This window comes from Myotis myotis, unplaced genomic scaffold, assembly GCF_014108235.1.
Source record: "Myotis myotis isolate mMyoMyo1 unplaced genomic scaffold, mMyoMyo1.p scaffold_m19_p_6, whole genome shotgun sequence".
NCBI classification, from domain to species: domain Eukaryota; kingdom Metazoa; phylum Chordata; class Mammalia; order Chiroptera; family Vespertilionidae; genus Myotis; species Myotis myotis.
This window is the reverse complement of record NW_023416368.1, coordinates 28,298,750-28,370,838: the sequence shown is the minus strand read 5'-3', so window position 1 is coordinate 28,370,838 and position 72,089 is coordinate 28,298,750. Positions and strand designations below refer to the sequence as shown.

The 72,089-nt window shown below is 39.9% G+C and overlaps 7 protein-coding genes and 1 non-coding gene across 8 annotated transcripts; all 8 read left to right on the top strand.

Annotated features, from left to right (window-relative positions):
* The first annotated feature begins 5,212 nt into the window (after positions 1-5,212).
* PCDHB1 (protocadherin beta 1) lies at positions 5,213-7,669 on the top strand. Its single transcript, XM_036312235.1, has one exon. The coding sequence runs from the start codon at positions 5,213-5,215 to the stop codon at positions 7,667-7,669; it is 2,457 nt and encodes an 818-aa protein (XP_036168128.1).
* Positions 7,670-18,011: 10,342 nt separating this feature from the next.
* Positions 18,012-18,118, top strand: LOC118659376. Its single transcript, XR_004968512.1, has one exon. It is a non-coding gene; the product is annotated as a U6 spliceosomal RNA (small nuclear RNA).
* A 7,609-nt stretch (positions 18,119-25,727) lies between these two features.
* On the top strand, positions 25,728-29,703 carry LOC118659094 (protocadherin beta-2). The gene has a single exon (XM_036315141.1). It carries the CDS (start codon positions 25,824-25,826, stop codon positions 28,218-28,220), a length of 2,397 nt encoding a protein of 798 aa, XP_036171034.1. The 5' UTR covers positions 25,728-25,823; the 3' UTR covers positions 28,221-29,703.
* Positions 29,704-31,626: 1,923 nt separating this feature from the next.
* On the top strand, positions 31,627-34,346 carry PCDHB3 (protocadherin beta 3). Its single transcript, XM_036315418.1, has one exon. It carries the CDS (start codon positions 31,774-31,776, stop codon positions 34,135-34,137), a length of 2,364 nt encoding a protein of 787 aa, XP_036171311.1. The 5' UTR covers positions 31,627-31,773; the 3' UTR covers positions 34,138-34,346.
* Positions 34,347-42,008: 7,662 nt separating this feature from the next.
* On the top strand, positions 42,009-45,980 carry PCDHB4 (protocadherin beta 4). The gene is given in 2 exon segments (XM_036314100.1): positions 42,009-43,550; positions 43,553-45,980. Coding segments are annotated over 2 exon segments (2,376 nt in total). The 5' UTR covers positions 42,009-42,163; the 3' UTR covers positions 44,542-45,980.
* A 101-nt stretch (positions 45,981-46,081) lies between these two features.
* LOC118658610 (protocadherin beta-5-like) lies at positions 46,082-52,033 on the top strand. The gene has a single exon (XM_036314099.1). The coding sequence runs from the start codon at positions 49,350-49,352 to the stop codon at positions 51,732-51,734; it is 2,385 nt and encodes a 794-aa protein (XP_036169992.1). The 5' UTR covers positions 46,082-49,349; the 3' UTR covers positions 51,735-52,033.
* Positions 52,034-60,152: 8,119 nt separating this feature from the next.
* On the top strand, positions 60,153-63,115 carry PCDHB6 (protocadherin beta 6). The gene is given in 3 exon segments (XM_036314101.1): positions 60,153-62,744; positions 62,797-62,972; positions 62,974-63,115. Coding segments are annotated over 3 exon segments (2,406 nt in total). The 5' UTR covers positions 60,153-60,583; the 3' UTR covers positions 63,043-63,115.
* Positions 63,116-64,466: 1,351 nt separating this feature from the next.
* LOC118659123 (protocadherin beta-17-like) lies at positions 64,467-69,413 on the top strand. The gene has a single exon (XM_036315201.1). The coding sequence runs from the start codon at positions 65,703-65,705 to the stop codon at positions 68,091-68,093; it is 2,391 nt and encodes a 796-aa protein (XP_036171094.1). The 5' UTR covers positions 64,467-65,702; the 3' UTR covers positions 68,094-69,413.
* The last annotated feature ends 2,676 nt before the right edge of the window (positions 69,414-72,089 follow it).

The window sequence follows — 72,089 nt, the reverse complement described above, 5'->3', positions numbered from 1 at the left end:
GCTCTCTCACTTCTACACAAGAAAATAATTTACAAATATGTTTAGATCTCCCCAAGCATGTCTTCCAACACATCTTGTTTTCAGATGGGTATTGGAAAAGTATTTGCATATATAGACATTTAGAAATATTTATTAAAGTATTCATAGAGTAGATTTTATTAAAAGAAATGCTATTGAAGTTCTATCATGTTAGCCAAATAAATTCAAGGGAGCTTAGCTGAAAGTACTGCTCTGATTTCAGCTACTGGAAGGGAAAAAAGGTGTAATTATGGTTAGGAAGTGGTAAGAGGTCACAGGAATTATAGGAAGAAAAATCATGTTTCTTTTTCCTCCAGAACTAGTAGTTTATAAACCATCAGATAATTGAAAATACAGGAAATTTATGGTATGCTTATTATTTCTACCCTGTGTATTTTTACACTGTTTTACACTACTTTAGCAATGACTTAATCATCACTGTGACATATGTAAATTTAACTTCATATAAGGAGACCCTTAGGTTGCTGAATAACTAGAGATCCTTTGATACATAACAAAACAACAAAAAAACAGGAGCAAGAACTAATGAGGTGCCCATTCAAATGTTGTTATTATGAAAATACTATGGAAAGTTGGGTACATTTTTTAGCAGCTATGAAGTCAAAATTTCAACTGACCATAAATTTTAATGTCTTTCATGGTGACCTATTCTTCCTAAGTAGTTTAATATCATTCTTTCCATCTTTTGAAACAAGTGACTGCTATGTAGCTCGTTACAGTGTAAAACCAATTCTAACAAATTGAGAGTAAAATGAATTTCTTTCACAAACAAATTAATCAATCTCAGAAAACAACAGACCTATCCAGGAAACACAGTTGGCTTTATTAGCCAACCCAGTTAATATTTAGTATTCTTATATTTTCTCATTTACTCTTCTCTGAATTTTAATACAGAAAATATGGTTACCATTTTTGTTTTAATGTATAAAACATTATTTTTAAATATTAACTTCAATAATATTTAGGTACTGAATTGGGATTGTCTCAATTGCAAAAAAATTAGTCAGAGTTTAATGAGGAAAAGAATTATCACTCTAACCTCGGCTCCTTTGGGTTAAATTGGAAAGTTTCCCAAACACTTGTCAGATTTCAGGAAAAGACACCTATAATCTGTCTACCAGAGTCAACATGGAAAACAAATAAGCAGAAATAAAGGCACTACAGCCATCTGTTTAAAATACAAGTAATATAAACCTTGCCTGTAAGTAATTTTGGTTTAAATTATAGCTTCTTATGTTACATGTACATGTAGATGGTAAACAATAAGAAGCATTGTCATTTAAAGCAACAGATGGTTGGTCAAGAGCAGCTTCCATAAATTGAGCTGCCTAAGAAAGATGTCTAAACCCCCAAAGCCTCATGTTCCTGCAAAAATGAATAAGAAACTTAAAATGCATGAAAAGACAATGAAATAATAGAATTCTAAAATAGTAGTGAAATCTAAAATTCAGGTGTGAATTCAATGTTTTAAAATACATCTGCTCCTAAAACTAGACAGCTTTTTTAAGACTTAAGGAATATACATGAAAGAAAATGGGAGGGGACTCCAGATACTAATATGTTTATAAATATGTCTGTAACAATAAATATCATAAATATTAACAGTCTAAAACTACTTGAAGCCGAAACTGGTTTGGCTCAGTGGATAGAGCGTCGGCCTGGGGACTGAAAGGTCCCAGGTTCGATTCCGGTCAAGGGCATGTACCTGGGTTGCGGGCATATCCCCAGTAGGAGATGTGCAGGAGGCAGCTGATCGATGTTTCTCTCTCATCGATGTTTCTAACTCTATCTCTCTCCCTTCTTCTCTGTAAAAAATCAATAAAATATATTTAAAAAAAAAATAAAACTACTTGAAGTTTGGTGCAATAATAGAAACAACAAATGAGGAGATTCTCCAATATTCTACTTAGGGTATTTTTTTTCTGAAAATATTGAAAAAAGTGACAAAATTATTAGCAGAACAATCTTGAAGCATTTAAATCTATGATGTAAAGGTAAATAAATAAACATAAATTACACATTTTACATAAGTGTTAAAATAGTTTTCAGTTAACATCATTTCATTACAATGTTAATGACTGCCATAGAAACTTAACTCTTATTTATATCAATTAGCCTTTGGCAAAATTGGTTTCCTTATATATCTTTTGATTAAAGTTGTAGAACCTATCAATGTTAAATGAGGACTACTGTATGAATACACACTTATTATTCAAAATAATCGCTCTCCCCCTCAACTCCTATGGGAGGAGTATACCTCTGTCCCAATGATGCTGAGTTTGGTTATGTTATATACTTCGACCTCACATTGAGTTTAGTATACTTCCCCACTTTTTGACTTTGTGTTTGTCCAAGTGAGTTACTTTGACCAATGGGACATTAGCAGAGTAGACTGAATTGTGTCCTCCAGAAAGACATGTTGAAGTCCTAATCTCTATGTTTATAACATATATTATATCATATATTATGTAAAATATTATAATAACATGTATATATGAAAAAGAGAGAGTATGCAAATGTAGCAAAGTTGAGGAATCTAGGTGAAGAGCATATGGTCATTTATTATTATTACTAAAAATATTTTTATTGATTTCAGAGAGGAAGGGAGAGGGAGAGAGACAGAAACATCCATGATGAGAGTCATTGATCAACTGCCTTCTGCATGCCCCCTACTGGGGATTGAGCCTGCAACCTGGGCATGTGACCCACCAGGAATCAAACTGTGACCTCCTGGATCATAGGTGGATGCTCAACCACTGAGCCATGCCATCTGGGCTGATGCTAACTTATTATTACTTATTTTGTCAAATATAAGCAAATCAGGACTTAGGTAAGGAGAAGCTCTATCAAAAAGTGTTTTCAGGAGCAAAACACTCTGACCACAAAACCTGCAAATGTTTCAAAATCAAACAGAAAAAAAAAAGTTATGCTGTTTTGTTTTTTTTTTTAATAGGGAGGGTAAACTTTGTATGGGAGTAAAGCAAGGGGATAGAGTGAGCAGATGGCATAATCAGGGTGCTTTCACAAGAAAATTTTTTTCTGTGGCTGGCCAGTTCTCAGAATGAGCCATTTAGTGGGGCTGCTCTGCATTTTAGGGCTTATTTAATTTGGGGGGCAAATTAAAGTCCAGGGACCTATGCAGAAAAGAGAAGCCTGACTAAAGTTTGGTCAAGCCAAACTAGTGGGTAAGTAGTAGGCCATTGTAAGCACTCATGACTTTAAATTATTTCCAAATAATATTTTTAAAAGCGTAAAAGTCAGTACTTAGATATAGTTTTGGAATGGGTCTTTTGTTCTCCCAAAAAACTCACCTTGACATTACAACCTAGAAGGTTGTAGATTTATTCTGTGTGCCCATCATTCTACCTTCACTGGAAAGGATGAAGACTTAAAAATAGCACCATGTTTAAAGTTCCCCAGGTTTTCAGAGAAAAAAATAAAATATTTTGGAATTTCATCCCATCAAGAGGGTACTACTGGGTGCCCTAGGGACTAACCAAACAGATTAAGATCCAGTGAAGAGCAAAATTAAACTGTTTAGAGATGCACAGATGTTAAAATAGCTAATGGAGACTGAAGGAACTGTTAACTTCTTCATGTCAGGATGTTATACACATTATATACACCATTTTCATTCACTTTTTTTCTCAGTTGGAAAATGTGGTTTAGATTTCTCTTAAGTGGCAGTAACTTTCTATAGCATCTAGCATATGAAACACTGAGCAGAATGGGAAATCACCAAGTGCTTTTGATAATGAGCATGAGACAGAGTGTCAGAAGACAGGTTCTAGTTCTTATATTGGGCAAGTGATTTCAGCATTTAGGCCTTAGTTTTTCATTTGTAAAAAAAGGGGGAGGGAGAGATTGGACCTCATCTTTCTGAGGTGCTTTAGCATCTCAAATAATCTATGATCCTACGATTGTAAAGGAAACTCTCCGCAAAAATCTGCCAAATTTCAAGTCATTTATATATACAGGGTGTCCCCCAGAATGTACACACACTTTAACAGCTAATCGCTCAATTTTGAAAATTAAATGCATTTTAACAAACACTGCCTTTATAATTATTCAAAGTGTGTGTATACATTTTGGGGGACATCCTATTTATATGTAACCTATTGTTTCATTTACTTTAAAATCCAAAGCCAAATATTTGCTTTCATTTAATGTATCCATTATATATATATATATATATATATATATATATATATATATATGTACATATATATTCAAACAGAATAGTATATTAAGAGCATAGATTTTGCAGACAGACAATATTGAATTGAGTTCCTTCTTTAATCTTTACTAGGTAGAAGATCTTAAAATATCTTCAGTCCCCCTTTCTGTCTGTAAAAGAAGAAATTATAATGTATATCTCACAGAGTTGTTGCAAAGATTAAATTAGATAATGCATGTAAATCATTCAACATAGTGCCAGTGTATAGAAATCACACACAAGAAATATTACTGCCATCAGATCATTTAAGTGCCAAGCCAGCTGCTTCCTAAATGTTTGAGAGTTTTGGGCAAATCAAGAGGGTAGTTGACCAATTCCCCTATCAGTGTACCTACTGGACCCAGGTTCCGAAGATAACCTATGTCTGTCCCCTTTCCTTGTCCTACTGATCACTTCCTCCAAACCATTCTCCCCCAATTGACTGGGAATCCCGAAGACACTGCAAGATCTTTTTCCTCTCCCTTGGTCTCCAGGCGGAGCGCGTGCAGTGTCAGGAGTAGCTTATTCCTCGGTTTGCAGGTTGCTGCGGTGGCCCCAGCCGGCTCCCAGAAACGGTGACTTCAGCTTGAGCGAGAACCCTCACTGGCTTCTCAATTCCCAAGGACTTTTCTTCTGAAAGGGAATTACAAGGCGCGTCTGCCGTCGCTTTGGCAACAAACTTTCAACCTCTACCTGACTCTTTGGATGAGAACATATCTATTAATACATTCGATAGCCTGGGGAGTGCCAATTTTCTTCCAGGTGCAAAACAGCTTACAGGGCTCAGCTAGCCATTGGCTCAGCTGCGCTTAGAGGGTAGCAAAGCCAAGAGCTGCGGTTGCACGAACCTGCAGAGAAGTGAAAGTTTATCCGCCACAGGTGGGAACCTGCAGAGAGACTTGAAAGTCTATCCGCAACAGGTGGTGGCCGCTGCACAGAGTGCGCTTGTGAAAACGGATGGCGGTTGTGCGCAGAAAACTCTTGCAAAGCAGGCAAGTGGGGTCCCTTCTCCTTTTTCTGTGCATCTCTGTGGGGGGTGAGGCAACCATCCGCTATTCGGTGGCGGAGGAGATGGAGAGCGGTTCGTTTGTGGCGAATGTGGCTAAGGACCTGGGGCTGGAGGTAGGGAAGCTGGCTGCGCGCGGCGCGCGGCTGGTTTCCGAGGGCAACAGATTGCACTTCCGGCTCCACCGCAAGACCGGGGATCTGTTCGTGAAGGAGAAACTGGATCGGGAGTCACTCTGTGGCAAAGCCGACCCGTGCGTTCTGCACTTTGAAATAGTGCTGGTGGAGCCCCTGCAGTCCTTCCGTGCCGAGGTCAGGGTATTTGATATCAACGACAATGCCCCGATTTTCCCAAACAAGGAGCAGCTTTTAAAGATTCCAGAGAGCACGCCCCTGGGCTCACGTTTTCCTCTGCAGAGCGCCCAGGATCTGGACGTGGGCCTCAACGGTCTCCAGAACTACACCTTGAGCGCCAACGCGTATTTCCACCTGCACACTCGCTTCCGCAGCCACGGGCCTAAATATGCCGAGCTGGTGCTGGATAAACCCCTGGACAGAGAGGAGCACCCTGAAGTCAACTTGACAATTACGGCGGTAGATGGCGGGTCCCCGCCCAAGTCTGGCACCGCCCACATCCGCGTGGAGGTCCTGGACGTCAACGACCACGTGCCCCAGTTCTCCAGGCTGGTGTACCGCGCGCAGGTACCGGAAGACAGCGCCAATGGTTCTTTGGTGGTCACGGTGACGGCCACAGACCTAGACGAGGGCTCCAACAAGAAGATAACGTACTCTTTAGCTCAAAACCCAGAAGCAATTCTCCAGACTTTTCAGATTGACTCTGAAACGGGAGAGGTTCGACTGAGAGGGCCCCTAGATTTTGAAGCGATTGAAACCTACGACATTGACATTCAAGCTACCGACGGAGGAGGTCTCTCTGCCCACAGCAAAGTCCTGGTGGAAGTGGTGGATGTGAATGACAATCCTCCTGAAGTGACTGTCTCCTCTGTGTCCAGCCCTCTCCCTGAGGACTCCCCACTACAAACTGTAGTGGCCCTTTTTTCCATCCGAGACCGGGACGTTCGAGTAGGAGGAAAAATCACCTGCTTTCTCAGAGAAGACCTTCCCTTTGCAGTCAGACCTACGTTCCGGAATGCTTACTCGCTGGTCACGGACAGAGGCTTGGATCGGGAGGAGGTCTCAGGCTATAATATCACCCTTGTTGCCATGGATACCGGACCGCCCAATTTGTCCACAGAGACTGTAATAGAGGTGCTAATATCTGACATTAATGACAATCCCCCAGTGTTTCGGGAGGACTCCTACATCTTGACTGTTCGGGAAAACAACAGCCCTGCAGTTTTCATTGGCAAAGTCCATGCTGAGGACTTAGATTTGGGTGAGAATGCCCAAGTAACATATTCTCTGCTGCCTCCAAAAAGTGGAGATCTATCAGTCTTTGCTTACATCTCCATAAATTCAGACAACGGGAAGCTCTATGCACTGAGAACCATGGATTATGAGGCCATTCAAGACTTTCAGTTTGTGATAAAGGCAACTGATGGGGGTTTCCCATCACTGAGTAGCCAGGTTACTGTCCGAGTGGTTGTCCTGGATGACAATGACAACCGCCCAATGATCTTGTACCCATTGCAGAATGGCACCTTGCCCTGCAATGACCTGGTGCCCAGGTCTGCAGAGGCAGGCTACCTGGTGTCTAAGGTGGTGGCTGTGGATGGTGACTCGGGTCAGAATTCTTGGCTTTCATATCATCTATTTAAGGCCAGTGACCCTGGGTTATTCTCTGTTCAACAACAAAATGGGGAAATCCGTACATTGCGGCAGATATCTGAGAGAGACCCCATGATGCAGAAACTTATCATTCTTGTTCAGGATCATGGCCAACCAGTTCTTTCCACTACTGCTTCACTCAACATCTTGCTGGTAGATGGCTTTTCTGAGCCCTATCTGCAGTTCCGGGATCCATCCAAGCATCCTACAATGGTAAATCCATCCACTAAATATTTGGTCATTTCTCTGGCTGTGCTTTCCTTTCTCTTCCTCCTCTCTGTCACAGTGATCTCCATTATACACATCTACCAGAAAATTAAATATAGAGAAAAGATCACAATTCAAGAGCATTTCTATGATGACTGTAATTTCCCTAACCACCTGGTACAAGGAGGAGCCAATGGACCTTTATCCCAGCCTTGTCCCTATGAAATGTGCTCAGCCACTGGCACTGGCACTAGTGAGTTTCGGTTTCTTAAGCGCTTTATGCCCAACTTCCCCTTTCCCCATGGCACTGGAGAGGTGAAAACAGAGGCTGGCTCCAGTGTACCACCAGATTCTGATAGGAATAGGTCTTTGGGGTCAGGGAGTCATGCCCGAGTACCTGATGACTATATGTAGCCAATATTCATGTCTCCCCTGAAAGTTCATTAGTGCTGGCCCTGGAAATGCTTAGTTCCATAAAGATATTCTTTTATTTTACCTTTAAATTATTTTCCAGTAGAAAGGTATGCATATGTAGGGAAGAAAACTGGCTTCTAGTTTTGATGTAGTATCAGGAAGCAATTAGGTTTGAGAAACAGAAATATAGCTTATCATTATTCAGAAATTTCTAGATTTTTTCCCATGATGAGTGGAGATATCTTTGAATCAACACCCTGCATGCCATTTATTCATAATCATGCAAATGTTTGGTGAATGGTGGTCCTCATAAATAATTGGATGGGAGGAAGGATAAAGGGAAAAAAGGATTTGACTTATTTTTCAAATGTGAGTATAGGGAAGATTTAAAGCTAAAGAGATTTAACTCAGCAATGTTCTTCAATGGAATACTATTCAGCCACAAGAAAAGATGAAATACTGCCATTTATGACATGGATGGATCTTGAGAATATTATGCTAAGCAAAATAAGTCAGTCAGAAAAAGCTAAGAACCATAATTTCATTCATATGTACGATATAAAACTGAAACTCATAGATGCAGTCAACAGTATGGTGGTTACCAGAGGGAAGGGGTTAGGAGTAGTAAAGGGTAAAGGAGGCCAAATATATGGTGATGGAAGATGACTTGATTTTGAGTGGTTGGTACACAATGCAATATACAGATCATGTAACATAGAAATGTACACTTGAAACCTATATAATCTTATTAACCAATGACACCCCAATAAATGTAATTAAAAATAAAATAAAAAGAGTTAAGGTAGATGTATATTTCTTAATGGTTGTTTGGAGTCTTAGGCAAGTCCCAAACCTCTCTTTTTACACAGTTGTCTATCCCACTCCTTATCAGAGAGCACTTATTTGAATGTGTGGAATGAAAAGTGGATGATAAAATAATAAATTAAGCTTGTTGTAGTTAACAAGTGCTATTGAACAACTACAAACTAAAAAGATATTAAAGGAAAAAGAGTTCATTAATACCAATTAAGTGGAGTTAAGAAAAAATACATTTTCAGATGTTACCAGATTAGGTTTTAAGCCATTTCCCCTCTGAGCATTTTGAAGGGATGACATGGAAACAGAAAAAGAGTTATTTTCTAACAAATCATCCATAAAATGAAATGGAGTAGGGACACAAGTTAGGCTTCTTTTTAAAATTATTTTTTTCTTTTCTTATTTTATTTTATTTTCTTTTTCTTTATTGATTAAGGTATTACATATGTGAACTTATCCCCCATTGTCCCCCACCCCCCACTCATGCCCTCACCTTCCTGGTGTCTGTCTTCATTGGTTAGGCTTATATGCATGCACACAAGTCCTTTGATTGATCTCTTCCCCTTACCCCTACCTTCCCCAATCTTCCTTCTGAGGTTTCACAGTCTGATGGATACTTTTCTGTCTCTGGATCTGTTTTTGTTCATCAGTTTATGTTGTTCATTATATTCCACAAATGAGTGAGATCAAGTGATATTTATCTTTCTCTGACTGGCTTATTTCGCTTAGCATAATGCTCTCCAGTTCCATCCATGCTGTTGCAAATGGTAAGAATTCCTTCTTTTTTACTGCAGCATAGTATTCCATTGTGTAGATGTACCACAGTTTTTTAATCCACTCATCTGCTGATGGGCACTTAGGCTGTTTCCAAATCTTAGCTATGGTAAATTGTGCTGCTATGAACATAGGGGTGCACATATCCTTTCTGATTGGTGTTTCTAGTTTCTTGGGACTCATACAACTTAACAAAAGAAAAATAAACAACCCAATCAAAAAATGGACAACGGACCTAAACAGATACTTTTCAAAAGAGGACATAAGGAAGGCCAAGAGACATATGAAAACATGCTCAAAGTCACTAATCATCCGAGAGATGCAAACCAAAACAACAATGCAGTACCATCTCACACCTGTCAACAAATAACAAGTGCTGGCAATAATGCAGAGAAAAAGGAACCCTCATGAACTGCTGGTGGGAATGCAGACTGGTGCAGCCACTGTAGAGAACAGTATGGAGTTTCCTCAAAAAACTAAAAATGGAATCCCAATTGACCCAGTGATCCCACGTCTAGGAATATATCCCAAGAAACTAGCCTTCTTTTTTAAAAAATATCTTCCCATTCACCCCCTGCCCCCGCACCCATATTCCCTCTGAGATGGTTCCATGCTTCTATGTCGCTGAGTCTATTTTGCTCATCAGTTTGTTTTTAGATTCTGCATATGAGAGACATGTGATACTTGTCTTTTTTTCTGGCTTATTTCACTTAGCATAATAATCTCCAGGTCCTTCCATGCTGTCTCAAAGGATAAGAGATCCTTCTCTTTTGTTGCTACATAGTACTTCATGTACCACAGGTTTTTTTTTATCCTCTCATTTACTGATGGGAACTTGGGCTGTTTCCAGATCTTAGCTATTGTAAATTGCATTGTTATGAACATAGGTGTGCATACAGTCTTTCTGAATGGTGTTTGGGGTTTATCAGGATATATTCCTAGAAGTGGGATCACTGGGTTAAATGGCTGTTCAATTCTTTATTTTTTGAGGAAACTCCATACTGTTTTCTATAATGGCTACACCAGTCTGCATTCCCACCAGCAGTGTACTTGGATTTCATCTTCTCCACATCCTCGCCAGCACTTGTCATTTGTTATTTGTTGACGGTAGCCATTCTGACAAATAACCTCATTGTCATTTTAATTTGCATCTCTCTGATGGTTTAGTGACTTTGAGCATTTTTTCGTATGTCTCTTGACCATCTGCATGTCCCCTTTGGAGAAGTGCCTATTTAGGTCCTTTGCCCATTATTAATTGGATTGTTTGTCTTCCTTTTGTTAAGCTGTATGAGTTCCTTATATATTTTAGAAATTAAACCCTTATGAGATGTATCATTGGCAAATATGTTATTCAATACAGTGGGCTCCCTTTTCATTTTGTTGAAGGCTTCTTTTGCTGTGCAGAAGCTTTTTTTAATTTTGATGTAGTTCCACTTGTTTATTTTCTCCTTTGTTCCCCTTGCCCTAGCAGATGTATTGGCAAACATATCGCTATGAGAAATGTCTGAGATTTTGCTGCCTATGGTTTCTTCTAGGATTTTTATGGTTTCACAACTTATATTTAAGCCTTTTATCCATTTTGATTTTATTCTTGTGTATGGTGTAAGTTGGTGGTCTAATTTCATTTTTTTGCATGTACCTGTCCAATTTTGCCAACACCATTTATTGAAGAGACTGTCTTAACTCTATTGTATGCTCTTGTCTCTGTTCTCTTCCATTGGTCTATATGCTTGTTTTTGTGCCAGTACCAGGCTGTTTTGATTACAGTGTCTTTGTAGTATAACTTGATATCTATTATTGTGATCCCTCCAACTTTGTTCTTCTTTTGCAAGATGCTGCAGCTATTCGGGGTCTTTATTGGTTCCATGTAAATTTTTGAAGTATTTGTATTAGATCTGTGAAATATCCCATTGGTATTTTAATAGGGATTGCATTAAATCAATAGATTGCTTTGGTCAGTATGGACATGTTAATAATGTTAATTCTACTATCTATGAACATGGTATATTCTTCCACTTGTTTATATCTTCACTATCTCTTTTTTCAATGTCCTATAATTTTCTGAGTACAGGTCTTTTACCTCCTTGGTTAAGTTTATTCCTAAGTATCTTATTTTTAGTTTTTATTTATTTTTTTTAGTTTCTCTTTTTGAGAATTCATTATTGGTGTATAAAAATGCCATCAATTTCTGGGTATTGTATCCTTCTACATTGCTGATTTATTAAATCTAGTAGTTTTTTTGGTGGAGTCTTTAGGGTTTTCTATGAACAATGTCATTTCATCTGCGAATAATGGCAATTTTACTTTCTCCTTTCCAATTTGGATCCCTTTTATGTTTTCTTATTGTCTGATCACTGTGACTAAGACTTCCAGTACTATGTTGCATAAGAGTGGTGAAAGCAGATAACCCTGTCTTATTCCTGTTCTTAGGGAAAATGGTTTTAGTTTTTGTCCATTGAGTATGATGTTGGCTGTAGGTTTGTCATATATGGCCTTTATTATGTTGAGGTATGAGCCCTCTATTCCCACTTTGCTGAGAATTTTTATCAAAAATGGGTGTTGGAGTTTGTCAAATGCTTTTTCTGCGTCTATTGATATGATCATGTGATTTTTGTCTTTTATTTATGTGATTTATCACATTTATTGATTTGCAAATATTGTACCAGCCAGCCTTGCATCCCTGGAATAAATCCCACTTGGTCATGGTGTATGATCTTTTTAATATAGTGCTGGATATGATTTGCTATTATTTTATTGAAGATTTTAGCACCTATATTCATCTGGGATCAATATCCTATAATTCTCTTTCTTTGTAGTGTCTTTATCTGGTTTTGGAATTAGGATAATGCTGGCCTCATAAAAAGAGCTTGGAAGTGTTATTTCCTCTTGGATTTTTTGGAATAGTTTGAGGATGGTAAGTGTTAGTTCTTCTTTGAATGTTTAGTAAAACTCCCGTGTGAAGCCATCCGGACCAGGGCATTTGTGTCCTGGGAGGTTTTTTTAATTATTATTATTACTGTTTTAATTTCATCACTTGTTATTGGCCTATTCAAGTTTTCTGATTCTTCCTGATTCAGTTTTTGAAGATTGTATTTCCTAGCAAATCATTCATAGAATGAAAAGGAGAAGGGACAGAAGTTAGACTTCTTTTTAATCATCACTGTTTGCCTTCATAAGCTATTTTAAGTTCTCTCATTCTAAAAGTAAAGAAACCAATATTAAAACATTAACATATTTTATTATAATACTAGCAACTGTTACTTAAAAGCAAAAATAAAGTCTGCATTCATGAGCCTTTAATTCTGTGCCTTATTTTAGACAAATGTGTGTAAATTCGGACCCACAAGGATATGTTCTGCGGGGGGGGGGGGGGGGGGGGGGGGCGCGCTATATTTGTACCTGAAATTCCAAGAGTAGAACAGTACCTCTAAAATATTTCTGAAATATACCAGATCATATGCATTTATATAAGCATTGTTCTTGGAATTATGACTGATACTTAATGGTACCACTTGGCTGTTGACCTAGTAGCCAGGATATACTAAAAATTAGTGCTAAGTTAATTTTTAAATGTTAGAGATGCTTAAGGCAGAATGGTGTAACCTATCCTGACTTCAACATTGTTTCTTAGTATTTTGAGAATAGATGAGACAAATGCAGAATATCAGTAAATTGTCTTATCAATATTAAATATTTTCCATAAATTGAGATATAATCCTGTTCAATGGAGTCAAGGTCTTTCTTGCACAAAACATAGAACAGTTTGTGTTCCAGTGTATTTGGGTTAGGATTGGTGAAGACATGTTGAAACCAGAGGTTTTAAGAAAGAAAAGACATATAATTAACTTTTATGGGTAAGTAGTAATTAGTTAAAACATTATTAACTAAAAGTCATTGGATTAACTGCATTTGATGACATAATTGTATTTGATTACATTGGATAATGTGAGCATAGTTAGTGGAGCCTGGTTTGATGTCAATGATAAGGAAAGAAAATGATGTAAGTCAGTGATTTTAAGACTGAATTTCAAACAGTAAAGTCCACACACACATAACAAATAAAAGTCGATGTAGATTTGTCAACTTTTTATATTTCCATGTATGAACATTAAATTAAAATGTAAAAAAACCATCATTTCATACCATTATTTCATAAAAGAAATGATATTTTAAAATGGTAAGACAACAATCTCATAAAGGACCTATCCTTTAAATTTAAAAAACATAGTTTTATAAAAATTGTATTTTGCCATTATATTTTCATTTTTGCCTTTGACAAGTGAATAATGTGCCATGACTTCTGGTTGGAAACTACGGAAATAAATGATGAGCTAATCTCATTCTTATTCAGACTTGAAGCCCCCAAGAAAAGTTCAATTGTACCTGATGATTAAAAACTAAGACCAACTCTGCATCAATATGCTGAGTATGATGTGAACTATTTGTATTTGGAGAGAACTATATACCAGCTGAGATTGAGTCCAGGTTTCCATCAGCAAATTAACACAAAGAATGAAAATAATTAGGACACTTACTCTCCCCCAAATGTCAAGTGACATTAGAACTATTTGTATTTACTCAAAGATATAACCAAATGTCTTGAAGTGTTCCTGTATAAAAAGGCCTGATAAGTATTTAATAAAAATATATCTAAATAGTTTGGACAAGTTGCTTTACTTACCTATTTCACTTTGAAATGCATGTAGATCTACATTTCCACTGAAAAGTTTAAGTTATATAGAATTTAAGCTCTTTTAAAACTTTTTATTATGAGATAATTTTAGATATAAAACTGTGAGAATAGTATAGAGTCCTCATATACCCTCCACCTGCCTTCCCTTAATGTTAACATCTTACATAACCATAGCACAGTTATCAAAATTAAGAAATTAACATTTGTTTAATTCTATTAACTAAACTGTAGGCTTCATTCCAATTTTACCAGTTTTTTTTTTTCATTACTATCCTTGTTCTTTTTAAGGATATGTAATCCAGGATCCCACAATGCATTTAGTTATGTCTCCTTAGTTTCTATTACCCATGATAGTTCCTTAACATTTCCTTGTCTTCCATACCCCAAGACTTTTGAGGAGAGCTAGTTAGTTATCTGCAAAATGTCCCTCATTGTTTTCAGTTTTATTGAGAAATGATTGACATACAGAACTGTATAACTTTAAGGTATACAGAAAAATTGACTTGATTTAAATATATTGTGAAATGATTACCACAGTAAGTTTAGTTAACAAACATGTGCCTCAATTTGAGATTGTCTTTGTTTTCTCATGATTAGATTGATGTTATGCATTATTGGGAAGAATACCACAGGAATGATATTGTGTCCTTCTCAGTGCTTCATGATGTCAATATGTCATATTAACTGGTGATGTTAATCTCTTTTTATTATAAAAAACATAACAAAATTTACCATGTTAACCATTTTTAAGGGAACAGTTCAGTAGTGTTAATCTTGATCACTTGACTAAGATAATACCTGCCAAGTTTCTTCACTGTAAAGTTGCTATTTTTCCCTTTGTAATTAATAAATACATGAGACCAGACATTTTGAAACTATGCAAATATATTTCTGCTTAAACTTTTGCTTATTAATTTTAGTATCAACTGTTGGATATTTCCTGTGGTAATTAATACTGTGGTATTTAACTGGTGATTTTCTATTTCCCTCATTCCTTTTACATTAATTAATTGAAATCTTTTGGTAAGGAAAACTTGTTACTTCTCCCCCATTTATTATTTATTTAGTTCTTTATATATGGACTCATGGATATTTACTCTATTATTTGAGTTATAATCTAATACTACCATTATTTATTTTGTTGTTCAAACCATTTTATCTGGGATGAAGAGCATATTTTGAGGCCTGGAATCATCAACATAAACACATTTTGATCAAAATTAGTATTTTTTTATAATACTATATGTTAGATGATTTTAAATAAGCATAGGTTTCTTTAATCCTGTTAAGATTTATTTGTAATGATGTTTTAACTTTAAATGAAAATTACATTAACTTCATTTTAAATGTCCATATAGTCATAAAACTATTAAATAGATATCAAAATATGAAAAATTTAAATTTTTTATGTAGACATATTTATACATTTATAAGATATATAATATAGATGTTATTTAAAATAGATTTATATGCTGAAATTAGACATACAGATATATAAGAAATGGAATTGGTCTGGTTTTATTTAATTCTCCCCAAAATAAATATTTTGCTTTCTCTGTCATGTCTGTGTATTTTATTGTTATAGCTATTTTCTATTTAAGATGAGTTTGTTGTATTCTTGGGAGCAGAATTCATCTATATAATTCTCCCATATAAAGGTCTATTTTCTATAAAGTTGATGTATATGACTATCAGAGACTTACGCTTCAACTAAAAATTTGACTTCATTTCCAAATCTATGTAATATTTTAAAATAGTACCATTAAAGTATTGGTTATATTTACTTAACACTTAAAAGTAACATTAAAAAGTAAAAATAACAAGGATTTTCTGGCTAAGTTGGTGAAGCAAGCATATACTTCTGTGCACTGTTCTAGACATAGAAATTATAGATAACAATTAAAAACAGGAAAATTTAAAATGCAAAACCAGAAATGGAACAAACATAAAATGCTGAGCAGGGATAAAACCCTTGCATTGTTGGGCTACAGGATGGGAAGTTGGCCTTGGTTGGCATTAGTTTGGTTCTTATGGGCTACCCGGAGAAAAATGTTCTTCATGAAAGATGGAGAATAAAAGTCAGGGTCAATGCTTAGAGCCAGGAGCTAAGATGTTCATAACAAAAGGTTGAAACACCGCTGCCAAAGGATCCCTGAAGTTATACGTTATAATAGGTTTCAGACCTATGGAGGTTTCAGGCACACACTAGGTACTGAACTTATAGTCGGCAGGTTCAATGAAGCCAACTGTACTATCTTTAGTACCATGTTGCACCAGAAACCCAAATCACTGTTATAAGACCTGGTTCTAGACCATGTTTAGGTGGTCAAGTAGATGAAAATGGGTGGGAAGAGCAAGTAAAAAGAAGACAACATTTTAAAAACAGTATTATTCAAAATAAAACTTAAAGATACTTGTAGAGATGAATTCAGGAGTTACATCAAAAAAGGACAATGAATTATGAAAGAATAAAAAAGAGACTGAAATAAAAATAGATGGATATAAATATAACCTATTAGAAATTTGAAAAATGAAACACAGTCATGTAACAAAACCTCAGCAGATGGGATAAAATTCAGCCTGGGCTCTATTGAAGAACAAATTAGTAAATTGGTATATAACTAAGAAATAGCACAGACCAAAAAGATCAATTATGAAAGAGTAGTAAACAATGTTCCAGTCATCTATTGTTATGTGACAAACCACCCTAAAACTTAGTGGCATAAAACAGCCATTTTCCTATGCTCATGAACTCTGTGGGTCAGGAATTCAGTGGGGGGGCATAATAGGGATGGACTGTTTGTACTATGATGCCTCAGATAGAAAGGCTCAAAACTAGGGTGACATGTGACTATGGGCTACTATATTCTGGAGGTAACTTCCCTTTCATGATTGATGCTGGCAGTCAATCAGAAACTTGCATGTGACCTTTCTATATGGTCTATGTTTCTTTACAACATGGTGGCTGGGGTCCAAGAGCAAATACCACTTCCATCATACTTTCTTGACTTTGGTCAAGCAGTCAGAGATCAGATTTAAGCAGAGGGGACGTAGGCCCTACATTTTGAATAGAGGAGTATCAAAAAACCTGGGACTCAGGTTTTAAAACTGTCACATAAGACCTGGAAGACAAGTTGAAAAATCCTAACATAGGCCCAGTAGAAGTTCCAGAAGAAGAGAATGGAGGGAAAGGCAGAAAGAAGAAAAGGCAATAATGATTCTGGTTCTTGCCAAGATGGACTGCGGCTATCCTATTCCATGACCAGTCCTGGAAGAGTCAGAGTTTCTTATGGACTTCCTAACAGAGAAAAGGCCAGGACCAGATGGTGCACAAAGGGCAGGATTTCCTTCTTTTTGTGGCTGAGTGATATATATATATATTTCATTCATGTGTCCACGGACACTTAGGTTTCTTGACATCTCGGCTATTGTGAATAATGCTGCAATGAACATGAGGGTGCAAATATCTCTTCATGACAGTGATTTAATTTTTTTCAATCATATACACAGAAGTGGAATTGTTGGGGCATATAATTTTTCTATTTTTAATTTTCTGAGGAATATCCATACTTTTTTTCATAATGGCTGCACCAATTTACATTCTTACCAATAGGTTACAAGGTTTCCTTTTAAGAGTCATTTTGGGCCGAAACCGGTTTGGCTCAGTGGATAGAGCGTTGGCCTGCGGACTGAAGGGTCCCGGGTTCGATTCGGTCAAGGGCATGTGCCTGGGTTGCGGGCACATCCCCAGTAGGAGATGTGTAGGAGGCAGCTAGCTTGTCGATGTTTCTCTCTCATCGATGTTTCTAGCTCTCTATCTCTCTCCCTTCCTCTCTGTAAAAAAATCAATAAAATATATATATATAAAAAGAGTCATTTAGACTTAACATTTGTTTTTTGAAGTTAACAGGACTATGTAGATAAATTCATCTTTCTATAGTATAACCACTCATAATAGCATTTATGAAACACCATAATGTTCCAAGACACTAGACTGAACATCTCATAAGCATTGTTTCACTTAACCCCTTACCACTTCATGAATAAGATCACATCATTGTGCTCGCTTTGGCAGCACATTTACTAAAATTGGAACGATATAGAAAAGCTTAGCATGGCCCCTGCACAAGGATGACATGCAAATTCATGAAGTGTTCCATTTTTTTATATTAGTAATGGATCAAATTAGTTGTATATCTGTATATCCCTTAAATGAATGTTAAGTCTAATAAAAGCATTAATAAAAGATAACATCATTATATCCTTTTCTCAGATGAGGAAACTGAAGTTTGGAGAGATTCAGTAACTTTTAAAATATTACATATATGAAGTAGCAGAGCCAGGACTTGAATATGAGATTTCCAGACACGAAAGCCTGTGCTCTTAATCACCATTTTATCGTATCTCCTAAAGATGTTGTTAAAAGAACAAACGGTTCATACACGCACATACTCAAGCTGCAGGGCTCTCATTAAAATTGAGTATTAGAGGCCTGGCCAGATGGCTCAGCTGGTTCGAGTATCCTCCCATATACCAAAAGGTTGCAGGTTCAAGTTCCAGTCAGAGCACATACCTAGGTTGCAGGTTTGATCCCCAGTTGGGGCAGGTATGGGAGGTAACCTATCGATGTTTCCCTCACACAATGATGTTTTTCTCTCTCTAAAATCAATAAAAACATGTCCTCGAACAAGGATTTTTTTTTAAATTGTGTATTAGATATATGAGCCAAATTCAAACTGGAAAAAAGGGCCCATCCCCAGTCGTTGTCACCTCATACAGGAGCCTGTGCTATTGACTGACTGACTGACTGAAAGACTGCATTCGACATTTGCCACAATGTTCCCATCTTTTGAGAAAAATTTATTTCTTGCAAAGTCAGGAATACTTCAGCTGTAGTAGAAAATAATTTCAATGGGTCTGTGTTTAAGTTGGTACCAAAAAAATTCAGCTTCACTCAAACCTCACCTCCTCTGGTAATCTTTCCTGATGCCCCATTTCTGTTCTCACTTACATATCCCTTTGAGGACCTCACAGTGCCTGTGCAAATCTCTGCCTTAGCACTTATCACTAACTACCATAATTGTAGTTTTACTTGAGTCTCCCTTCTAGGCTGTAACCTCCTGAGGTGTAGGCACCAGGCTTTATTCAATTTTTATATCCCCAATGCCTTTCCCAGTGCCTGAATATATAATCTGGAATAAACACCTGCCAATAAATTTATAAATTCAATGAATGCATAGCCAAATGACTGACCTACCTGAAATGGAAGAAATCCAATTCAAGTTGCTCTCAAAGGAAACTGTACAGCTATGATATTATGATAATCACATAATTGATAATAGGATACTAAAATCATACACGAATTAATTATTGTTTTGTTCACATTGGCTAACCTAAAAGCCATAGAGGTAATGAATCTATCAGGAGGTAAGTAATGTGCCACTAGGCGACGTGACTCCGAACAGACTTTGACTGTCTGAGGGAAAGCGCTGTAGACACCAGGTTTTCAGTGCGGACGCCTGGTGGTGCTACAGGCTAAAAAGTAGGAGGAGGAGCCCTGAGTTTCCTGCAGACTCCATCTTAGAAAAGACAAAATCCGAAGGCTGCCGGGACAGACGGGGCTTGGCAAACGTCGGCAGCGAGCCCCTATTTTAGACCTTTCTGCCAGTGAATGGGACTAGATGTAAGCTGACGATCTCTCTCTTACAAGGCTTTCGAAGGCTTCTTTTATTAAGACAACGTACTCAGAGGATATTCAGGAAATCGTGCGAGAGAAAATCTGGCAGAAGAGGCAAGTGGTGAGTTTTTCTTTCTTCCTGGGCGTAGCGCAGATGGCCCAGGAAGAGGAAAGCTGCATTTATGGTCAGAATTTTTGCAGGTTTGGCGCTGGCGGCGGAGAGGGGAGCGTCTGCGTAGCAGCCGGAGGACAGGTGAGAGCAGGGTGGTTCCCAAAGAGCTCAAAGAACAGTTACATCCAGCCGCAGAAGAGGCTTTGCTCCCGCTCAGGAAACCAGACTCATGTGCGCTCTGCAAGCCTTGCCTGCAAACGTTTGTTTTATTAGAAAAATCTGAGTGTGAGATGATCACCCTTGGAAAATTTCGTTTGAACACTCCAGAATGTGCACTGGGGACATGCATGAGATTTGGGTGGATTTTTAATAATTGGAAACTACACAATCAGTTTAATTTCCAGTTTCACAAACATGAGCGATGTAATAATGGCATAAATAATTTGCCCATTTGTGGGGGGAAATCGCTGGATGAAGAACAACCCAAGGTAAGTTTAACTCTCGTGGAAAGGAATGGTAGATATCCACACCTGTCTGGGACCTCCTAAGGCCCAAATCGTGACAGTCAGTGACAACTTGAAGATTTTGTCTCAATAAGTAAGAAACGGCTTGATGAACTCTCCAGGCTCACTGAATTCTCCAACCTCTGGAAAGTACTCACCGAATATTTTAAATGCTACTGATATCTGTGCATTATAAAGCGCCAATGCAAGAAAATTACCAGGCAATTTCAAGGCTATGTAGCAAATTCTCAGGCAATTCGCTTTGGAAATAGTTTCAGAAATATCTTTCTTCATGTGAAGGATGTTGGATGACAAGCCCATTGAATTAGTCATTTTGCTACCTATCTGCTCATCCTGGCATACCTCTAGAAACAGACTTCACCTCTTTAAGGGTCATCATCTCAGCATTCTGGAATAAAAAGAAAATGCCTTGATCCTTCCAGAATTTTTTTCATTGAATGTTAAAAAATGTCCATATTTTGCCAACCTAGTGCAATACAGAGATGAGGGAGATACATGCAACATCACTCTATTGCAAAATAAATTAGGCTCCTTGAAGCTGAAAACAACACAATAGGTAAAGACAAATATCATCTTTGGCATTCTTGCTTTGGGACTCTGGGTAAAAAGGAGAGGAAGTAACATTAGAGTTGGTATTTTATGGCTCTAACTGAAGTATTGTTTTCTTTTCTTCTGAAACATAAATAATTGTTAATATATAGTCAACAAGTACTAATGGCTTAGCTATTTTTATCTTTTTATTTACCTCACAGTGGTCTTTGTTTAGAAGCCAGTAGCCTCTTTCTTGTTGAGTACAGAAACAAATGCATTTTTTTTCCGCTCAAACCTAATTTTCTTTGATCTTCCAAAGGTAAGTTACCTCTAAGACTGGGTGTGGACTATTCTAACAGATATCTGGAAGTTTGACAAGAAAACTCATTCCAGGTCTATACATAAAACGATAGTCTTCATAACTTCCCATGGAAGGTCAGGCTATTTTAAAGTCCTCTTTTGCTTTTCTTGATATTTCATGGATGATGGCTGATACATTGTAATAGTCTACTGTTCACAGGATTGGTCTCCATCTATTAGGTTCAAGTAACTATTTATTTGAGATGGTTAATATTATATAATTCTTACTTTATATGTGAATAAAGTCATGTGATGATGACACAAAATCAAATATAGTTATAAAACTACAGTTGACCTTGAACAATGCAGGAGTTAGAGGTTCTAACCCCCACACAATTAAAATCCCCATATAACTTTTGACTCCCCCCAAACTTGTTTCTTGGTATCCGAGGGGGATTGGTCCCAGGACCCCTGAAAATACTACAGATGTTGAAGTTCCCTATATAAATGGTGTAGATCAGTGCATACAATCTGCTCTCCACATCTGTAAACCCCCAACAACAGATGGAAAACAGTACAGGTATTTATTGAAAAGAATCCCCATATACGTGGACCCATAGTTTAAAGATGCATTGTTCAAGGGTCAACTGTACAGGGGGAAATTTTCATTGATGGAAATAAATGTCTCTTTCATTATTTAAGGCATAATTTACTGAGTTGCTGTGTAGCTCATTTATTGCAGGGCTAAATTTGTATTTGTTAACTTTTACTGTTTTCTTTTTTCTTAAACATCAAAAACAATTCATTCTTTAGCAATTAATATTCCAGCATCTCCAATACAATAAAAGAAAATGTCATGTAATATGGACTGGCAAAACAATCTATATATACTCAAATCAAACTAGAACTCATGATAATATCTGGTCAAGATTTTTTCCCAAGGAAACAGTTTGTACCAATAGGCTATGATGATTCTCCTTAAACTAAAAAATGCCAAGATTATTCTTATGCAAATTCTCTTTCAAAACCATCAGTTGCATATTTGTACCAGGGAAGAGACTAAACCCCTACTTGAATCACCTTTACTTTGAAATCCTGCTTTCTTGAGCTTCATGAAGTGTATATCTTGATAGATTACAGAAAAATATATCTTTTGTATCCTTAATAAGGCAAAAGCAAAATTTTGAGTGTTACCACAGGTCCAAAATTTCCACCCTAAGACGATAAAAGGTGCTAGAACCCTCCCTTCCCATGCTAGGATATTTCTCATATATTTCCTGCAGGGCCTCAGAGGTAAGTCACTGAAAAACCCCTCTTTTGCCATCTGATCGCTGAGTGTAAAGTTAGATTGTGAGCTGAAGACCATTGGAGTGTTGGATTCTCGGCCTCAGTTGGGGTGCATGCCAGAGCAACCAATTGATGTGTCTCTCTTCCCCCCTCCTCCTCCCTCCTTCCCACTGTCTGAAAATCAATGGAAAAAATATCCTTGGGTGAGGATTTACAAGAAAAGAAAATAACCGTGGGTATAATGCATTGAAATCTGGAAACCACTGACAAAAAAAATCAGCACTGGTTCAGTCATCTCTGGAGAAACTTCCGTTTATTTCTAGATGTATGAATACCTTTGAATCGGAAAGAAGAATGAAACCTTATGAGTTGTGAGAACACTTATGACTCAAACTTTCCTCTCCTTTGTGCCATCCCCCAATTCACCATAACTGTTTTTTTTTTTAAATATATTTTATTGATTTTTCACAGAGAGGAAGGGAGAGAGATAGAAAGTCAGAAACATCGATGAGAGAGAAACATCGATCAGCCGCCTCCCGCACATCTCCCACTGGGGATGTGCCCGCAACCCAGGTACATGCCCCTGACCGGAATCGAACCCGGGACCCCTCAGTCCGCAGGCCAACGCTCTATCCACTGAGCCAAACCGGTTTCGGCCACCATAACTGTTTTAATTCAGAGAACCTATCATAACTAAATAATCATATGCTTGGTTAAATGTAAAATTTCAAGTGATTTACTAGTCATTATTTTCCTTTATGATGTACATGATCAGCACCATATCTCTATCTGATCTTAATTAAGTTTTGCAGTCTGTGTAAAGAGCATTTTTTCAAGACTTGGGTCTTGGGGTTTATTCACCTGGATGAAGTGTGTTAAATGCTCAGTGTCAATGCATTAAAATATTTTGGGTTATAGTTTTAATATAAAAGTAATCATGAAAAGCAAAAATCATAACAACAGAATACAAGTAGGAATTCATTTCTAAATATTAAGAAAGGGAACCTGTAATTGCTCAATTTTTTAAAACCCAAGTACAATAAATATATGAGAGCTTTAAAAATGTTATGCCATTGTTACATTTACTAAATCATTCATTCCAGTTTTCTGGAAATAACAGGGGATAGAGGTACAGGTTTAATGACATCATGAGGGAAAATCAGACAAGTTCATAATGTAGGACATCCTATAAGACAACTGGTCTGAACACTTCAAGAAATTAAATATCATAAAAGATGGGAGAATTTTCTAGAATAAACAGATATAACACCCAATACAATCATAAAATTTGTTTAAAAAATTTCTAAGACATTTCTTATAACAGGTAGTTAAGAAAGCAAGCACATTTGTTAAAAAACAAACAAATCTCAAGAGTGAATATAAATTCTCTTCAAGTTGAAGAAAATCAGGGAAGGATAATGGAAAGATGAGATTTTTAAAAAAAAATTTTAATATATTTTTATTGATTTCAGAGAGAAAGGGAGAGGGAGAGATAGAAACATCAGTGATGAGACAGAATCATTGATTGGCTGCCTCCTGCATGCCCCCTACTGGGGATCAAGCCCACAACCCAGGCATATGCCCTTGACCAGAATCAAACCTGGGACCTTTCAGTCCCCAGGCTGATGCTCTATCCACTGAGCCAAACCGGCTAGGGCTGAGATTTTATAAGGACAGTATTTTTTTTATAATATTAGGGAATTATTGTTAATTTTGCTAAGTGTGATAGTGGCATTATGAATGTGTGGGATAATGTACTTATACTTGGGAGATGCCTGATGAAATATTTAGAGGTGAAGTGTCATGATGTCTTCAAGTTGCTTTCAAATGGGTCAGAAAACAGAGAGGGTGTATGTGTAGAGTAAAATATATAGATTCAACAAATAAGATAAAATATAAATAACTTTTAAGTTTTCAACTAGGTAGAATTATGTTGGTATAGTTCTTTTTAACTTTTCCATACAGTATATTTGAAACATGTTTTCATATATTTAATTAATATACTTAATTTTTTAGAACAGTTTTAGGTTTTACAGAAAATTAAGCAGATAATACAGAGATCCTATATACCCACCTTCTTTCACTCACAGTTACTCTAGTATTACCATCTTGCATTAGTGTGGTACATTTATTATAACTGATGAATCCATATTGATCCATTATTATTAACTAAAGTCTGTAGTTTGCATTAGGGTTCATTCTTTGATTTGTACATTCTGTGGGTTTTGACAAGTGTGTAATGTCATGTATCCATTATTACAGTGTTTCAGTGCCCCCAAAGTCCCCATGTTTTACCTCTTATTCACTCTCCCCTGCAGCAACTAATCTTCTTAACATGCCTGTACTTTTCCAAAATGTCAGGTGCTTTTCCAAAATGTCAGGTACTTGCAATAATAGCATAGGTAGCCTTTTCAGACTGACTTCTTTCACTAAACAATATGCATTTGTTTCTTCCATGGCTTTTTTTTTTTTAAATTGAGAACTCATTTCTTTTGATCACATATATTTAAAAAACACAAAAAAAATAATTGGAAAATTTTTCAATATTTACTGGGTATTTGATATTATGAAATGATTAGTGTTGCTAGATGCAATAATTGAAGTTATATAAATTAACACTCTTATCTGTTAGAAAGGAAAATAAAAATATTGACACATTCATAAGAATTACCCAGCTATGCTAGGAAAATTTCATGTGGATCGAATGCACCCAATCTCAGGAAAATGTGAAGTGGGAGAGTGCAGGAGAGAAATATGAGCAAAAAGAATATCTCAGTGTCCATGAGAATGTTATGTGAATTCTGTGTTACCTGGGTCTCTGTACTTTTCTGTTGGCTTAAGTGTGAGGATGTTAACCTAACGCCCACTGAGATGTGCGCATGCTGGAACTCTGAATAAAAACTGGAAACTGACTAGTCAAAGCCCCTTTTCATCCTAGTACTGAAATTACTCCCTTCTAGTCTCAGAAGTTAATTTTTTCCCCCCAGTTTAAACATAACTGCTTGAATCTGTGAGGAAATTGGAATGGAAATTTGTCTGTGTTTGCCATGTCGTTGTGGGTGCAATGAAAAAGCCTTTCGAAACGAGATAAGACTTCGGTACGTTGGAAGATACCACTTGAAAGTATTCCATTTAGGTTGCCATCAGTGTGAAAGAAGGGATTGGGATTTTCCTAATGTTTTGGAGAAAGTACATACTCGGAAAGGACGCGGGGTGGCGCTGCAGCATTAGAAGTCGAAGGAAGAAAGCGACCAGTCCGCCCTCCTTTAAGCCAGAGGCTCTGCTAAAGAATCAAGCAGGAAGGGGAGGCGTTCTCCGGCGGTAGATCCGGGAAATCGGGGCCCTAGGCGTCTCCACCTATCCCGGTAGCTGGGACCTACTGGGAGTCAGCAGCCACGCGAGCCGGAGCTGGGTCAGGCTTGCTGGGAGAGCAGGAGGAGATGGAGGCCAGAGAAGGAAAGGAGCGCTTTCTGAAACAAAGGCAAGTCTTGATATTCTTTGTTTTGCTGGGCATAGCTCAGGCTGGTTCCGCGCCTAGGCATTATTCAGTGGCCGAGGAAATGGAGAGCGGCTCCTTTGTGGCCAATTTGTTAAAGGACCTGGGATTGGAGGTAGATGGGCTAGCTGCGCGAGGGGCCCGCGTCGTTTCCAAAGGGAAAAAAACGCGTTTGCACTTGGATAGGCAGACCGGGGATTTGTTGTTAAATGAGAAACTGGACCGGGAGGAGCTGTGCGGCCCTACCGAGCCCTGTGTGCTACCTTTCCAGGTGTTACTGGAAAATCCTTTGCAGTTTTTTCAGGCTGAGCTACGGATTAGGGACATCAATGATCATTCCCCGGTTTTCCTGGACAAAGAAATAATTTTGAAAATCTCAGAAATTATCACTCCCGGGACTGCTTTCTTAATAGAATGTGCCCAGGATTTAGATGTGGGAATCAACGGTCTCCAAAGTTACACAATCAGTCCCAATTCCCACGTCCATCTTAAATTACAAAACAGTTCCGACGGCATAATATTACCACAGCTGGTGCTGGACAAAGCGCTGGACCGCGAGGAACAGTCTGAGATCATGCTAACTCTAACGGCGCTGGATGGCGGGACGCCACCCCGGTCTGGCACCGCCCTGGTCCGCATTGAAGTCTTGGACATCAATGATAATGCCCCGGAATTTGCAAAGTTGCTCTATGAAGTTCAGGTTCTGGAAAACAGCCCCATTGGATCCCAGGTTGCTATGGTCTCGGCTAGAGATTTAGACATTGGAGCCTATGGAGAAATATCTTATGTCTTCTCCCAGGCTTCGGAAGATATTCGCAAAACTTTTCGAATAAATGCAAAATCAGGAGAGCTCCTTTTAACACAGAAACTGGATTTTGAATCCATTCAGAGTTATACATTAAATATTCAGGCGATAGATGGTGGGGGTCTTTCTGGAAGTTGTGTGGTGCTTGTCCACGTGATAGATCTGAATGACAACCCTCCGGAACTGACGATGTCAACGCTTATCAATGAAATCCCAGAAAACTTGCAGGAGACCGTCATTGCTGTATTCAGTGTTTCAGATCCTGACTCGGGAGACAATGGGAGGATGGTTTGCTCCATCCAAGATCACCTTCCGTTCTTCCTTAAACCCTCCGTTGAGAATTTTTACACAATAATGACAAACACAGCCCTGGACCGAGAGATGAGATCTGAGTACAACATCACCATCACCGTCACCGACTTGGGGACCCCCAGGCTGAAAACCCAGCACAACATCACCCTGCTGGTGTCCGACGTCAACGACAACGCCCCCGCCTTCACCCAAACCGCCTACACCCTGTTCCTGCGCGAGAACAACAACCCCGCCCTGCACATCGGCAGCGTCAGCGCCACAGACAGGGACGCGGGCGCCAACGCCCAGCTCACCTACTCGCTGCTGCCGCCCCACGACCCGCGGCTGCCCCTGGCCTCGCTCGTGTCCATCAACGCGGACAACGGCCACCTGTTCGCCCTGAGGGCGCTGGACTTCGAGGCGCTGCAGGCGTTCGAGTTCCGCGTGGGCGCCACGGACCGCGGGTCGCCCGCGCTGAGCAGCCAGGCGCTGGTGCGCGTGCAGGTGCTGGACGCCAACGACAACGCGCCCTTCGTGCTGTACCCGCTGCAGAACGGCTCTGCGCCCTGCACCGAGCTGGTGCCCAGGGCGGCCGAGCCGGGCTACCTGGTGAGCAAGGTGGTGGCGGTGGACGCAGACTCGGGCCAGAACGCCTGGCTGTCGTTCCAGCTGCTCAAGGCCACGGAGCCCGGGCTGTTCGGCGTGTGGGCGCACAATGGCGAGGTGCGCACGGCGCGGCTGCTGAGCGAGCGCGACGCGGCCAAGCACAGGCTGCTGGTGCTGGTCAAGGACAATGGCGAGCCCGCGCTGTCGGCCAGCGTCACGCTGCACGTGCTGCTGGTGGATGGCTTCTCGCAGCCCTACCTGCCGCTGCCCGAAGCGGCGGCCGACCCGGCGCAGGCCCACCCGCTGACCGTGTACCTGGTCATCGCGTTGGCGTCGGTGTCGTCGCTGTTCCTGTTCTCGGTGCTGGCGTTCATCGCGGTGCGGCTGTGCAGGCGGAGCAGGGCCGCCTGGGTGGGTGGCTGTTCGGTGCCTGAGGGCCACCTTCCGGGCCACCTGGTGGACGTCAGCGGTACTGGGACCCTGTCCCAGAGCTACCAGTATGAGGTGTGTCTGAGGGGTGGCTCAGGGACCAGCGAGTTCAAGTTCCTCAAACCCATTCTTCCCAACTTTCTTGCTCCAGGTGAGGAGAGGGCTAGTGAGGCAAACCCCAGTTTCAGGAATAGCTCTGAATTCAGTTAAGAATTGGTAGGGGTCTACTGACGCTAGTCTCAGTTAATTTGTGAAAAATCCTTTTTTTTTTTTTACTGCTTTGCCCATTGAGGTTGTTTCTTTTTATTTGAAGTGTAAATATCTCATTTGAATTCAGTGCACGTTACTAGTGTTTCTAAATGTGTTGCTTTGTGGTATAATGAATGCTAATTTTCTTTGTATTCTCATTGGCGATTAGTCTCCCTGTACCTTAATTCCACTTAAAATGTGAAAGTAAATTTTGTCTTCCCAAAAGTCTGAATTTTAAAGTTAGAGCATCTTTTTCTATCCTTCCCTTCCCCAGGGCCTAGGTAATTTTGCAGTCTTACATTTTTAAATGTTTGCTATTCCTACAGGGTTTTTTTTTCTATTCTCAAAGGCTATTGTTTTATCTTGTGAAGTCACATTGGCTAAAACTATTAATATAGGTATATTCATGAAAAACAAAGCACTCTGTCACATTTTTCTAAATATTTACTATCACAAAGTGTCCGTACATGGAAGTTATGATTCTTTAGAGATGTGAGAACTTTGACTGTTGAGTTCCACAAACCATTCACATTGAAAGTATTCAATAAATCAACCACTAATATTCCAAACTGTAGTTAAATGCATAGCACATGTCCAGTCATTTTCAAAGACATGCTAATTATTCAAGCTTTCTATTTAAAACAACATTGGAGGGGGGGAATATAAAGAAGTAAAACTATATTTGCTGATAATTTGATTATGTATGTGGAAAACTGTAAAATAATTCTCCAAAAAAGTTATAATGAGTACACTTAGCAAAGCTGCAGTTTACAAGGCCAGTACACAAAATTTAATTATGTTTATCAAATCTCTTGAATTTTAAGTAGAAAGTTTTTAATAATTAAACTGAGATTTTTAAACGGAGGAATTGAAATAAGCAGAGGTTAATTTTTTTAAAAGATTTGAGGGAATGTATGTCTCTGTCCTTAACCAAATTTTAGAAACTTCAAATGTAGTTTAACACTGCATTTTTTTCAAAAATTTCTGGAGCATTTCTGATTCAATTGGAAATAAGCTTGTGGGGAAATATGTATCTTGGTCTGTCTGCTCATTCCATTTTTTTTTGCATGGACTGCTTCTCTTTTCCCTTTCAATTTCCTACTTTTCAATGCTTTTTTCTTTTTAGGTGCTTGAATTATGTTTTTCAACAGCTCCCCATTTATTGCATGATTAGCACAATGACTTGAAGATTATAGGTTCTTAATAAAATTTTTGAATGACTGATTGAAAGAAAGAAAGAAGTGTCTTTATTTCACCCGTGATATATATTGATATTTAAATACTCACAGGACAAACTTTTGCTGGAATTAAGTGCTCTCTGATGCATAGTGAATTTATATATATAATATATATAGGTTAATTGAAGTGATCACTATTATTTGAACACCATGCAGTTATCAGTTCTTGGTGTCTCTTTCCTTCAACATATTTTTCCTTTTCCCTTCCCGCTTAATTTGGCTCTCCTCTCCTGCCCACGGCTTAAGGAATACAAATGGGGAAACTGTATTTTGTATTTTATAATTTAAAAGTTGGATTCGCCAAAACCGGTTTGGCTCGGTGGATGGAGCGTCGGCCTGCGGACTGAAGGGTCCCAGGTTCGATTCCGGTCAAGGGCATGTACCTGGGTTGCGGGCACATCCCCAGTGGGAGATGTGCAGGAGGCAGCTGATCGATGTTTCTCTCTCATCGATGTTTCTAACTCTCTATCTCTCTCCCTTCCTCTCTGTAAAAAATCAATAAAATATATTTAAAAAAAAAAAAGTTGGATTCGTCCAACTTTCTCTATTTCTTTTTGAATTCAGTTTAATTTTTGATCTAGACATTAAAATAAAACTTTAATTTTTAATATTCTTCTGCCTTCTTTAAAATGTTTATATCATTTGATGCTTGAGCTATACTGTTAAAATTATAAGATGAATGTGAAAGATCTTATTTTGAGATTATTAGTGGTGTGGAGCACCATCTTGGTATCCAAAGTCTCTGATTAACCAACTTATTACCTTTAGGATCTTGGATAAGTCATATAATTTCTGTCCCCCAAAACTAGTAATAACAGCTGTGTCAATAGCTTGCAGTTATGATCAAATAAGATAATATATAGATGTATAATTGCTGTTATTTTACATATCACTAATATGAAGACTAAACTTAAGAGATGAGCCTTTGTGAAATATTCCTGATAACTGTGAAGGACCTAGATCGAGCACATGATATTTGTGTTGTTCATTTTCCTGCCTGAAACATTGCACTAGCTTCCTTTTAGTCTTAGAATAAAATCCAAGCACCCATTATTTGGCCCCAATCTATCTCTCCAGCCTTCTCTTCCCACTTACTTTTGGGACAGTAATTTTGGCTACACTGATCTTCCTTCATTGTCTAGAATAGTTATGCTTTACTGTCCTAGGGCCTTTACATATCAGTTTCTCATATACAGAATCTTCCCATTTTGTTGTTGTAGCCTGGCAAACTTCGCATCATTCATGTTCCATATTAAATGGCACATCTTTGGGAACTTTTTCTCAAACCCTGCCCCCCATTAAAATTATGTCTCCCTACCCATACTTTCAAGTTCACTCAGTAACTTTCCTATATAGCACTTTTCACACTGTTTGAACATCTGTTCAAAGTCTTCCCCCATTAGATGGAAAACTGTGTAAGGTATATGTCTGCCTTGTTACCTACAAACTTAACAAGTATCTGTTTCCACAGATGAAATACGGTTATACTGATGAAACCAATAATGGTAAAATTACTGTGAAATAAAAAAGGAAAAAGCTCTGTATTCCTCGCGTGAATGTTAAAATGTGGAAGGAATGAGGCATTTGTGGTCTCTGGATATACCCACTCACATAACCTATTATAACTTTTTATGCATGAGTTCATCTTTTCATAACATTTTTTTCTTACTATAAAAGCAACTCGTGCACATTTTACAAAAGTTGGAAAATAAAGAAAAACACAAATAGGATAGTGAAGCATGTTGTAATGTAGAGCAAAATATTTTCAAATTAGTTTAATAGTTACCGACAGGGGTGGTAGTCCTAGCTAAGGTGTCCACTTCCGCAAAATCATATAAATGAGGACTCTGCCAGGAACAGTACCGTCTTTAAATAAGGGCGCATTTAATTTCCCTCGGTTGTGTTTTTTAACTCAAGTGACACAGGAAACTCCTCCAGTAGCTTCAACTGGTTTTAGTAAGGGGAATAAGCAATTTAAAAGATCAAAACAACGAAAACCCCAAAGCACCTTCTCCAAGAGTTTGAAACTGCGAGCGAACGCATGGTGGCGCTGTTGACCAAGAAGGAGAATTAAACCACAGGCACTGTGCGTACTCGGTAACGCACCGATCCGGTACCGTACACCAGGAGTTGTGAGCTTGGACAGATTTAAAGCAAGCAAATCTGAGCGCTGGAAGGGATTATCTGCTAGATCTTCTCCAAAGGTTGGGAGGCAAAAGGCTTTGCATTTCCCAGCGCTCTCGGAGGCTCAGCTTGGCAATATTTCTTGGAAGAACATGGCAGAAAGTGAAATGGAGGCCGGAGGGGAGCGGTTTCTTAGACAAAGGCAAGTCCTGTTTCTCTTTGTTTTTCTTGGTGGGTTTCTGGCTGGGTCCGAATCGAGACGCTACTCTGTGGCTGAGGAGAAAGAGAGGGGCTTTTTAATAACCAACCTAGCAAAGGATTTGGGGCTGAGTGCAGGGGAACTGGCCGTGAGGGGGGCCCAAGTTGTGTCTAAAGGGAACAGACAGCGTATTCAGCTCAACCATCAGACCGGTGATTTGCTCCTAGATGAGAAATTGGACCGGGAGGAGCTATGCGGCCCCACAGAGCCATGTATACTGCATTTTCAGGTTTTACTGCAAAACCCTTTGCAGTTTATTCCAAATGAGCTCCAGGTCATAGATGTAAATGACCATTCTCCAGTATTCTTTGAAAATGAGATGCAGCTGAAAATCCCAGAAAGCACTCCACCAGGAACAATCATTCCACTGGGAAATGCTGAGGACATGGACGTGGGAAGAAACGGTCTCCAAAACTACACGATCACTCCTAATCCCCACTTCCACATTCTCACAAACAGCCGTAGGGATGGAAGGAAGTGCCCAGAATTAGTGCTGGACAAAGCGCTGGACCGTGAGGAGCAGCCACAGTTCAGTTTAATGCTCACGGCGCTGGATGGCGGGTCGCCACCCAGGTCTGGCAACGTTCAGCTCCACATCCTGGTCTTAGACATAAATGACAACGCCCCAGAATTTACACAGTCGCTCTATGAGGTTGAAGTTCTAGAGAACAGCCCCGTTAACTCTGTTATTGTCACTGTCTCAGCTTCTGATTTGGACACAGGAAATTTTGGGACAATATTATACTCACTTGCTCATGTTTCTGAAGAAATTTCCAAAACTTTTCAACTAAATCCCATTACTGGTGATATCCAACTAATCAAATACTTGAATTTTGAGGCAATTAATAGTTATGAGGTTGACATAGAAGCCAAGGATGGTGGAGGCCTTACAGGAAAATCAACGGTAATAGTTCAGGTAGTTGATGTCAATGACAACCCACCAGAGCTGACCTTGTCGTCAATTACCAGCCCTATCCCGGAAAACTCGCCAGAGACGGTGGTGGCCGTTTTCAGTGTTTCCGATCCAGACTCTGGAGACAATGGGAGAATGACGTGTTCCATCCAGAACAATCTCCCCTTTGTCCTAAAACCATCTGTAGAAAACTTTTACACCCTAGTGTCCGAAGGAGCTCTGGACAGAGAGAGCCAGGCCGAGTACAACATCATCATCACGGTCACGGACATGGGGACACCCAGGCTGAAAACCCAGCACAACATCACCCTGCTGGTGTCTGACGTCAACGACAACGCCCCCGCCTTCACCCAAACCGCCTACACCCTGTTCCTGCGCGAGAACAACAGCCCCGCCCTGCACATCGGCAGCGTCAGCGCCACAGACAGGGACGCGGGCGCCAACGCCCAGCTCACCTACTCGCTGCTGCCGCCCCGCGACCCGCGGCTGCCCCTGGCCTCGCTCGTGTCCATCAACGCGGACAACGGCCACCTGTTCGCCCTGAGGGCGCTGGACTTCGAGGCGCTGCAGGCGTTCGAGTTCCGCGTGGGCGCCACGGACCGCGGGTCGCCCGCGCTGAGCAGCCAGGCGCTGGTGCGCGTGCAGGTGCTGGACGCCAACGACAACGCGCCCTTCGTGCTGTACCCGCTGCAGAACGGCTCTGCGCCCTGCACCGAGCTGGTGCCCAGGGCGGCCGAGCCGGGCTACCTGGTGAGCAAGGTGGTGGCGGTGGACGCAGACTCGGGCCAGAACGCCTGGCTGTCGTTCCAGCTGCTCAAGGCCACGGAGCCCGGGCTGTTCGGCGTGTGGGCGCACAATGGCGAGGTGCGCACGGCGCGGCTGCTGAGCGAGCGCGACGCGGCCAAGCACAGGCTGCTGGTGCTGGTCAAGGACAATGGCGAGCCCGCGCTGTCGGCCAGCGTCACGCTGCACGTGCTGCTGGTGGATGGCTTCTCGCAGCCCTACCTGCCGCTGCCCGAAGCGGCGGCCGACCCGGCGCAGGCCGACCCGCTGACCGTGTACCTGGTCATCGCGCTGGCGTCGGTGTCGTCGCTGTTCCTGTTCTCGGTGCTGGCGTTCATCGCGGTGCGGCTGTGCAGGCGGAGCAGGGCCGCCTGGGTGGGTGGCTGTTCGGTGCCTGAAGGCCCCTTTCCGGGCCACTTGGTGGACGTCAGCGGTACTGGGACCCTGTCCCAGAGCTACCAGTATGAGGTGTGTCTGATGGGAGGCACAGGGACCAGCGAGTTCAAGTTCCTCAAACCGATTTTCCCCAATGGTCTGGTTGAAGACATTGAGCAAGAGTAGTGCAAAACTGCAATTGCGGGAATAACTTAGGTTTCATTAATAGAAGAATAAAATATAGTTATTTGGCTATGAATACTTTCTTTTAAAATCAAGAATCTTTAGTTGATAATAATTTTGTTTATATATTGATTTTAGTTTCTATCAAGTTAGTTAATCCTTGCATATTCTCACCTGTTTTCTTTCTTACCAATGCAGTCTTAATGCCTCCTTTTCTTTTCCTAATAGGTGAGTAAAAATAAATTCATTATGTTTCAATGTTGACTTCAAATAGGTTTATTTTAAGTGACTCATTTCAAATTTTATATCCATAGCAAGTGAGATAATGTTCCTTATAATATTCCTAAAGCAGCTTTTCTATGGTTAATGAAGTTGGTGGATAGATAAGAATGTGTTTTCTTTCGGATGTTCCATCTTTAAGGCACAGCATGTTTTTTGGGGTATAGTACCTAAAAGAAAGTGATATATTTAATTCGTTTTGTTTTTACATTTGCAATTAATATTTCAATGTTGCGTATGCTTATATTGGCTCAAAGTGGACAAAATATAGGCTAACAGGGCAAATTACTGTTAGGTTTGCTTAAAGTGTACTCACAAGTTAGGAAAAATTAAACACAAGGCATTTTGAACATCTGATTGTGCTTTTCCATTTGATATGAAAACATTGTTTAGGAAAGCATCTTGTGGGATGATAATTTGGTTAGTAAATTCTAAGATATAAATGTTACCGACCTTAGGGTCCTTTTAAAAATGTAAAGATAGTAAGTTGTTGTATACATGATCTACAACTGATTCATGGTGTCCCATTCAATCCTACTTTTAAAAAAAGTAATATCTACTTGGCATTTATATGGTAACATATGAAAGAACCCTTTCTTTATTTCCTTCTTACTTCCCTCCTTCAGATTTCAATCTGACATGATTTAAGATTATGTATGGTCCTTCCGGGGTCACTGTCCATCTGCATCAGCATTCTGCTTCCCATAATGTAATTAAAGTAAGATGTACAAGAGTATGACATTCTAAAAAGGAGAGAGCAAAATCACTGTGAAAGTCTAAATATCTACAACTACGAATAAAATCTGGAAGCAACCAAAACACCAAATTTTCATGGCTATTTGGAGTACTGTAGAAAAACTTATTTTTTAATAATAAAATATTTAGATTCCAATTAGAGAAGTTAATTGGGAAAACATAAGTATTCTCCTTATAAAGCATTTTCTCACCCAGAGGGCTAGAACTTTCCAGGTAAGGGAACTAAGGTTTCTCAAAGATTTTCAATATTCTGAAAAGAGGAAAAGAATTTAAGATTGACATGCTTCACACATTAAAATGTAGTTTATAAATAGTGTCATTTTATATAACTGAATATTAAATACACTAATCCTTAATAATCAGAGGAAAGAGAATATTTCCTTTCATTCATTAAGTATTTTATAGAGATGTTTAGATCTGGCTCTTCTTCTTTTCATACTTAGCTGAATTTTCATGGAGAGGAAAAAGGCACATACTTTTGATCAAGGCTTCTCTTTACTCGACTGGGTTCTAGGTAGTGTCTGAGCCAGGGATGTATTCACTTGTGGAAACAGTAGAGGATAATCCCTTTTTGGCCAATGGCCTCTAATAGTTTATTCTATTGAACTTTGGTTAGCCTTCATGGTATCAAAATAAAGTGAAATTTGCAAGATACTAAAGGCTTTGAATAAACTTTAAAATCACCTATCACTTGTTTTCAAAACATAATTCTAGATAGTGTGCAATGCCTTTTTACCTCTCTGAAAACATTTATTCAGAAATAATTTAAACATTTTCTTGACATTCACAATCTAGCTTTCAACACTGAAAAGCAAAGAGATGTAAATGAAGTTTAAGCATTTCTATAGACTGTTAAAAGACTGAACTATATTCAAACATCACTCATTAAAACTACTGAAGTAACTTACACTTTTTATAAATCTTTCTGAATCATTATATATGGCTTCCTTGCAAATGAGGACTTTTAAAAAATATGAAAATGATTCTATGCATTCCACTACTTTATTCTGGGAATCTTTTGCTTCTTGGAGTAGATTGTTATAGGTGTTAAAGCTGGAAATCTAAATTCAGAGTAATTTTATGTTCAATACTCATAATCTTTGCCAACAGTTAGGTTGATCAAGGATTTTTAAAGTCATTTTCCTTCTCTTCTTTTGGTATTTAACACCGTTGATGAAAAGTGATATCAGTCTAGTTCTTATTCTTTATCTGTAAAGTTCTTACCTCTCTTTTAAATTTTTAAATTTATTCTTGATGTTCTGAGACTTGCTAGGTCCTAACTTGAAATTTACTGAATATACTGAATTTTCTTTTGTTTAAGTAACTGTAGTTTTCTTTTTCACAATTTCCATTTGGCAAGCTTTCACAACAATATGTTCCCCTCCCCCACAATTACTATTTCTTTTTTATTTGAGGAAATTAAATCTTTTACTTTTAACTTCTTTATATATTGTTCTGAATCTCTGTATTTTAGTTATACATTCTTTTATCTGTTGAGTAAAATTTTCAGCTGTTCGTCTTCCTCATATGCTTGCTGATATTTTATTGAGAATTCATCTCCTGTTGGAGGTTTCCCTCAGGCCTGGTTTTGGTAATCTTGTGGAAGGGAAGAAGAGCACCAGGCTGTGCAAATTCAAGCCTTCATTAAGAAACCTAGCTCAACGTTGCCACACACAGGTAGAAGTCCTATGAACACCTATTGATTTGTTTGAGCTGGATCCCAGTTTCCCTTGGGTGGCATCACTCTGCATTTGCTCCTTGAGGCAAAAATCTCAGGGAATGTCATCCTCTGGTTGTTATGTGTCTGTTAAGGCTGTAGACATGGGAGCTAATGGAAACATTTTTTTACTTTTCAAGCTTCAGAGTAAACAAGCTGATGTGAATAATAATCAAGCTGATTTTGAGGAAAATTGAGTTGAAACTGAAGTGATACATTGGGATTACCTATAGGAAAAATTATGGTCTTGATTAAGAGGCATGACAGTGCTGCACATGGCAGTTCTGTATGACACACAACATGCTGGATGACAAAATAAAAAACCTCTGCAAAGCAATCCTATATTTTACACTGAGTTGGTGCCAGTAGAACAAGGTGCTAACCTGGATGGTGACTTGAGTTAGAACTCATGAGTATTTTATCAATGATTCAAGGTCTCAGAGTGAGTACTTGATGTTTAGCGTGCTTATCTAGGCTCCTATGTGATAGCCACAGCTAGACACGAGCTGGTGCTATTATTAAGGACAACTAGAAGCCACCTTTATTTGGTATGGTAATTCTACACCTGGCCTAGGACCTACCCCAGCTCTGCCTCCCATTCATTGAATCACCCACAGAAGTCTACCCAAGCCTGCGGGTTCTCTTGTTCACTGACTTGACTCAGCTGTTCACGTGGAGGATGAACAGGGAACCTTCAATGGACTGCTGCACACAGGCTATTTTCATTTTGAGGATTTCAGCATCACTGGGACTTAGTCCCAGATCGTTATTGTGAGAGGTTTCTGACTGGAATATCAGAGACAAAAGGGTTTAGATTTCTGAAGTCATTGTCTCCAACTTATATGGGCTATGCGTAAGGAGATACTTTCATGAGAAACAACTTATAGAAAAATTGGGGGTTTATAAAAAATTAAAATTCTCTAAATATTGTAATTTTGAGGGGGATTTTTCTTAAATTTCTTTGTCTCTGGGGAAATGGATTTCTTCACTCTGAATGTCTCATCCTATTCAACAAGATTTAATCAGCAATCAAAAAACTTTCCACAAATAAAAGCCCAGGATTAAATGTCTTCACTGGTGAATTCTACCAAATGTTTAAAGAATTAATACCAATCCTTCACATCTTGTTTAAGAAAAGGAGCAGGGACCAGTTCCCAATTCATTCAATGAAGCTAGTATTACCCTGATGCCCAAATCAGACATAGGTAACACAAGAAAAGAAAACTAAATATATACTTTATTAATATAGAGGCAAAAATCCTCAACAAAATATTAGCTAACTGACTCCAGCAACATAAAAACGGTTTATACACCTTGACCAAGTGGGATTTGTCCCCCAAAAAACAAGGTTGGGTTTAACATATGAAAGTTAATCAATGAAACTCACCATATTAACAAGAAAGGACAAAACCATACAACTGTCTCAATAAATGGAGAAAATTATTTTACAAAACCCAATACTTTTTCATGTTAAAAACTCAACAAATAGGAATCATAGTATACGTACTCAACCTGATATAGGGCAACTATAAAAACCCACAGCTAACTTCATATGCAATGGTGAAAGACTGAAAACTTTTCCTGTAAGATCAGAAACAAACCATGGATGTTCCATCCCACTGTTTCCATTTAACATTATACTAGAAGTTCTAGCCAGGGCAATTAGACAAGTAAAACAAATAAAATAATTCAGATTGGAAATGAAGAAGTAAAATTGTATTTGCAGATAACACAATAGTCCATAAAGAAAATGCAAAGGAATCCACAAATACTACTAAAATGGATAAATGATTTTAGCTAGGTTGGAGAATATAAGATCAATAAACAAAAATCAATTAGTATTTCTGTACACTAGCATTAGACAACCCCAAAATGAAGAAAACAATTCCATTTATGATTGCACGAAAAAGAATAAAAAACTTAGGAATAAATTGAAAAAAATAAGTGCAAGATTTGTATACTAAATACTACAAAACATCACTGAAAAGAATTAAAGAAGACCTAAGTAAATGAAAAGTGTTCACAGATTGGAAGACTTAATATTGTTAAAATGGTGATACCCTCCAAATTGGTCAACAGATTCAACACAATCTCTATCAAAATCCTAGCTAGCTAGCTGCTTTTTTTTTTTTTGGACAAAAATTGGTAAATTGACCCTAAAATTCATATGAAAATGCAAGGGACTCAGAATAGCCAAAACAATTTTTAAAAAGAACAAAATTGGAGGACTCACACTTCCTGATTTTAAAGATGTAGGATAAGTTAGACATTAGATATTTGAATAGTTTGTCACATTAAAAATATAAATACTATATTTTATTTAGTATGTAACTATAGAGAATTATTAAAAATTGCCTTAGATTTCATCACAAATTTCTCAAGCTACCCTTCTTGATTTTAACTTTATACCCTACTACTATTTTAAAAGATCTATACATAGATGTTTTTTCTTTTTTATGTATTTTTATTGATTTCAGAGAAGAAGGGAGAGGGAGAGAGAGAGAAACATCAATGATGAGAGAAAATCATTGATCAGCTGCCTCCTGCACACCCCTCACTGGAGATCAAGCCCACAACCCCGGGCATGTGCCCCTGACCAGAATCAAACCCGGGACTCTTCAGTCCGCAGGCCGATGCTATATCCATTAAGCCAAACCAACTAGGGCCATAGATATTTTTTCTACAATATTTAAGACAACAGGGAGTCACTCATAAATTTTTTAACCTAATTAATGACATCAACAAAATATTATCAATTTTCCTTTCTATTTCTAAGTTTTGTAAGCACCTCTCTTTGCTGGTACATATCTCTAAATGGAAACAAGCTATTTTAAAGGTTCTTATATTAATTGAAAACTTGAATACAAATATATTTCACCTATGATATTTATGTACCCAAGATCAGGCTCAAGTTTGATCTAAATGATCTAAAAACTTGCCGAAACCGGTTTGGCTCAATGGATAGAGCGTCGGCCTGCGGACTGAAAGGTCCCAGGTTCGATTCCGGTCAAGGGCATGTACCTGGGTTGCAGGCACATCCCCAGTGGGAGATGTGCAGGAGGCAGCTGATCGATGTTTCTAACTTTCTATCTCTCTCCCTTCCTTTCTGTGAAAAATCAATAAAATATATTTTTAAAAAAATGATCTAAAAACTTGTTCACTTCTCCGGTTCCACTTAGGTAGATAAAAGAATGCTTTCTGGAGCCATGCTGTAACAGTTTGAATCCTAGCTCTGCCATTTCACATGATGTGTGACTATGAGCAGGTTATGAGGTTTTTTGTTTGTTTGTTTGTTTGTTTTTTGCTTAATCCTTTCATCTTTTTCCCCTGGCCCCACCCCAATCCCCTCTGCATCTATAAGTCAGTCTCTATTTTGTTTGAGCAGGTTATTTAAACTTCCTGTGCCCTCAATCTCTTCATCTATAAAATGTGGCTAATAAGATGCCCACCTCATAGGGTATTGGAGGGATAAAAATGAATTAATACATGTAAAATGCTTAGAATAATATCTGGAATATAGTGGCACATATTTGTTCTGAGCTCTTTAACTTGAGTCTAACTAGAACTTAATTACTATATTATACACAATTTGGTCTTTGCTTTTTCCAGATTTGTTTTTTATTTATATTTAAAATAATACCCTTTATTTTATTTTTTTTCAGTATGTTTTTTATTTCACTTAATGTTGACATCTATTGTATCTCCTCTCATCTGTCTTAAATATGAAATATGAAGTATTTCTAAAGTGTATTAATATTATTGCCACTGCTATATCTCTTACAGGAATTACTAGAACTAGAATCAAAATAAATTTAATTGAATAGTGTTTAGCATGTATTATACCTTCATGTCTCAGAATTTTCTATTCAATTTCAGACATGTTTATGGCTGAATGTATGATCTGGCAATAATCTTCTTATATAGGCAGAAACGTGATCATTAGGGTGGATTAATTATTTATTCAACTGATATTTATTGAATGACTACTACAATCCAGACTTCTTTCAAAATAATTTTCCCTATTAGAATCTAAGAGTATTGCTAGACTTTAAAAATAATTCATTCAATATGAATTATAGTTTGTTAAATGCATTAAGTAAGTAGATTATAAGATATTTAGGGAGGGGAAATCCCATATGTGCCAAGATAAGTGGTATTCCATTCAATAGACTATAAATGAAAAACTCATTTATCAGAACAATCTCAATAGCTGTGCACTGTTCTGAAATCCATTTTGTAAACAAGTTTCTTCTCTGCACCTTATATGAGTGGAAAAGGCCTGAAGCACCCTTTGCTCACAGATTAAAATATTTTAAATCTGGGCTTCTTGTTTTCACCCAAATCATCTAGCCAAGATGATATATGGGACACAAAGGATGAATATGGTAAAATGCAAACTCATTATAAAACATGGATAATTCTATGATTTTTACTCACTTGATTTTGTCTTGATATTACCCTCTGAGCTTGTTGCTTTATCTATGAGGCCTCCTTTCATTTCCTGTCCAGTTCTAAGAATCTGATTCTAACACTACCTGACTTCCTTCTAAATGTAAAGTCAGTTCAAACTGTAAAAGGACTTATAACAAAGCAAGATGCCTCCTCCTTCCACTGTATTACTATTTGCACACCAGTGCAGGAGGATAGAACCTTTCCTTGGAAAAACAGTCTCCTGAGACTATGTGGCACAGGGCCCCTTAACAAAGTTTTGCATCATCGTACATTTCTCACAGACTTGAAAACAAACAGATATACTTTCCATTAATTGTAATTTTATAAGAGTTTATTCCCCTAGTTAGATGATGCAAGAGGGAAATTGAATTCTTTGAAGTTCCACTGATTAGGTTGTGGGGGGCCGAAATACACTCTTGTTTTGGACTCACAATTATTCTAGCTCATGCGGTGTAACGGCATAACCTGATAAGTTATGCAATTTAATGGCATAGCAACTTCGTAAAAGCTCTATACACTTCAAAAATGGGTTTCTTTTGGATACTTCCAAAATATACTTTGACTTGAGAATATTTTCTCAATCAAGACGCAGGGTGGCGCTGCAGGCTAAGATTATGAATAAGCTTGCGCATTCCTTTGTTCCAAGACGGAATCAAACTCACACGGAAGAGCTTTGCTAGCGGTACTGGGTTACCAACGAGTTTGGGGGAAGATACACGAAACGAATTTAATATTCAAAGCAACTTTGTGAGGACTCCACCAAGCAAGAAATCTCAAGTCTTTTTGGTTGCTGAAGGGACTGGCTGTGAGCGCCCGGGTTCCAACATGGAGACGCTACAGAGAATTCAACCAAACAGGCAAGTGATGGCCTTTATTTTGGTAGTGTTCTTGTCTCAGGCTCGCTCGGAGCCTATTCGTTATTCTGTGCTGGAGGAAACAGGGAGCGGCTCCTTTGTAGCCCATCTGAGCAAGGACTTGGGCCTGGGAATTGGGGAGCTGGCCGCCAGGTCGGCCCGGGTGGTGTCTGACGATGACAAGCAGCGCTTGCTGCTGGATCGTCAGACTGGAGATTTGCTTTTGCAGGAGAAACTAGACCGGGAAGAGCTATGTGGCCCCATTGAACCGTGTGTATTGCATTTCCAGCTGTTGCTGGATACGCCGGTGCAATTTTTTGAAGGAGAATTATCAGTCCAGGACATAAATGACCACTCCCCAGTATTCCCGACTAGGGAAATGCTCTTGAAAATACTGGAAAACAGCCAGCCAGGGGCTACTTTTCCCTTGAAATTAGCTCAGGATTTGGATGTGGGCAGCAATGGTCTTCAAAAATACACTATCAGCCCCAATTCATATTTTCACGTTCTTACTCGAAATCATAGTGAGGGTAAGAAATACCCAGATTTGGTGCAGGACAAGGCGCTGGATCGAGAGGAGCAGCCCGAGTTCAGCTTAACCCTCACGGCGCTGGATGGTGGGTCTCCACCTAGGTCTGGCAGCGTCACGGTGAGAATCCTGGTCATGGATGTTAATGACAATGCTCCCGAGTTTGTGCGCACCCCATATGAGGTGCAGGTCCTGGAAAACAGTCCCTTAGAGTCTCCAATCATTACTGTCTTAGCCAAGGATAAAGATGCTGGAAACTTCGGGAGAGTTTCCTATGGCTTGTTCCAAGCATCAGATGATATTAAGCAAACTTTCTCAATAAATGAAGTCACAGGAGAAATCCGACTGACAAAGAAATTGGATTTTGAACAAATTAAATCTTACCAAGTGGAGATTGAAGCTACAGATGGAGGAGGCCTTTCTGGAAAAGGCACCGTAGTCATAGAGGTGGTGGACGTGAACGACAACGCCCCTGAACTGTCCATATCTTCACTCATCAGCTCTATCCCAGAAAATGCCCCTGAGACCATAGTCTCCATCTTCCGAATTCGAGATAGAGACTCTGGAGACAATGGGAAGATGATTTGCTCTATTCCAGATAACCTGCCATTCGTTCTAAAACCGACTTTCAAGAATTTCTATACCCTGGTCACAGAGAGCCCGCTGGACAGAGAAAGCAGAGCCCAGTACAACATCACCATCACCGTCACCGACATGGGAACCCCCAGGCTGAAAACCCAGCACAACATCACCCTGCTGGTGTCCGACGTCAACGACAACGCCCCCGCCTTCACCCAAACCGCCTACACCCTGTTCCTGCGCGAGAACAACAGCCCGCCCTGCACATCGGCAGCGTCAGCGCCACAGACAGGGACGCGGGCGCCAACGCCCAGCTCACCTACTCGCTGCTGCCGCCCCGCGACCCGCGGCTGCCCCTGGCCTCGCTCGTGTCCATCAACGCGGACAACGGCCACCTGTTCGCCCTGAGGGCGCTGGACTTCGAGGCGCTGCAGGCGTTCGAGTTCCGCGTGGGCGCCACGGACCGCGGGTCGCCCGCGCTGAGCAGCCAGGCGCTGGTGCGCGTGCAGGTGCTGGACGCCAACGACAACGCGCCCTTCGTGCTGTACCCGCTGCAGAACGGCTCCGCGCCCTGCACCGAGCTGGTGCCCAGGGCGGCCGAGCCGGGCTACCTGGTGAGCAAGGTGGTGGCGGTGGACGCAGACTCGGGCCAGAACGCCTGGCTGTCGTTCCAGCTGCTCAAGGCCACGGAGCCCGGGCTGTTCGGCGTGTGGGCGCACAATGGCGAGGTGCGCACGGCGCGGCTGCTGAGCGAGCGCGACGCGGCCAAGCACAGGCTGCTGGTGCTGGTCAAGGACAATGGCGAGCCCGCGCTGTCGGCCAGCGTCACGCTGCACGTGCTGCTGGTGGATGGCTTCTCGCAGCCCTACCTGCCGCTGCCCGAAGCGGCGGCCGACCAGGCGCAGGCCGACCCGCTGACCGTGTACCTGGTCATCGCGCTGGCGTCGGTGTCGTCGCTGTTCCTGTTCTCGGTGCTGGCGTTCATCGCGGTGCGGCTGTGCAGGCGGAGCAGGGCCGCCTGGGTGGGTGGCTGTTCGGTGCCTGAGGGCCACCTTCCGGGCCACCTGGTGGACGTCAGCGGCACTGGGACCCTGTCCCAGAGCTACCAGTATGAGGTGTGTATGACGGGAGACCCTGGGACTGGTGAGTTCAAGTTCCTGAAGCCAATATTCCCTAGCCTCTTGGTTCAGGACCCTGAGAAAGAAAATTCCAACTGCAGGAATAGCTTTGTATTCAGTTAAGTGTTGTATTAGTGAAGTGAGCTTCTCCTTAATTTTTGCCAACCTAATTGCCGTTGCTATGCATTTCTTTTAAGAAATTGTATTGTTCTCTAAATATGTATATCTCTGTTCCAAACCAATGCATGCCCCTGATCGTGCTAGGTTTCTTTCTTTTATTAATATTTATTGGACTTTGCATTTCTACTTACACTAAACAGTGAGTATGTATTTTCTCCGTATTTGACCTTCTCAGTGGTTTATGCTTTTCATGGCTATAAATTACTCAAGTAGTGTAAGAAGACATTTTGTTTAAATCAACTTCTTAATTAGTTAATGTCTTTTTTAATGAAACATTTTAAAGCTTTTATGTAATCTTTCATTTCTATATATTCGTGGTTCTTGTCTTTACCATATACCTTTATCATTATGAGACCAGAATGTTTTAAATTTTTTATAGCTACCTAGACCTTTCTTGTTGGCTAGTCTATCAGGCTATGCCCCCTGAATAACCATGAGCATATAATTTTGCATACTTGTTTCTCCCAAATTGTACATAAACATGCACTTCATTAAAATATTAACACTCCAAAAGTGTGACCTCCCATTGTGGGCATCATATATGCTAGAGATTTTCTTATTTGATTGCTACTTGCCTTGTGCATTGTATATACTCCATAAATACTCACTAATGTTATAATTTTTAAAAATTATTCTCTATTATAACTAATCATCAAAGAGTAAATCTTATATAATCTGGAATCACTTTTACTAAGTAAAACTAAGTCATTGCTTGGTTTCAAAAATAATCTCAGAACTTTAATTAAAATGTAAATCCTTTCATAGGATTTGAGATGTGCAGGGCATGATATACTTCCTTGTCCTTCCTTTTGTATGTTTCTCTTGGTTTTCTGCAGCTTCTCCCTACTTCTCAAAAGAGTCAAGTAATTTTTTATGAATTTCAGTTATTCTGTTCAAATCTGATTTCAGGTGATATCAGATTTTCACTTTAATTTACTTTGCAGACATGGACAGCCTTTGTCAACAAACTAACAATTTATTTTTTATTTTTGTTATCTTCTGTTTTGTTATTCAGTGTAGCTTTTAGATATTTTGTATACATTTATTAATTATGCTGAACTTTCTTTTGTAGGAAATAAGCATTATTTTGTCCTTAAGGACAATAAGAATAGAAATTAAATAAGATAAAAAATGAACTTATCTGAATTATTATTGTTTTATGTTGTGTTCAATAAGTCAAGTTACCTAATCATGTGATTTTCAACTAAATTTATATGAATATACATAAAACCACTTAGTTGAACTTTTGGCACAATATGAGCTATTAAAGAGCTTGCTTTATAGTCTAAATATTTATTTTGAAATCTCGAGTATCATCCTACTAGAATTTAATTACTTGCACTTTTCCCAGAATTACTTTTTTTCTAAGGATATAATGAAATAAAAAAGGAAATTGTCCATTTAAGTTGTTCTCTTTTTTAAACTTTATATATTGATTTTAGGGAGAAAGATGAAGGGAGAAACATCAATTTGTTATTCCACTCACCCATGCTCTCATTGGCTGCTTCCCGTATGTACCCTGACCAGGATCCTGCAACCCCAATTTATAGGAACAATGCTCCAACCAACTGAGCTACTTGGCCAGGGCTTAAGTTATTCTCTAAAACAGCTTTTTAGCCTTCATCCAATCTAAACATTGAAATGAGAAAGTGATAAAAATGAAAACAAAATTAAACACAAACAAATATGTAAGACAAATATGGTAGTCAACTCTCATGACTTCTTAATTTATTATTAGCTATTTAAATGAAATGGCTTTTATGTATAACAAGAAATCTGATTGACATTTTCACCAATATAAAATGGTGACATTTCACCATTATAAAAATCCAAGTCCACTTTTTCTGTTTATGCCAGGAAAGTTCAATTTGTATAATCAACCAAATGAGATTGACTAAACACCCAGAACACACCTTTATGAATTTATGTAGTAAATTTATTAATTACTCTGTGTGTTACTTCATGAACTACTGTGTATATTGATAAAGCATAGGCCATTCTTTTTAAAATATATATATTTATTGATTTCAGAGAGGAAGGAAGAGGGAGAGAGAGAGAAAAACATCAATGATGGGAGAGAATCATTGACCGGCTGTCTCCTGCGTGCCCCCTAGTGGCGGTTGAGCAACATGGGCAACCCAGGCATGTGTTCTGACCAGGAATGGAACCATGACCTCCTGGATCATTGGTCGATGCTCAGCCACTGAGCAAGCATGGGCCATTCTTTACCACCTAGGGATCACCACCAGACTGGTGTAGGACAAATCAACATTTTGAAATTCAATTATTAGAATTTAGTAGTAAACATTATTCAGATAACTTCCACAAAATACATGAAGTAGAAAAAATAGGACAATTCTATTGTTGCAAAACAGAAATAGAGATTGGAAGCCAAATATCTTAAATAGCAGAATGTGTAATGTTTAATAGTTGGAAAACTCAATGTTGGGAATTATGTCAGTTCTCCCTAATTAATCTATAGCTGTAATAAATCCTAAACAAAATTTCAGTAGATTTCTTTGTGGAAATTGACAGACTGAATCTAACGTCTATATAGAAATACAAAGGGACAATAATAACCAAAGCAGTCTTGAAGAAAAAGAATAGAACTGGAGGACTTATCCATCAGATAATAAACCTATTATGAAGCTACATTAAGGCAATATTGTATTACAGGATAAACAAAAAAAAACATTGAAAAAATTCTTAATAGACCTATGGTTACTGATTTATTGATTGACACTTATTTTATTAAGTGACACTTCAGAAACAATGGGGAATGGATCCTCTTTTCAATAAATGGTAGAAAATCACTTGGATGTTTAAATGAAAACAAAATTTTTGACCCTAATCTCATTCATATGAAGAAAATTAACTTCAAAGGATTATAGCTCTAAATGTGAAAACTAAAGTAATTAATTTTTCAAAAACACCATACAAGAATATTTTTATGATGTTGGGGTGTGCAAAGACTTAAAGAGAAAACAAATGGTCCTAACCATAGCCATTGAGAAATATCGACAGTTTAGACTATTAAAGTTTAGGAAGTTTGGTTCATGAAAGATGCCATAAGAGAGTTAAAATCCACGCCACAGCGTGGGAGAAGATATTTGCAACACATATTTCTGAAAAAGTACTTTTACCCAGAATATATTAAGAACTTCTAAAGACGAATCAGAAAAAAAAAGGCAAATATCCCAAATAGAGAAATAGACAAAAGCTTTTCAAGAACTTACAAGAATGTATCCTAATGGCAATAAGCATGTGGAAATGTGCTCAATTTAATTGATCATCATGGAAATACTAAAGTTACAATATATCATCCCACACTGACCAGAGTGGTTAATATTAAAAGACAATGTCAAATGTTGATAAGGATATGGAGCAACTGGAACTCTCACTCTTTGCTGGTTTGGGTAAAACTGCATTTGAAAACTGTTTTGCAATATCTGCTAAAGCTAAATATATGTGTACACCTTAATGCACAGAAACCTAACTCGTAGGAATATATTAAACATAAATGCACACTCAGACACCAAAAGATGTGTACGAGAATGTTTATAGCAGCAATACTAAAAATATCCCCAAACCGGAAAACCCCAATGTCCATCAACTGAAGAATGAATAAACAAATCATGATATAGTCATACAATAGAATGTTATAAAGCAATGGGAATAAATCAGAACAATATACAACAGATACATTTTACAAACATAATGTTGAGGGGAAGAAGGAAAACACAAAAGAGCAAATACTCTGTAACTTCGTTTGTATAAATGTTCAAAAAATACAAAATAATAGAAGTTAGGAGAGTGCTTACCTTTGGGGGGGGGGTGGGTAGTGGCCAGACAAAGACAGAAGGAGGCTTGCAGGGTATTGATAACATTTTAGTTTTAATTTGGCTCTGCTTATAGGAGTGCATTCACTTCGTGAAAATTCTTTGAATTGTACACTTATGATTTGTACCCTTTCCTGATGTATGCTATATTTAAAGATAACAGTAATTTTTGTAGGCTCTGGCCAGGAAGCTCAGTTGGTTACAGTGTCCTCCCCTTACGCCAAGGCTGTGGGTTCCACCTCCTGCCAGAGCACATACAAGAAGCAATCAATGAATGCATAAGTGGAACAACACATCTGTTTTTCTCTCTGTGTGCCTCCTTCCCTCCCCTCTCTAAAATCAATAAATTTAAAAAATAATTTTTGTAAAATTGTAGACGTTTGTAAGCATTCATATCACTTATTTCTTAAATATACTAAAACAGAAAACTCTCAAAAAAAGTTTCTTCACGTACTCAAAAGGTACTTTCTTGAAGAAAGCTCATACATCATTTCAGTTTATTCTGAAAAGTATTCTTTCACTTAAAGTTAGTGCAGTAAATGTTTATTTAGAGCTTCCAATAACTAAGAACTGGAGGTTTCTGGGACTTAAAAAGATATTGATACACACCAGAGTTATAAATTGGAATGAAGAGCAAATACTATTTGCAATAGTAAGTATGGACGCCTGGTGGCGCTGCAGGCTAGGAGTTCGAATGAAGAGCTCTGTGGACCCGGGTCGCCATTAAGCTGGGAAATCAGAACGTTGACTGCTTCCTAAAAGAAGGCAGCATTTCAGGCAGAGATCTTCAGAGAGGGCATCGTTCTAGTGCGACTCAGCCAGAAAGATCTAATTCGAGGTTATTTACCGAAGCCCTCTGGATTGATTGTACCGGGTTGAAGAAACTGCACCTTCTTGAACTGGGTCTGAACAATGGAGACCACGCTGGCTGAAACGCCGCGGAAAAGGCAAGTTGTCTTTCTTGTCATATTGTTGTTTTTGTGGGAGGCTGGCTCAGAAGCAGTTAGGTACTCCATGCCAGAAGAGACGGAAAGTGGCTCCTTTGTGGGCAACCTGGCAAAAGACCTGGGGCTCAGGGTGGGGGAACTGGCCACTCGGGGTGCGCGAATCCATTACAGAGGAAACAAACAGCCCTTGCAGCTAGATATAAAGACAGGGGATTTGCTTCTATATGAAAAACTAGACCGGGAGGTGCTGTGCGGGGCTACAGATCCCTGTATACTGCAATTCCAACTGTTACTGGAAAAGCCGGTGCAGTTTTTTCAAGCTGATCTGCAGCTCACGGATATAAATGACCATTCCCCCGAGTTCCTAGACAGGGAAATGCTCCTAAAAATCCCAGAGAACGTCCAGCCAGGGACTGTGTTTCCTTTGAAAACAGCTCAGGACTTGGACATAGGTAGCAACACTGTTCAGAACTACTCAATCAGCCCCAACCCCCATTTTCATGTTGTCACTCATAATTTCGGAGATGGCAGAAAATACCCCGAGCTGGTGCTAGACAAAGCGCTGGACCGGGAGGAGCAGCCCGAGCTCAGTTTAACCCTCACCGCGCTGGATGGTGGGGCTCCGCCCAGGTCAGGGACCACTGCCCTCCGCATCGAAGTCCTGGACATCAATGACAACGCCCCCGAGTTTCTACAGTCTCTCTATGAGGCACAGGTCCTGGAAAACAGCCCCCTAAACTCCTTAGTTGTTACTGTTTCCGCCAGAGATTCAGATGCCGGAACGTATGGGAATGTAACTTACACTCTTTTTCAAGGCAATGAAGTTACTCAACCATTTGAAATAGATGAAATAACAGGAGACATTCGTCTGAAAAGGGCATTGGATTTCGAGGCAACTCAGTATTATAATATGCAAATTGCAGCCACAGACGGTGGAGGCCTTTCAGGGAAATGCTCTGTAGCTATCCGGGTGCTGGATGTGAATGACAACGCCCCGGAACTGACGTTGTCGAAAGTCGCCAGCTCGACCCCAGAAAACTCCCCTGAGACTGTAGTTGCTGTTTTCAGTGTTTCTGATCCAGATTCCGGGGACAATGGCAGGATGGTTTGTTCCATCCAGGACGATATTCCTTTTCTCTTGAAACCCACATTCAAGAACTTCTACACCCTCGTGACAGAGAGGCCACTGGACAGGGAGAGCAGAGCCGAGTATAACGTCACCATCACCGTCACCGACATGGGGACCCCCAGGCTGAAAACCCAGCACAACATCACCCTGCTGGTCTCCGACGTCAACGACAACGCCCCCGCCTTCACCCAAACCGCCTACACCCTGTTCCTGCGCGAGAACAACAGCCCCGCCCTGCACATCGGCAGCGTCAGCGCCACAGACAGGGACGCGGGCGCCAACGCCCAGCTCACCTACTCGCTGCTGCCGCCCCGCGACCCGCGGCTGCCCCTGGCCTCGCTCGTGTCCATCAACGCGGACAACGGCCACCTGTTCGCCCTGAGGGCGCTGGACTTCGAGGCGCTGCAGGCGTTCGAGTTCCGCGTGGGCGCCACGGACCGCGGGTCGCCCGCGCTGAGCAGCCAGGCGCTGGTGCGCGTGCAGGTGCTGGACGCCAACGACAACGCGCCCTTCGTGCTGTACCCGCTGCAGAACGGCTCTGCGCCCTGCACCGAGCTGGTGCCCAGGGCGGCCGAGCCGGGCTACCTGGTGAGCAAGGTGGTGGCGGTGGACGCAGACTCGGGCCAGAACGCCTGGCTGTCGTTCCAGCTGCTCAAGGCCACGGAGCCCGGGCTGTTCGGCGTGTGGGCGCACAATGGCGAGGTGCGCACGGCGCGGCTGCTGAGCGAGCGCGACGCGGCCAAGCACAGGCTGCTGGTGCTGGTCAAGGACAATGGCGAGCCCGCGCTGTCGGCCAGCGTCACGCTGCACGTGCTGCTGGTGGATGGCTTCTCGCAGCCCTACCTGCCGCTGCCCGAAGCGGCGGCCGACCCGGCGCAGGCCGACCCGCTGACCGTGTACCTGGTCATCGCGCTGGCGTCGGTGTCGTCGCTGTTCCTGTTCTCGGTGCTGGCGTTCATCGCGGTGCGGCTGTGCAGGCGGAGCAGGGCCGCCTGGGTGGGTGGCTGTTCGGTGCCTGAGGGCCACCTTCCGGGCCACCTGGTGGACGTCACCGGTACTGGGACCCTGTCCCAGAGCTACCAGTATGAGGTGTGTCTGACAGGAGGCTCCGGAAATGAGTTCAAATTCTTGAAGCCAATTATCCCCAACCTTCCGCCCCAAGGCGCTATCAAAGAAACAGAGGGAAACACGACCTTCCAAAGCAACTTCGGATTCAATTAGGAATCTCATCATGATGCAGTGTCTTTTGTAACATCTTTAATTTCTCCAGATACAGAGTTTGATAGTGTCATGGACAAAAATCTCACCTTGGAGTATAGCCCGGGTTTCCCTTTTTGTAACATGTTTGTCCATTGGACTTTATTTTGTCCAATTTGGGAAAACTCAAATATAGACCCTTGCATTTGCATAATGCCATTTCAAATCCCCACCCCACATGCTGGTGATGTTCCTGTAATGTTTTTCCTCTTCCTGGCATTTGTTGCGATTAACTGTCTTATTAAAATGAAATATTAATTGTATTTAGTCCACTGTTTCACCAAACTCTAAGTATATTTGATGCTTAATAGCAAAAATTTAAAAGGTGTTTTACATGTTTTTTGAATTTTATTTTGAAAGAAAAATATGTATTTGATAAATATGTGAGAAAACATGATGAAAGCAACAATTTTCTATATACTCTTCCTTTCTGGCTCTTACCTCACTGACAAACATTTTTTAAACAAAAATTTTCATGGAATTGTAATGTACACACAGAAAAAATGAGCAAATCCTTAATTTCAGCTCAATGTATTTTCAGGTAGTGGACATACTTAGTATCAGCATCTTGATGAAGAAATGAAACGTTATTAGCATCCCAGATGCCACACAAATGATCCCTTAAGATTACTACCAGTTCAAGTATAACATATATCCTGACTTCCAATGAGCGTGTAGTTTAGTTTTGCCTGTTTAAAATTTTTTAATGAAATAGTAGAGTATATTCTCTTTTGTGTTTTGCTTCTTTCACTCAATATTATGTTTATGACATTTATTCATGATATTGCTTTCAATTTTAGTTTTTTATTCTCATTTCTGTATAGTATTCCAGTGTATGAATATTTTATGACTTATTACCCATTTTACTGTATGTAGATATTTGGATTGGTTCAAGGTTTGGCTGTTTGAATAATACATATCTTTTGGCAAATATATATGTGCATCCTGTTGGTTATATGCATAGGGGTAAAATTGCCCTCATTTAGTAAGTAGATGTTCACTTTTAGTAGATATTTCCAAATAGTTGTCCAATGTGCTGCTCAGTTTACACTGTTAACAGCAGTGTTTGGATGTACCAGGTCCTCTACATTTTTATCAACACCTAGTATTGCCTGTTTTTCTTTTTATCCCATTTTAAACCTTTTTTTTGCTAGCTCTTTTTATATTGACTTTCTTATCACAAAAGAATATGGCTGTAATCTTTTCATAAATATTAAACAATTACTTTCTGCCGGGGTTCATGTCCCAGCATCAAGAAGGGTTCAGGAATCTGGAAAAGGCTGTGCGCAGATGACATAGAAATCCAGAGACTGATAAAGAGTCCTGAGACGAGTTATAATTTTGAAAGGCATTGGGGGTCAGAGGACCTTCAGCTAAAGGAACTGAAGAGTGCCTCCTTGTCTAGGACCCTTGCTTTTATTAACACAATTTGTCCTAAGGCAAGGTGGAGATAATACACTTCAATGGGTAAGGTTTCAAAGGGTACAGAGTCCATTGTCAGGATGGGGGAATAGCCTACGGCTGTTCAGGTGTTTGGCCAGTAGGAGGCAATAACATGTAGATTAAGATGCCCTTTAACTGTCTGGCAGCCACAATCAGTTTCCTATTCAGGTTTGGGGACATGCCTTTAGCCATTTCCAACAGGTGACTACATGTGTGACTCAACCCTGTTGAGTCCCCAAGTCTCATCAACCTTTTGACGAAACTCTTGAAATTATGATATGCTGGAATTGGTCTACGGCAAATTTCCTGCTATTATTGTTTAGTACCTAGAACACTTAACCTTCTCTCATCCATCCTTCACATAGCTATATCACTATTTTCCCTTACTTCTCTGCACAAACTGAAACCTCCATTTCTTATTCCACTAGCAATAGTTTCTTCTAATTTGCTGTATGAGAGAAAATAAAAGAATTATTATTGTTTCTGTTAACTGTTTCTCACTTACACTTTCAAACCTCTTTCAGATGGATCTTTACTTCTATAAAGTCAAGGTTGCTGTTCTATGTCTTTTCTGCTTTCGTAGGATAGGGCAGTTTGCACCCAAGTTTCTAAGTGGAAGTTGTGACAAGGTGTTTTGTGTGAATCAGTTCAGGGCCAGGTTTATAAAATAACAGATCTTACTTTAGGGTGCATTGTAATAAATAGGCAGGGAGCTCTTCAGCACTTGGCCCTTCAAATGACAAAAGATTTTATGCTGCGATTCCAAGATTCACTAAATATCTTAGTGCTCTCCAGAAAACTCCTTTTATTTCTTTAGAAATGAGCCTTACAGTTTTTAAAAGTAGGTCATGAGGGGAAATAATAATTATTAAAAATTATGTTATATATAATGTATTATTATTGTTATACACTGTCTATAATTCAGCCGTGGGCAAACTACGGCCCGTGGGCCAGATCTGGCCCTTTTGAAATGAATAAAACTAAAAAAGAAAAAGATCATACCCTTTTATGTAATGATGTTTACTTTGAATTTATATTAGTTCACACAAACACTCCATCCATGCATTTGTTCCGGCCCTCCGGTCCAGTTTAAGAACCCATTGTGGCCCTCGAGTCAAAAAGTTTGCCCACCCCTGGCTATATACTTGGCTGTTTTCTAAATTATTTACACATATCTCGCTTAATCCTCAAAATAATGGTACAATTGACATCCCTATTTTAGAGATGGGCAAAGTAGGACATAAAGAGTTCAAGTAGCCCTAACCAGTTTGGCTCAGTGGATAGAGCATTGGCCTGTAGACTGAAGGGTCTCAGGTTTGATTCCGGTCAAGGCATGTACCTTGGTTGTGGGCATATGCAGGAGGCAACTGATTGATGTTTCTCTCTCATCGATGTTTCTAACTCTCTATCCCTCTCCCTTCCTCTCTGTAAAAAAAATCAATAAAATATGTATTTTTTAAAAAAGAGTTAATGTAAACTGCCTAGGTTACTTTAGTAAGTGGTGGAATCAGGATTTTAAACCAGGCATCCTGACTCCAGATACATTGCTTTTTGTTTTTGCTTTCTCTAGTTTTAAATCTATTAAACATTCAAAAAGTGTACAGAGTGTATATGTGCAATTTAAAATAAAAATAATAAAATGTTCACCCATGTACCTATCACCCAGTTTAAGAATGAGAACAATGCAAAGACATTGGAAACCCCTGTGTGCGTCCATCATTAAATCTTTTATCCTTGTGAAAATCAACACTTATCCTGAATCTTTAATTATTTGTTATTTTTTTACAGTTGCAGAGGATATGCATATATCATTGTTTAGCTTTGTCTATTTTTGCAATTTATATAAGTAGATTAATGTAGTATGGATCATCTGTGGGCTTACTTATTTTTATCACTAGGTTTGAATTCATCCATGTTAATGTAGTTCATTCATTAGAGTGCTCTATAGTATTCCACTGTATACACCTTTACCTTTACATTCATTTTACTGTTGACCTACTTTGGGGTTTCTCTAAGAGTTTTGTTACTATGAAGAATGCTGCTATAAGCATTATGGAATATATCTCATGCACTTGGGCAAGAGTTATTTTGGGGTAAATGCACATCTAGGAAGGTACTATCTGGGTCATATCAAGAACTGGAAAGATATAAAAGTGAATGAAATAGTTAATAGATGCCAGCACCAAGGAGGCAGAGTGTTAGAATTATCTACAAAGATTTTTAGATGGACTTCAAAATATGCTTCATGCTTATTACAAATATGCTTGGCAACATGAAAAATTGAGAGTTTCAGCAAAGAAATGTAAAGTGCAGCAAAAAAAATATAAAGAAATGCCAGTGGATATTTTACAAATTAAAAATACAATGAAATGAAAAACTCAGTTGGTGAGTTCAATAATAGAATCGAATGAACAAACAAAAATCAGTGAACTAGAAGACAGAAAAATAAAAATTACCCAATCTGAACAGTAGAGAAAAAATGGACCATAAAAAGATAACAGAGCTTCAGGGACCTATGGGACAATAACAAAAGATCTAACATTTTTTCATTGGAATCCCAGAAGGAAAGGAGAAAACTTCTTAAATTGGGCAAAAGACACAGACCCAAAGATTCAAGAAGCCTAAGAAATTCAAAACAAGATAAACCATAAAAATCCACACCAAAAGACATCATTGTTAAATTTCTGAAAACTACAGAGAAGGAAAAATCTTGAATGCAGTGAGAAAGAAAACTGACCCATTACCCATAGGACAATAATAATTTGAATGACAGTAAATTTCTCATTAGAAGCCATGGAGGTCAGAGGGACGTGACATAATACTTCTAAAGTGCTGAAAAAAATAACTGTTCACCCAGGAGCCTATATGCAGTGAAAATATCTTTCGTGAAGAGAAAATGTTGCCTGTAGACCTACCATAAAAGAATGGACAAAGGAAGTTCTCCAAAGAGATAGAAATCCATTTTACATGGAACATTAGCTCAGCCAGAGAGGCTCAGTTGGTGAAGGTTCATCCTGTGCACCCTGGTGCATCCTGTGCATACCTGGGCTGCGGGTTCTGTCCAGGGTACTTATGGGAGGCAACCAATCAATGTTTCTCTCTCTCCCCTTCTGTATTCCTCTCTCTCTCTAATAAAATATATTAAAAATAGCCGGAACCGGTTTGGCTCAGTGGATAGAGCGTCGGCCTGCGGACTGAAGGGTCCCGGGTTCGATTCCGGTCAACGGCATGTATCTTGGTTGCGGGCACATCCCCAGTGGGGGGCGTGCAGGAGGCAGCTGATCGATGTTTCTCTCTCATCGATGTTTCTGGCTCTCTATCCCTCTCCCTTCCTCTCTGTAAAAAATCAATAAAATATATTTAAAATATATATATATATTAAAAATAAAATAAAACATCAGGAAAAAAGAAAAAACACAGTAAACAAAAATGTGGGTAAATGCAATAGGCTTTCCTTTTCCTCCTGGGTTTTCTAAATTATATTTGATGGTTGAATCCAAAATTATAACACTGTCTGATATAGTTCTAAATGTAGGTAGAAGAAATATTTACTTATATATTATAAAGTTGTAAAGGGAGATAAATCTTCCACCCTCTCATGAACTGGTAAAATGACAACACCAGTAAACTGTGATGAGTTATGTATGGAGCAACCACTATAAAAACTACACAAAGTGAAACACTGAAAACCGCTATAGAGAAATCAAAATAGAATTCTAAAAGTTATTCTAATAACCCATAAGAAATCAATCAGGAAAAAAGAAAACAGAGAAACAAACAAACAAACAAACAAACCAGAGAGAACAAATAGAAAACAAAGAATAAAATGGCAAACTTAATCTCTAACATCAGTAGTTACATTAAAGGTACATGGTGTGAACACACCAATTAAAACAAAAAGATGGACAATATGGGTTTTTAAAAAATGATCAACTATATGCTGCCTACAGGAAACTTCACTTCAAATATAATGATATAGGCAGATTGAAAGTAATAAGGTGGAAAATATTCCACAAATATAAAAAATTAAGTAAGAGTGGCCATATTAATGTCACAAAGTAGATGTCAGAGCAAGGAAAGTGAGCAGACACAGAGTGGAACATTATATAATGATAAAAGACGGAGACAAAGCAGTCCTTAATATGCATACACTGAACAACAGAGTTGCAAAATATGTGAAGCTAAAACTGATAGAACTTGGACAGATCAACAATTAAAGTTGGAGACTTCAATACTCTCTCTCAACAAATGACAGAACTAGACAGAAAAATCAGAAAGGAATCAGAAGAACTCAACAACACAGGATCTAATCTATATTTCTAGAACATGTATCCAATGCCAAAATACACATTCTTTTCAAATGCTCACATAATATATACAAGATAGAACATATAAAAAAGGCCATAACACAAACTTAAACCAATTTTAAATAATTGAAATCATACAATGTGTGTTATCCAACCATAATGGCACCAAACTAAAAATCAATAACGAAAAAATAATAGGAAAAATTTCAAATACTTGGAAACTAAACAACACACTTCTAACTAACCCATGGATCAAAACAAAGTCTCCAGTGAAATAAAAATACTTTGAACTGAACTGGAAATGAAAAGACAACATATCAAAATTTACAAGATACAGCTAAAGCAATGCAGAGAGGGAAATTTATAGTACTAAGTGCATATATTTGAAAAGAGGAGAAGTCTCAAATGAATCATGTAAGCTCTCACTTCAAGAATATAGAAAAGGAAGAGGAAAATAAACCAACAGAACCAGCAGGAAGGAAATAATGAAAATAATAGAAGAAATCAATGACATTCAAAAACAGTAATGGAGAACATTAATGAAATAAAAAGCTGGTTCTTTGAAAAAATCAACAAAATTGACAAACTGACAAAAGTCTAACAAAACTGACAAAAGTCTTCCTTCCCAACCATTTCAGACTTCAGATGTGTTTAGCATCAAATCCTTCCTATATTCAAAACTTTCTGCAGCATGTCTCCCATTGAGAGGTTTCTTTAAGAAAGTATTTCTATATTTTCTCTGAATTATTGTTTTCCCTGCATATAACTAAATTAAAAAAGATTTTAAAGAGATTCAATTTATCCTCGAATGTTAGCCTTTATTTTTCACTTTAACTAACTTGAAGAATTTTTAAATGTTTGATGGAATGAAAGGAAAGCAAATACATCTAGCATAAAAAATGGAAATCAACTTGATTAGTTATGTAATAACTATAAGCTAACTGAGTAAAATTATGTTTAATATATTTTACAATGTTTCATTGGTTAAAGTACTATTCAATGCACTGGTAATAATCCAGGTGAATTAATCTTGAAACTATTTGTCACTTCACATTAGCATATGTGAGCATAAAAAGCATGGGGCATGGTGCTTTTTTACATTGTTTGTCTTCCATCTTGTATCCAGAAGACACCAAGTTTTGCCACCTAATTATTAAAAGTAAGCTGGGAAATATGTTTAAGATTATTCCCGATGAATGCGGAAAGTGTTCTATATCTTGAAAAAGGTGTGGGTTGTATGGAAGGATCCATTTGTTAAAAGATTAGTGCATTTCAATTTGTGTGAACATCACCTTAAGAAAAGAACTATGCAAAAGTAAACATTGGAGGGATATGTATAAATGAAAAAGACAGAATGTTGTGAAGCTGGGTGCTATGTAGATGGAAGTTTATGATTGTTTCCAGTTGTTGGCTTACTTCATCAGTTTATTTTGTATTGATATCCTCAGGGAAGTCTATTCTCAGTGACATTTACCAAGTGACCATGGATGCTGGTCACAGTGATCCTATTTTATCCTTCTAGGTAGAAACAGAAGCTTTTCAACTACAAAGTTATTTAATCTGCACAGAGTTTAGATTTTATTTAGCTTTATTTATTTTTCTTAGAGGTGAAATATTTTGAAAAATATCCTCATTTTAAATCTCCCATCATTTTGGCTTTCACCTGAAGTGGATTTTGCTGGAACTCAATTGATTTCACCTCTCAATAAATATGAAATCAATCTGAAATGAATTATATTTGGTGTATTTGTGTTCTTATACGTGCACTGACCCATTTAATGCATTTTTAGAATATTTAGAGATACATTTTTCTAAACTGCTGAGATATGAACGGATATAGCCAGGATGAATTATCATTGATTTCCATGGTTTCCACTCAAATATTACTCACCTTTCACACTACCTTAGTTGGTCTATAATTAAAGGATCTAGTATCATTTTTGTTGTGAGAGGATGGTAGAAGTGAGTCTTAAATATTTGTTTTCTGCATTGCATTATGTTCTTACAACAGGGTAATATATATAGATCTTGATTAATTAATATAGGAGGAGACTTTGATTTAAGAAGTTACAGTAAAACGAACAAGTCTAACATAATCATGACCAAAACTCTACCCACACAAAAATAAAGTGGAATCCTAAAATGCTTACTTATGACAAATACTTGATGGCTCCTAGTTCTTCTTTGAAATCATTTAACTGATAAGATATTTCCATGGTAAGTATTCCTTGGCCTCAGTTTTCCTCCCACTAGTCTGATTATTCCCTTTATTGGGCAGGTGTAACCACAAAACAAAATAAGTCTGTTGTCACTTTGTAAGTCGTGTAATTTAGAGAAGTGATTGCTTATTTTACCATCAGTGTTGCTAACCACCTTTTCACTATCGTATGGCTTGCTGATGTGTTTGTTGGGACCATTGCACAGTGTATTTCTTGTGTTCACAAATTACATTGTTCATCAGAGATAAGTAGCACTGCTAAAGAATAAAAGTTGATCACAAAAAAATTTACATTACGTAGGGAGTAATTCTTAATTAAACCTTAGTGTTCGTGAAAATCACTTGAGAAAAACTGAAGTGCAGATTCCCATGAGCACCAACAGAGAATTTGATTCAAGATTCGGAGATGAGCCCAGAATTGACTTGGCGGGGGGACCCTAAGACTCCCAGGTAATTCTTTATGCGAGTGGTTCACACACTCCTGTTTGAGAAACATCGACTGGACCTAAAAGTCTTTATAATGCTCAGTTTTTGGAAATTGTGTAGAGAGGCAAGCACCGCATGAAGTTATTAATTTGAACGCGTGGTGGCAGTACAGGCTAAGAGACTAAATCTAAGCTCCGCAGATCCGGTGGACGCCATTTCACCGAGAAACCCAAGAAAAAATACTGGACACATTTAAGCTAAAGCCAAAATAGACGTGTTCCGGAAGGCAGTCATCGCCAGAGAAGTTAAAAGAACGAATTTTAAACTCTTTAGCAAAGACATTTTGGAGGGTCGACGGTGGATGTGGTGATTGGGAGCGAAAAAGGATTTTTCCTCTGAAATCAGGCATAACAATAGAAATGGCGCAAACAAAAGGACATCGCAAGAAAAGGCAAGTGGTAACCTTCATTATATTGATGCTTTTGTGGGAGGTGGGTTCAGAACTCATACAATATTCTGTATTGGAGGAGACAGAGAGTGGCACATTTGTGGCCAACTTGACAAAGGACCTGGGACTCAGGAGCGGAGAGCTGGCTGCGCGGGGAGCACGGGTTGTTTTCAAGGGGAACAGACAGCATTTGCAACTTGACCCACAGACCTATGATTTGCTGCTAAATGAAAAACTGGACCGGGAGGAGCTGTGCGGCGCCACTGAGCCATGTTTGCTACCCTTTCAGGTGTTACTGGAAAATCCTTTGCAGTTTTTCCAGGCTGCCTTGCAAGTGGGAGATATAAATGACCACGCCCCGGAGTTCCCGGCCAGAGATATGCTCCTAAAAATATCAGAAATCACTGCTCCAGGAAAGATATTTCCTTTGAAAATGGCACAGGATTTAGACGTGGGTAGCAACAGCCTTCAGAGCTACACAATCAGCTCCAATTCTCACTTCCGCGTTCTCACCCGCAGTCGCAGCGACGGCAGGAAGTTCCCGGAGCTGGTGCTGGACAAAGCGCTGGACCGTGAGGAACAGCCTGAGCTCAGGCTAACCCTCACCGCGCTGGATGGGGGGTCTCCGCCCCGGTCAGGGACCATAGAGATTCAGATCTGGGTCTTGGACAGCAATGACAACGCCCCAGAGTTTGCTCCGGAACTCTATGAGGCGCAAGTCCCTGAAAACAGCTCCCTGGGCTCTCTGGTTATCACCGTCTCAGCGAGAGATTTAGACGCAGGATCCTTTGGAGAGGTATCTTATGCCCTACTTCAAACCGACGACGTTGACCAGCCCTTCGAAATAAACGCAATCACAGGCGAAATTCGACTGAGAAAGACATTGGATTTTGAAGAATTTCAATCTTATCACGTGGATGTTGAGGCCACAGATGGCGGGGGACTATCAGGAAAATGTTCCATAGTCATCAAGGTTCTGGACGTGAATGACAACGCCCCGGAATTGGCCATGTCCTCGCTCAGCAGCGCCATCCCTGAAAACCTGCCAGACACGATAGTGGCAGTTTTCAGTGTATCCGATGCAGATTCTGGACATAATCAACAGGTTATTTGTTCTATAGACGATAATCTCCCCTTTCTTCTAAAACCGTCGGCGGAGAATTTCTACACCTTGGTAACAGAAGGAGCTCTGGACAGAGAAAGCCAAGCGGAGTACAACATCACCATCACCGTCACCGACTTGGGGACCCCCAGGCTGAAAACCCAGCACAACATCACCCTGCTGGTGTCCGACGTCAACGACAACGCCCCCGCCTTCACCCAAACCGCCTACACCCTGTTCCTCCGCGAGAACAACAGCCCCGCCCTGCACATCGGCAGCGTCAGCGCCACAGACAGGGACGCGGGCGCCAACGCCCAGCTCACCTACTCGCTGCTGCCGCCCCGCGACCCGCGGCTGCCCCTGGCCTCGCTCGTGTCCATCAACGCGGACAACGGCCACCTGTTCGCCCTGAGGGCGCTGGACTTCGAGGCGCTGCAGGCGTTCGAGTTCCGCGTGGGCGCCACGGACCGCGGGTCGCCCGCGCTGAGCAGCCAGGCGCTGGTGCGCGTGCAGGTGCTGGACGCCAACGACAACGCGCCCTTCGTGCTGTACCCGCTGCAGAACGGCTCTGCGCCCTGCACCGAGCTGGTGCCCAGGGCGGCCGAGCCGGGCTACCTGGTGAGCAAGGTGGTGGCGGTGGACGCAGACTCGGGCCAGAACGCCTGGCTGTCGTTCCAGCTGCTCAAGGCCACGGAGCCCGGGCTGTTCGGCGTGTGGGCGCACAATGGCGAGGTGCGCACGGCGCGGCTGCTGAGCGAGCGCGACGCGGCCAAGCACAGGCTGCTGGTGCTGGTCAAGGACAATGGCGAGCCCGCGCTGTCGGCCAGCGTCACGCTGCACGTGCTGCTGGTGGATGGCTTCTCGCAGCCCTACCTGCCGCTGCCCGAAGCGGCGGCCGACCCGGCGCAGGCCGACCCGCTGACGGTGTACCTGGTCATCGCGTTGGCGTCGGTGTCGTCGCTGTTCCTGTTCTCGGTGCTGGCGTTCATCGCGGTGCGGCTGTGCAGGCGGAGCAGGGCCGCCTGGGCGGGTGGCTGTTCGGTGCCTGAGGGCCACCTTCCGGGCCACCTGGTGGACGTCAGCGGCACTGGGACCCTGGGTGGGTGGCTGTTCGGTGCCTGAGGGCCACTTTCCGGGCCACCTGGTGGACGTCAGCGGTACTGGGACCCTGTCCCAGAGCTACCAGTATGAGGTGTGTCTGACAGGAGGCTCAGGGGCCAGTGAGTTCAAGTTCCTGAAGCCGATTCTCCCCAATTTCCCTCCTCAAGAATCTTGGGAAGGAAATGAAGGAAAACCCTACTTTTCGGAATAGCTTTCCATTCAGTTAAGTATTGTATGGTTCTGCTAAACCCTACTTAATAAGTTTGAAAATCTCTTTTTAACATAAAGTTACATGCTATTGATGGTCCCCTTTTTTTTATTTTATTACTTTACTACTGTTCCTTAGGGTAAAATTAAAAGAAATTCAGATATTGCATATACACAGCATTTTTCCTACATTACGCTTAGTAGTTTTGAAATTATATTTGACTATATTTGACAATCTGAATAAAAAGTAAATTTTTACTTGCATAATTTAAAATTTTTGAAATTTAAGAATCTATCTCTTTACAAAAATTATATTCCAACGTTCTTAAGTGTGATTCTATTTCTAACTATTGGTGACAACGTTATCACTATTGCTATGTAGAGAAAAATTTTAAATGATTGTTATTATTTAATCTGCCAGTTTAAGTCTGATTTAGGGGTAACATCTATAGGGTGATGAAATAAAGATATACACTAGTGAGGGCTAAATAATAAGATAGCCAGCCATATTTATGTATATTTCAGTAACCATAATAGTCAATACATATTTTCTGTGAATATAGACTTTACAAAACTGTCATCACATTTAATTATAGTTTGTGAGCTTCATGTAAGAATAGGATGATCTTTTTAAAACACCGACCAGACCAATTATAAATGCTTAACAAATATTTTCTGAATGTTAACATTCCTATAGTGAATTTAAAAAATAATTTTCAAGGGATACAGAAATGCTAATATTCTTTCTACACCATAGTGCCCTTGCCAATAAGTGAAATTATTAAATATCACTCTTACTTTTCCTCTAGAAAACATCTTCCATTAACCCAAAACTCTATTACAGAACATAAAATGCTTGAGAATACATTTTATTTCCTTGTCTTTATCCAACTATTTGAAAGATGTAAGGTATTATATTGTTTAGTAAAATCCAAATCATATTTTCCAAACTCCTCCTCCTAGTTTCTTAAACTTCTATATATGTAATATCTGCTGAGAACTAAATAAGTTATTAGTGCCAGTTTATTGGAGAATGCCAGTTTTTCCCTTCCTGTTCTGCATATGCATTATTTATATTTATTAACCATAAAATCATTTACTTTAATAGTTTAACTATATTTGGTCTTTTTTGTGTTGGTTATGTTTTATGAAAAAATTCCTCTTTTCAATTTTCCATCAAAGTTAGGCAATTTACACTAAAGTGACGAGTAAGTGAATATTTTATGTTTCTTTTAAATATTTTACTGATTTCAGAGAGGAAGGGAGAGGGAGAGAGAGACAGAAACATCAATGACGAGAGAGAATCATTGATCAGCTGTCTCCTGCATGCCCCACACTTGGGATCAGGCCCAAAAACAGAGCCTGAAACCCTGGGCATGTGCTCTGACATGAATTGAACTATGACCCCCCTGGTTCATAGATCTACACTCAACCACTGAGCCACACCAGCTGGGCAGAATATTTTATTTTTATCCTTAATTAAAATGGAAGTGGGCGTAACTAAATTATGTTTGTCTGTGTTTTGTATCCAAACAAGTGAACTGCCATGGCTCTTATGTCATGGATGATCACCAATTGGGTCAATGAGTGTAGGGAACACTTACTGTTTTGTATTCCCATATATTCACCTTCTCCTTGGAGTAGCATTCTTCCTTGGGGGAAACTGCTTATTCTGACATTCTCACTCCAACTCCCAAGGCTTTAGTTGACGCAGTGTTGTTTTTCAATAGCCCTATCTCTATTGTCCCAGGGGATGGACTCTTATCAAAGCTGACAGGTCAAACCCCTTCCCTGGAAAGTATATCTTTGACTCCATTGACTTTATGCCTTCTTCATGTTCTTCCAAAGACATTGCCTGAACTCACAGCTTATAGTGACTTCTAATAAAATAAATGGGCATTTTCTCTGAACGTTACAGGCTGTGCACATAAGGAGTTTATGAAGGAAAAAAATTCTCAAAGGCTATGCAGCCCAGAGACTGACAATACAACATCTCCCCTCCCCCCCAGGAGATACAGGTACATTCCCATTTGTTTGGATTTAAAAATTCATAACTTCTAACACAATAGAACACATTAGTATTCTGGTAATAGAATGTAAGCTCCTCAGGAGCAAGAATTTTTGTGTTTCCCGTCTCATCTCCGGAAGCTAGGGAATTTTCTGCCCAGTGAAATACTTACTGAATGACTCAATGAATTTGTCTTCAGCCGAGTTTTGAATAATGAAATTGTACCTTTATAAAGAAGATGAATATAGATAAATAGGAATTACTTTGCTCTCACAACTAATGCTAGCTACCTGAACAAGACTGCATAATAGGCGAGGGGGAAAGGAGTACCCAAAAAGGCATTCAGCCCGTTTTTTTTGCTCTTACATTGTGCTTTGAAATGAAAACTACCTGAAGTTGTAAAACAGAACGCTGGGTGGCGCTGCAGGACAAGAGAGTAAAAACCTCTCCAGGATTGCTAGACTACGTAAAGCCGTAAAGCCGTCTCCGACCGCTTGCAAAGGAAGCATTTTACACCACCCGGGCTAGAGGGTTTCAGAGAGGCCGCTATCCCCATCCCCGCGTCAGTCAATGTTAGGAACTGACTCGAGATTTTTGAACTAAGATAGCAGAGTTGGCTGCAAAGCAATCATTTTGTGATTTCATACTGGATCGTTTGGACAAGGAGGAAGGATGGAGACGCCGCTCCCCAAAGCGCCCCGGAAAAGGCAAGTGACTGCCATTATTATTCTATTACTATTGTGGGAGGCGGGCGGTGCGACCCTTAACTATTCCGTTCTAGAAGAGAGGGAGAGCGGCTCTTTTGTGGCCAACCTCGCAAAAGATCTGGGTCTGGGCTTAGGGGAGCTGGCCGCGCGTGGCGCCCGGATTCTATCCAAAGGGAACAGACAGCATTTGCAGCTCGAGCAGAAGAGTGGGTATTTGCTCCTCCAAGAAAAATTGGACCGGGAAGAGTTGTGTGGTGACACGGATCCGTGCATACTGCATTTCCAGGTGTTACTGAAAAACCCGCTGCAGTTTATTCAAGGGGAACTCCAGCTCCGAGATGTAAATGACCATGCCCCCGAATTCTTGGGACAGGAAATCCTCCTGAAAATCCCGGAAAGCAGCCAGCCCGGGACTGCCATTCCTTTGAAAACAGCTCAGGATTTAGACGTGGGCAGCAACACCGTTCAGAACTACACCATTAGCACCAACCCGCATTTCCACCTGTTCACTCGCAGTCACAGCGATGGTAGGAGATACCCCGAGCTGGTGCTGGACAAAACACTGGACCGTGAAGAGCAGTCAGAGCTCAGGTTAACCCTCACGGCGCTGGATGGTGGGTCGCCGCCCAGGACGGGGACTTCCCAGGTTGTCGTTGCGGTCCTGGACATAAATGACAACGCCCCTGAGTTTGCTCAGCTGCTCTATGAGGTGCAGGTCTCAGAGAACAGCCCTGTGGGCTCCCTGATCATCACCGTCTCCGCTAGAGATTTAGATGCTGGGACCCATGGCGAGCTCTCCTACTCGTTTTTCCAATCATCAAATCAAGCCATTCAGGTGTTTGAAATAAACGCAGTCACGGGAGAACTTCGGTTAAAAAGAATGCTGGATTTTGAGGAAATTCGGTCTTACCGTATGGAAATTGAGGCCTCAGACGGTGGAGGCCTTTCTGGGAAATGCACCGTAGCCATAGAAGTGATGGATATAAATGACAACGCCCCGGAATTGACCATGTCATTACTCATCAGTGACATCCCAGAAAACACCCCAGACACGGTGGTAGCTGTTTTTGGAATTTCAGATCCAGACTCTGGAGACAATGGCAAAATGACTTGTTTCATCCAAGACCATCTCCCCTTCCTACTGAAACTTACTGTAGACAATTTCTACACCCTGGTAACAGAAGGAGCGCTGGACAGAGAGAATCAGGCCGAGTACAACATCACCATCACGGTCACCGACATGGGGACCCCCAGGCTGAAAACCCAGCACAACATCACCCTGCTGGTCTCCGATGTCAACGACAACGCCCCCGCCTTCACCCAAACCGCCTACACCCTGTTCCTCCGCGAGAACAACAGCCCCGCCCTGCACATCGGCAGCGTCAGCGCCACAGACAGGGACGCGGGCGCCAACGCCCAGCTCACCTACTCGCTGCTGCCGCCTCACGACCCGCGGCTGCCCCTGGCCTCGCTCGTGTCCATCAACGCGGACAACGGCCACCTGTTCGCCCTGAGGGCGCTGGACTTCGAGGCGCTGCAGGCGTTCGAGTTCCGCGTGGGCGCCACGGACCGCGGGTCGCCCGCGCTGAGCAGCCAGGCGCTGGTGCGCGTGCAGGTGCTGGACGCCAACGACAACGCGCCCTTCGTGCTGTACCCGCTGCAGAACGGCTCTGCGCCCTGCACCGAGCTGGTGCCCAGGGCGGCCGAGCCGGGCTACCTGGTGAGCAAGGTGGTGGCGGTGGACGCAGACTCGGGCCAGAACGCCTGGCTGTCGTTCCAGCTGCTCAAGGCCACGGAGCCCGGGCTGTTCGGCGTGTGGGCGCACAATGGCGAGGTGCGCACGGCGCGGCTGCTGAGCGAGCGCGACGCGGCCAAGCACAGGCTGCTGGTGCTGGTCAAGGACAATGGCGAGCCCGCGCTGTCGGCCAGCGTCACGCTGCACGTGCTGCTGGTGGATGGCTTCTCGCAGCCCTACCTGCCGCTGCCCGAAGCGGCGGCCGACCCGGCGCAGGCCGACCCGCTGACGGTGTACCTGGTCATCGCGTTGGCGTCGGTGTCGTCGCTGTTCCTGTTCTCGGTGCTGGCGTTCATCGCGGTGCGGCTGTGCAGGCGGAGCAGGGCCGCCTGGGCGGGTGGCTGTTCGGTGCCTGAGGGCCACCTTCCGGGCCACCTGGTGGACGTCAGCGGCACTGGGACCCTGTCCCAGAGCTACCAGTATGAGGTGTGTCTGACTGGAGGCTCCGGATCAAATGAGTTCAAATTCTTGAAGCCTATTATCCCTAACCTCCTACCCCAAGGCACTAATGAAGAAATAGAGGAAAATGCCACCTTCCAGAATAACTTCGGATTCAATTAGGAATCGCATCATGATGCAGTGTCTTTTGTAATATCTTTAGTTCCTCCAGGTACAGAGTTTGAGAGCGTCATGGACAAGAATCCTAACTTTAAGTGTAGCCTGGATTTCCCTTTTGGGTGTCAGTGGAGTGGGGACCAGTATGAGGTGTGTCTGAACAGAAGCTTAGGAAACAGCGAGTTCATGTTCCTCAAACCAACTGTTGGCAAGTTTATGGGTGAAGGGGCTGGTAGGGACACCAAGGAAAACTCTAACTTTACAAATAACTTTGAGTTCAATCAGGAATCTCATCTTGAAAAGACCTGATAAATGATAATATACATCCGGGTATTTCCCAACCCTTGTATTCACAGAAAGGGCTTACATATTCACACATTCATGATTATTGCCATATTTATAGTTATTGCAACCTGTTGAAGTATTTCATATTCTGAATCTCTAGGTGTTTTGTTGTTTTGTCAGGTTTCCCCCCCCTCACATTTTGCATGATCCTACAGTAGCAGAGCACTGGTGTTTCTCGGGATTTCGGGGTAAGATTTTTGGAAGTTACAAATGTTTTCAGATTCCTGATATTTTAGCTTGTTCACTGATATATTGTTATGATTAAGAGAATTGTGTTTAATGATTATCATCAGCATGAGTCTAACTAAGGTAAATGATGGCTTTTAGTTTTAAAAATAATTTTCATTTTTGCAAAAATTACTGTGACCTTGTAAATTATTTGATTCCTGTAATGTTGTTTCAAAAACACTGCCGTAGTTTTTCAAATGAACTAATATTTTAGCTGAGTTGAGTGTTTTCTTTCAAAATTGAGAGCATTTAGTTAGACCACCTGCTATAATTTTAAATGATTCAATTCCTGTTAAATAGAAAAAAGTAGAAAAATATTGGTAGACGTATGATTACCTTTTTATAATAAATGGTTTTGAGTATGTAAATGATTCTCATTCTTTTAATATACACATGATTCAAATATATTCAATAAGAAAGAAGAAAGCAAATTAACATCATTATTCCAGCACTCAAAAGCAGTTGTTAATATTAAGTCAACATCATTCTAAAAATATTTCTATGATTTAATATAAGTTAATAGATGGAAACAGTACTGTAAACTGGACCTATAACGCATGGCTAGCTCTATAATGAAAACTATCAGATTTTATTTGCATATAATGAGACTGTAGAACTCATTATATGAAACTATAGAACTTGCTTGAGCTTAATTAAATAATCCCTATAAGGTTAAAAACAATATTAATATATTAACGTAATTTAACTGCCTGCTTTAAAATGAACAAGTCAAACCTTACACTTTTACCCTCTTCTCACCTTATTTTAGACTTTTTATTATACTAGTATATATGCATATAACATATAAAATGTATATTAAAAGGGTAATTCTCATAATTGTTTAGACATTTTATGCTGTAGACATTTAATTTGTTATACAGTGCTACAAACTTTTCAATATTACTCAAGTCTGTACAGATGTAACACCTTTTGAAGCATTTTACTGTGTTTCCATGATATTTACTTCCATATTTCTAAATAATATGCTTATAAAATGCTTTCATTCAAATTTTAGATATTATCCATTTACTTTTCTTTAGGGGCACGTACACACACATACATACTTGCACATTTTTCTACCCATTCCTCTCTCATAGCAACATTATATAAAATTCTGTTTTAATAGTGTTTATGTAATTACGACTATGGAAATATTGCTTATAATAGAACCTCATGATGTACTGAGATTTTGTTTCTTTTCTTTGACTCATTTTCGCTTTACTTTCAATGTATAGATTTTTAACTTATCCCTATACTTTCTAAAGTCTAAAACTCCTCATTGTATTATTAAACTCACCAAGAAATCTCTCAGATCCACTATTTTTTCTTGGAGCCATCCTGGAGCTATCCAGACTCCTGCTCAATTGTATATTATTTGCTTTGTAGACCTGTTGTATAGCTGGCAGTTTGGAACTCGCTTTATCCATCATTCTGGGAATTTCTTTTGTCTCCTGAACTTAATTTCATTTTCTGGACTTTATGTCTTCCTCCTTTTTGGTTTACTGCCTTGAGTTCTGAAGACTATTTGGTAATACATTTATTAATTTTTTGAACATGTGAAAATTTCAGATGTTAGAAAATCAAATTTTTATTTTGTTTGGTATAGAATTTTAAGTTAGGAATTATTTGCTGCTTAGTATTTTGAAGGCATTCCTTGACTTGTCTCTCTGCTGTTTACTTTTCTCCCATTTGTTTTGTCTTTATAGGTCCATTTATTTTAAATTTTTGCTCTCTATTGCTTAGATGAGGTTTCAGGAGGGAATTGAGATAAATTGGTGTGCCCAAACAGGAATGGAACGCAGTCTTCACTGTTATTTTATCCCAGCTTTCCCAGACCTCAGTCATTTCTATTTTTTCATCCTTTGGTTTGCTGTATTTCATCAGATGTAGTTCTTTAAAGGAGAGAGAGAGAGAGAGAGAGAGAGAGAGAGAGAGAGAGAGAGAGAGAGAGAGAGAGAGAGATGAGGGAGGAGACTGGTTGCCTTCCATACACTCCCAATCAGAGGATAGAACCCAGGGTAACCTGGGTATGTGCCCTGACCCAGAATCAAACCTTCCACCTTTTGGTGTATGGGGCATGCTCCAATGAACTGAGACGCACCAGCAGGGCTACATGCTGTATGTCTTAAATTCTCACATACTTGAGAAGTACAATTTTTCTGGGCATAAAATTTTTCAGTCAACTTTCTTTTCCTCATAGATTTGTTGACATCAAATATTACATTAGTCATTTCATCATAGTTTCTCTATATTTTTCTATAAGTAGGCTATATTTCATTCTTAAGTAGTTCTTTTCAATAAGCTCTCATGAATGCTAATGAAATGTTTTATGATTTTTTTCCCCATTTGCTGCATTGTTTTCTTTATATTTGACCAACATCTTAGCTAGGTATAAAATTATTGAGCCATAATTTCTTTCCTTCAGAACCTGGTAGAGATTTCCATTGTATTCTAGCATTAAATGTTGATGAGGATTAAGTTTGAAGCCCATTTTCATTACCTATAGGTTACTTATTTTCTATTTTTAAACTTCATTGTCTTTCTCAGGTTATGTCTTGATTTTGATAATTTTGTATCACTTTTTTTCTGGAACTCAGTGTACCCTTTCAGTCTGTTTCACACAGGTATTTTTCAAGTATGTCATTTGTTTATTTATATCTACTATGTATAACTGGTTTCTAAATCTGATACTTCCAATATGTGAAGTTTGTGTGGGTCAACTTTTGCTGCATTGTTTCTGATTCTTCTTATTCATGTTGTCTTTATTTTTTTGTGACTTATATGGTTGATTACCCTTAAATATTTATTTGTAAGGTGTCCTCAAAGCCTAGGCTGTATGGTCCAGATTTTCAGTAGTTTCGGCCAGGATTCTAGAAACACTATCAGTAGGGGACCACCACAAACCAAATTTATGGTTTGAGGTTCCTTGAAACTCAATTTATGAATATTCAAAATACAAACACACATGAGGACCAAACCTAGGCTCAAATTCCCAGGCATGGTTTCTTTTCTTTTTCTTCTGCTCTACTTAACACCAGGGATCCTTCTCTATAATTCCCTGGAGTTGGAGGAAGGGGTCAGGTTTAGATTTGTTGGTGTTATACTGTTTTTATATTGTTGATCTAGACCTGTGGGGCCCTTTAAAATGGGAGGGTCTTCCCATAATATGCTGCACCTTTGGTTGGCCTTGAGCCTTGATTTATATTTCTTTAAGTCCAAATAGCTTTAGGTCAAAGCTTGATAGCAAATATTTTCAAAAGCTCTGTGGGCTTATAATAAGTTTTGTTATCCTGACACACTGTTTACCCCATATTACAGGCTTTCATAAAAATGGGCACCCTCACCAAGTGGTTCAGTTGGTTGGAGAATCATCCTATACACCAAAAAGGTTGTGGGTTTGATTCATGGCACATACTTAGGATGCTGGTG

Excerpts from the sequence above, each read along its gene's own strand:
- PCDHB1 (XM_036312235.1), top strand. The coding sequence starts at position 5,213 with ATGGCGGTTGTGCGCAGAAAACTCTTGCAAAGCAGGCAAGTGGGGTCC.
- LOC118659094 (XM_036315141.1), top strand. The coding sequence starts at position 25,824 with ATGGAGGCCAGAGAAGGAAAGGAGCGCTTTCTGAAACAAAGGCAAGTC.
- PCDHB3 (XM_036315418.1), top strand. The coding sequence starts at position 31,774 with ATGGCAGAAAGTGAAATGGAGGCCGGAGGGGAGCGGTTTCTTAGACAA.
- LOC118658610 (XM_036314099.1), top strand. The coding sequence starts at position 49,350 with ATGGAGACCACGCTGGCTGAAACGCCGCGGAAAAGGCAAGTTGTCTTT.
- LOC118659123 (XM_036315201.1), top strand. The coding sequence starts at position 65,703 with ATGGAGACGCCGCTCCCCAAAGCGCCCCGGAAAAGGCAAGTGACTGCC.